This window comes from Lithobates pipiens, unplaced genomic scaffold (assembly GCF_037356315.1).
Source record: "Lithobates pipiens isolate NorthernLeopardFrog02 unplaced genomic scaffold, aLitPip1_a1.2 Scaffold_25, whole genome shotgun sequence".
NCBI classification, from domain to species: Eukaryota; Metazoa; Chordata; class Amphibia; order Anura; family Ranidae; genus Lithobates; species Lithobates pipiens.
The window spans coordinates 184,781,370-184,853,458 of NW_027507787.1; the positions used below are offsets into that span (position 1 = coordinate 184,781,370).

The 72,089-nt window shown below is 43.2% G+C and overlaps 1 protein-coding gene across 1 annotated transcript; it reads left to right on the forward strand.

The window, feature by feature from the left end:
* Window positions 1-1,648: 1,648 nt before the first annotated feature.
* Window positions 1,649-13,983, forward strand: CALHM3 (calcium homeostasis modulator 3). The gene is made up of 3 exons (XM_077453876.1): window positions 1,649-2,227; window positions 6,838-7,093; window positions 12,398-13,983. The coding sequence occupies exons 1-3, from the start codon at window positions 1,941-1,943 to the stop codon at window positions 12,818-12,820; spliced, it is 966 nt and encodes a 321-aa protein (XP_077310002.1). The 5' UTR covers window positions 1,649-1,940; the 3' UTR covers window positions 12,821-13,983.
* Window positions 13,984-72,089: the final 58,106 nt, after the last annotated feature.

The window sequence follows — 72,089 nt, forward strand, 5'->3', positions numbered from 1 at the left end:
GCAATCATGGTAGCTGCAATAGATTGCAAAACACATATTGCTGCAGACATTTTTTATTTATTTTTTTAAATTCTTCATTTTCAGTTTCTCAGCTTGTAAAATGAAAAAAATGGGTTTAATAAACAAAACAGTAATGCTAACAAAATTGTATATAATTTACCCCTTTGCCCGACAGAAATCTGGGTTAAAAAAATGATTAGAAAAACTCAACGTGAATAAGTCACTAGGACTTAAAGAGCTCTCAAAGTTCTCAAAGAGCTTAGCCATGTTATAGCCAGCCAGGCCATTGTTCTTAATTCTTAAGGACACATTATTAACTGGAATGGTAGTGACTAGCTTGCGAGAAGCAAATGTGGTGCCGTGATAAAAAAAAAGATCTGAGATGTATACCAGGCATATTTAATTGATTATCTGTCGAGTTCAGTTCCTCTTTTACATCCAAGAAGTGTCTGGCGCCCAAGAACTTTGTCCACCTTGCACCTACTATGCCTCACAACCCACCACATACAGGAGGATGTCAGCTATCTTTGGTTTGCAAAGTTCTCATTAGTCTGGACAAGGCCAGAGACCTTGCTACAGCAACTTTACAAGAAGGCCTTGATAAAATAGAGTGTGTGTGTGTGGGGGGGGGGGGGGAGCATCTACATGGCAGATAAGGGTTAATAAAGGAAAATATAAAGTTATGCACTTGGGAGTTGGAAATAAATATGCAGGATACTAATTAGGGGTAGCTCCTCTGGGGAAAAAAAAATTCTGGGGCAGTGTTGCCAACCATCTATAAAATAATGGACAGTTTGTAAAAACCAAGCACTTTTTTCCTGTCCTTAAGCCTGGGTTCACACTTATGCCGGCCATACACGGTTCGAATTTTGAAAGAATTTTCTTTTGAAAATCGTATCTAAGAATTTTCGTATGAATTTCGCACCATTAGTGGGCTGCAGCAACAGCCGATTTTCGTGCGGAAATAAAATTTGAGGAATCGGACATTTTGGAAATTTTTTGAAAAACGAACGATTTTCTAATCAATGATGGGAGAATCGTGCGAGAAATGTAATAAGAAAAGAAAATTTACGGAGATAAAAGAAAATTTACGGAGAGAGAAGAAGATTCCCGGCCAAGAAAATTCTTTTCTGTAACAAAATGAGGTGAAATTGAAGGCTTGGTCGGCCGAATTTCGAAAATCAATGGTGGCATCATCGGATCACAAAAAAAAACGAATTTTCGGATTTTGAAAAGAAAATTCATTCGAAATTCGACCGTGTATGGCCTGCATTAGCAGGGGTCTAGTGCATCCCTGTTCTCTATTTCAGGGATGAATCACGCCTGAATTTTTGTCTGAATACAGACCTGAAACGGAGACAAAGATGCATAGGACCCCTAGTACATCTAACATTCACCTCCTCCTCCCAGATATATATATATATATATTCAGTGACACTTTTCATCTTTGTACTAATCGGTAACAATATAAGTGAGATTATAACCTGAATGTTTTATTCTTTTCACCTATGTAACCTTAAACCCATAGTAGGAAATGTTTGATTTGTGGTGCATGGAAACTAACTTATTTCAAAATAATTGTCTTTGTTTTCATGTGTTTTTTTTGCTTGTTTTGTATTTTGTATGATGTACCCAACTGCTGTTCTAATCTCCTTTAAAAAGCCCTGCCAGTAATACATTCATTAAAACAAACACACTACATTTGACTAACTCATTTACCTGCAGAAGCATGACACAACCACCAAAGAACACATCCCATGCAGACAAAACTCACTTTGTGGAAAAAACAGAACCAAATGATAAAGAGGATTTCTTTTTAGAAGACACAACAAGAAACATATTCCTTGGAAACAAAGTCGGACTTCACACTTTGTGGAAGCAACCCTTGACTCAACTGCATTTTCATAGAAAAAACTGAGATATTGAAAACTCTGATCACCATGGATCGCTTTAAGATGATATTTCAGTACTTCCAGTCCAACTCAGAATCAGTCATGAATGGAATTTGTGGGATCCTAGCACTGGCAAGTGTGAAAATATACAACTCCCTAGATTTTAACTGCCCATGTCTTCCCAGATATAACATGATGTATGGCATGGGGATTATGTTTGTGCCTCCAATTGCTCTCTTCCTGTGCGGCCTTATTGTGAACAGGCAATCGGTAATAATGATTGAAGAATGGCGCAGACCTCCTGGAAACCGGAAAAACGACTTAGCGATTGTAAAGTAAGTGCTGCACATGAAATTGATCTCATAGCTTATGACCAAATTTGTATACAGCAAGCCATAGATATTATACAGTGGTTGGATTTGTATGTCTGATCCAAATAGTGTGCAATTATTTTCTGCTGACAGGTTGGAGTATAGAAATGTATATCTATGAGCAAAGCTTTTCTTTAAACTATTATAATAATAACAGCAACGAGTATTCTCTGTAAAGACAAATAAAAAGTGTGCACGAATCAAAAGGTTAATCAAAGCTGTTCTGATGTTCTGTATGGAATTGTAGAATTCAAAATCATTTATCACAAACAAATTATTTGTCTGTGTGCACCCATCATAAGGGTACATTCATATCAGCCCTGTCTGCTGTGGTACAGTAAACACACGCACGTTGGTTTGTGCATTACAATGTGGTGCATTAGGGCTATATATTCATTTGAATGACCACTGCACCACAATGAACAACAAATCATGCACACAGCATTTTTGGCAGTGCATTGGAAAGCACAAGCGTTGCCATGTAATGTTTCATATTGTGCTGTGCAGCAGTGCAAGGGCACCAAGAAGGTGCGTTGGGGTGCCATTCAGAATGAATGATACTACTTTACACTAACACAAATAAAAGGTGCTACTGCGTGTTGCTGCATCTAGGTGCCATGATCAGACCCTAAGAGACACTTTAACCACTTTCAGACCGGACCATTTTGCTGGCTTAAGACCAGACCACTTTTTGCAATTCGGCACTGCATCGCTTTGAGGCTGGGTTCACATTGCGAATCCGCTGCGGGTTCCCGCATCGCATGCCTCCCAGCGGCAGTTCACACTGCCCTATGCGAACTTCTGGGAGTGTCAGTGAAAAGTTAATGACACCCCCACATCAGTTTGCATATCGCAGTGCGATCTGCAAACTCGGACAGGAATTGGATCGCATGGCGTGAACCCCCATGCGATCCGATTCTGCTGCGGACCGAAAAAAGGGTCCTGTGAGAGTTTTGGCTGGATGCGATGTGAATTCAGCCATACTATCTGTATGGCTGAACTCGCATCGCACAGAGATCGGATGTGATTTGCACTGCAGTGCGGTGCGAATCACATCCGATCTCATAAACCGCTGCAGTGTGAACCCAGCCTAACTGACAATTGCGCGGTCGGGCGACCTGGCTCCCAAACAAAATTGACATCCTTTTTTTCCCACAAATAGAGCTTTCTTTTGGTGGTATTTGATCACCTCTGTGTTTTTTATTTTTTGCGCTATAAACAAAAATAGAGCGACAAATTTGAAAAAAAGCATTATTTTTTACTTTTTGTTTATAATAAATATCACCCAAAAATATATAAAAAACATTTTATATATTATTATTATATATAATCGCAATAAGCGATTATTGATTGGTTTGCGCGAAAGTTATAGCGTTTACGAAATAGGGGATAGTTTTATAGCATTTTTATTAATAATTTTTTTTACTAGTAATGGTGGCGATCAGCGATTTTTATTGTGACTGCGACCTTATGGCGGACACATCGGACATTTTTGACACATTTTTGGGACCATTGTCATTTATACAGCAAACAGTGCTATACAAATGCATTGATTCCTGTGTAAATGACAATGGCAGTGAAGGGGTTAACCAGGGGGTGGCAGTGTACCTAGGGGCGTGTTACTAACTGTGGGAGGCTGGGCTTTGTGTTAGTGAACACTGATCGCTGCTCCAATCACATGGAGCAGAGATCATCGTCACTTATTGCTAGGCAGAACAGGGAGATGCTGTTTACAACGGCATTCTCTCCATTCAGCCGCCCCGTGAGACGATCGCGGGTATCCCCATGCGATGGCAGGGCGGCATATTAAAATGGACATACCTGTACGACAATATGCCTGCCCGTGCCATTCTGCCGACGTACATTGGCGTGCGTGGGTCAGGAAGTGGTTAATTGTATCGAAATAGCTATAAACTAAAACAAAAGTATAGTCTAATTGAATAAACTAAAATAATGGTACTGTATGTGACAGTATCCATAGATTCCTAAGATTCATCAGAGCAGTAATGAAGGGCGATATATATATGTGTTCCTCTGCAGCATAACGGCCATATTTTGCTTTGAGCAAGACTGGGTAACAGGTCCTGCAAAGCTTGAAGTCATATGCTACAAGCGTTCTTTAGAGAAAATAAAAGAGCCATAAGACCTGAGAGCTGCCCTGAGAACAATGCTACATTTCTCCAAACTTGTACTGAAAAATGTTCTGTTAATCTAACTGAACGCTGAAGTATTGCATATTGATTTATACAGTAAGACAACTACAACCACAAATCATTTTTGCACTTTATAGATATTCTTAATGTGTTACTAAACCCAGAACCTTGCATTCACTACATCTGGTCTCCCACAGCACACAGAACATGGAAATGCAATTATTTTATTAAATATAAAACTGCTAAATACCTTTTCTCATCAGAAGTATATAGCAGTCCTGTGATTTCTATCAGTGTCTGGCCCAGCATTGGTTAAAGCTTGTAGGATGGGTTTTCATTCTCCCCTGATTGTCCTATGAGGCTGCATGGCCCCTGACCTTGTACTGGATTGGCCCTGTACTGATCACATACACTCTCCCAAAAATAAACTCTCTAGCAATACACACCAAACTGAGCATGTGTCGAGTGCCCCCAAGGCTCTGTACTATTAAGAGAGGAATTGGGGACTGTGGAAGAAGGGGTGGATCAGAGAAGACAGGATCAAACAGCCTTTTTCCCACAATGAGGATTAACCCCTTAGATTCCACAGTGAGTATAGCAAGCATGCTTTACTGCATATACAAACTGATTTTAGTGTTGTGGGTTTAGTAACACTTTAAATAAAACTGTATTTTTCCATTTTAAACTCAGTACAGATAAGACTGTAGAGTGTATAGAACAGTATTACATTTCTGACAGGATTAACGGTTTGTTTTTTTTGCACTTTGAACAGATATAACACATTTTAACCACTTCAATGCTGGGCACTTAAACACCTTCCTGCCCAGACTAATTTTGAGCTTTCAGCACTGTCGCACTTTGAATGACAATTACGCGGTCATGCTACACTGTACCCAAAATAGAGCTTTCTTTTGGTGGTATTTGATCACCTCTACGGTTTTTATTTTTTGCTAAACAAATAAAAAAAGACCGAAAATTTTGAAAAAAAATATGTTTTTTTTGTTTCAGTTTCAAAACTTTGTAAATAAGTAAGTTTTCTCCTTCCCTGATGGGCACTGATGGGGTTGCACTGACGGGCACTGATAAGGTGGCACTGATGGGCACTGATGAGGTGGCACCAATGAAGGGGCACTGATGAGGTGGCATTGATGGGCACTTATATGTGGCACTGATAGGCGGCACTGATGGGTACTGATAGGTGGCCCTGATGGGCGACACGGATGGACACTGATAGGTGGCACAAATTGGCACTGATAGCCGGCACGGATTGGCATGGATACGCAGCATGAATGGGCATGGATTGGCGGCACAGATGGGCATGGATAGGCGGCACAGATGGGCATGGATGGGCACTGATAGGCGGCATGGATGGGCACTGATAGGTGGCATGGATGGGCACTGATAGGTGGCACGGATGGGCACTGATAGGCGGCATTGTATTGTATTGTTTTGTACTGATGGATGCCAATCAGTGCCAAACAATAATGCATGCCAATCAGTGATGCCCATTGTGGGGACTGATTGGCATCCATTGTGGGCACTGAATGGCATCCATTGTGGGCACTGACTGGTATCCCTGGTGGTCTAGGGTGGCATACCTGGTGCTGCGCATCCCTGGTGGTCTGGTGGCATCCCTGGTGGTCCAGAGTGGGCATCCTTGGGGGGCTGCGCTGATAATCGATCAGCACAGACCCCCCTGTCAGAGGAGCATCCGATTGTCTCTCCTCTACTCGCGTCTGACAGATGCGAGTGAGGAAAAGCCGATCAACGGCTCTTCCTATTTACACTGTGATCAGCTGTGATTGGACATGGCTGATCACGTAGTAAAGAGTTTCCGTCGGAGACTCTTTACGGAGATCGTAGTTGCGGGGGGTCAGACCGACACACCCCGGGGGCGCGCAGCGGCTCAAAATCTTAAGGACGTCATATGACGCTCAGTCAGGATTTTGAAACCACTTTGAAGCCGTCATTCGCCTATTGGGCGGGAGGCAAGTGGTTAAGAAAAGTTAATTGATAGGATAAACATTGTTAGGGTTTACATACACTTTAGGCTAGTTTTCATTGCCATTGATAATTGCACATTGCTACCATCAGTCATCTGCTAAGGTTATAAAAACAGGTATCTCATAAACAGGACGTAAACAAGACCTATAAAATAGGACATATGTAGCAAATATTGTCCTCCAAAGCATGGAAGATCTAGCACAAGAAAGGCATTTTCACAGTCAGATCATACTACCAGATATCTAAGTTTAGCTTTCTCTTCAGAGTGAGTTTGAAGTATAAAACCATTTTTACATTTTTGGATAGAGTAGGTACACACTAGAACAAGATTTTCCATAAGATCAGATAAGGAAAATAAGATATTTTACTAACTAATTTTCTAAAGACAAAATGTTTATGCTTTTATATTTCTCATAGGTATATGTGCACCTCTGTGCTCATACGAGCTATGGTAGCTCCGGTGGTGTGGATTTTGACTACGCTGTTGGATGGAAATTGTTTTGTCTGTGCATTTAGTGGCTCAGTAGACCCTGACAAATTTCCAGGCTTTGCTAACAGTTCTTCACCAGAATTACAGCACCTACTGTACAAGGTGCCCTGTAAGGAAGACGTCCTAATCAGGAACAACACTTCAAGGAAAGCAGTATCAAGATATTTAAAATGCTGGTCACAGGCAAGTTATACAACTGTCTCTGTTCTGTTATTTTTATCAGTAAATATGTCACACATTGCAAGTCTTTGGGTTTTTAAAGTGATTGTAAAGGATTTTCTTTTTTTTAAAACAAACATCTGTATGCTGTTGTGGAAAATTTTAGATGTATTTATTATATGTATTGTCATAAAAGTCCTCCTGTGTTCATTCTCCCCCAGCCCGCTCTAAAAGAGCTGACTGGGACAGACTGACGCTGGTTGAGATCTGTTAATTAGTGGATAACTTCTTGGGATTGGAAAAAGGTGTTTGCGGAGTGGGGGTATGTCCGCCAGCAAAAGGGCCCCTGTACACTGTACAGACAGGGCCGTTTTTAAGGCAGGGCAAAAGGGGCAGCTGCCCTGGGCCCTGTCATTGTTGTGGGGCCCAAAGCAGCTGCCTCATACTTGCCAACTATCCCAGTTTAAATTTCCTTGTCTCTTGCTGTGTCCCGATATCTCAGTGTGAAGTGCTGCTACTAATGCTCTGGCCTATTGTTGTGTACAGATGACTCACCTGCAGACCCACATAGATATGTAAATAAAGGCGGCATCCATATGTATAGCGTGACCCCTGGAGTGAGGAGATGATGTGCTGTAACCTCTAGCAATGAATCAGTGAGCAGTATTACTGTACAGTAATCTCATCACGCAGAAATCATGTGCTGTAACCTCTAGCAACGAATCAGTGAGCTGTAATGTGTGCTGTAACCTCTAGCAACCAGTCAGTGAGCAGTAATGATACACTGTAACCTCTGGCAACCAATAGCAATAGCTGCCTGATCTGATTCAATAAACTGATTTTGAGTCTAGCTGCTATTGTATGTCTGGGGCATGTGGAGAGCAAAACTGCATGTATGGGGGGGGGGCAAGAAAAGTTTTGCCCAGGGTCCAATCAATATTAAATTAAATTAAAAATTAAAATATTAAAGATGTCTGGGGGCATATGCTTGCTCTGCAAGGATTGGTTGTAGGCGGATGTGTGCACATTGTCTCTGTTGTGTCTGATCACCACATGGAGATAGGCATTGCACATCTGTGGATAACCTTCCATCAACAAGGAGGTGTAGAATAATCCAGGTATACATTGTTCTCTGGAACAATGTTTATTAAGGATTTCTATCAACGGAATTATAGTCATCGTTCATTGGTTTTGTATGGTTTCCATCATTGAATGCATTTAGTCAGTTTGCGTCACTGACTATTTGAATGTATACATGTCTGTGGTTGGTACTTTCTTCTGAATTGTATTGCATTGTATTGTCCTTATATGGGCATTCACATCCTGTGTTACTGCTGTGAGGTCACAAAGTTTGAGGGAAGTGTTCAGCTGTTGGAGGCAAACCCTCCAGGGCGTGGCTTCCAGTGGAAAGGTAAATAAAAGATTGGTCGAGGTGAGAGAGGGGACACACATGCTGACCGTTTGGAGAATGTAAGAATGATGGTGATGTCTCTTTAATGGGGAACAAGAGGGGCATGGATGAGGATGTAGGAATGCGAGTCATGTCTGTTCATTGGGATGAATGGGTTGGAAGGTAAGCTAAAGTATTATATCATTAAGATGGAAATGTGTGCTTATATGAGCACAGCAGCAGATGTGGCTGTGTGCATAGCATACAGCCAGATTGCTATTACAATACTTACCTGCTTTGGGTAATGAAATTGCAGAGCGGCCTGACCCTCCTCTTCTCAGGATGCTCATGGCTGCCTTTTTTCTGTCCAGTGCTTCCATGGGTGAACTTGTGAGTACTCTCTCATGAGCTCCCGCTGCTGCGTCCATTGACACAGAGAGCGAGACTTGGCTCCACTGACTCATCACTGGCTTTGATTGACAGCAGTGGGAGCCAGCAAAGCCAGTGAGACAAAGAAGTGAGGGGAGAGAAGAGCTGCAGATGAGAACAGTGCTGGACTGAATGAGGGCTCAGGTAAGTAAAAGGGGGGCTGAGGGGCCAAAACCAACGCCTAAACATGTTTTATCTTAATGCAAGGAATGCATTAAAGTGATTGTAAAGTCTTGTTTTTTTAAGTTAAAAACAACAAAATTGTATACTTACTTGATCTGTGCAGTGGATTTGTACAGAGCAGCCTGGATCCTCCATTCTTAGGTCCCTCTTCGGTGCTCATGGCCCATCCCTTCTATTGAGCACTCCCACAGTAAGCAGCTTGCTATGGGGGCACCTGAGCCTAGTCACAGCTCCTTGTGTGCATTCAGATACAGACCCGTGTCCCGGGCCCCGTCCCCCTTTATCTCCTGATATGCTGACTGGCTTTGATTGACAGCAACGGGAGCCAATGGCGCTTGTGTGTCAGCCAATGAGGAGGGGAGTCCCGGGCAGCCAAGACACTCCTACAACATCGCTGGATCTAGATGGACCTCAAGTAAGTATTAGAGGGGCCGAGGGGGGCTGCTGCACACAGAAGGCTTGTTATCTTAATGCATAGAATGCATTAAGAGAAAAAAAACATTCTGCCTTTATAATCACTTTAAAGTAAAAATGTTTAGGCTTTAGAATCACTTTAAGTGGTTTGTTTTCCATGATATAGGTTTGTTTTGATTGCACTAAATGATATTGCTTAGTGTCATCCCTGGGCTGCAAATGCATAACATTAATAAGCAATTCAGTTTGAAACACTACATTTAGGAGTTGGTATATTCCAGTGCTGGTGAATAAAGCCAGCTTTACATGGCTCAGAATTATGAATTTCCCGCTACCTTGTCAGCACTGGTACACACTATTCGGGTTTTTTTCCGTTGAAGCCCATAGGTTGAGTGAAAAAACTGTAAGTTCTAGTCAGAGCCACTGTACTAACCATGCAAGGTTAGTTCAGTGATCTCCCCTGCTGAGCTGTTGTATTCTGACAGGGGGAAGGCCCCCCCTGCCAAAACACTCCGATCAGCCCTCTCTGCCTTTGGCTGAGAGTGCTGATCAGGAGTTGGTAGGTGGGTTTCAAGCATGCACGTCCGACATACACACGGGCTGATGAATGTCGAACACTTTTTTTTTAAACGGTCATTGTCTCCTGACATTCGGTCTTTACAGGAATTGGCAGAAATTCAAACTATGGGTAGTCCAGCCAATTTTACCAGGCTCCACCATTTTAAATTCAGAAAAAGAAAAGTACTGTATTTATCACTATATAACATGCACCGGCATATAACATACATCAATTTAAGAGGGAAGTTTCAGGTTTCAGGTTTTTTTAAATAAACCACTTTGAAGCAAAATAATGGTCAGTGAAAATCAATGCGGCCTGATTAGTGCCCATCTGCAGCCTCAATGCAGCCTGATCTGTGCCCATCTGGAGTTTCAGTGCAACCTGTTCTGTGCCCATCTGCAGCCTGTTCTGTGCCCATCTGCAGCCTGATCTGCACCCATTTCCCCCATCAATGCAGCTCACCATCTCTCATATGAAATCACCAATCCGTCATCTGTTTCCTCGGCTCTCAGTCGGCAGTCATACATACACAGTCCCGTCTCCGCCATCGGCATTGGACCGGCTCCTGTGATAGACAGAACATGACAGAATGCTGGTGGCGGAGGCAGGACTGTGTGTGTGACGTGAGAGCCGATTGGATAGCCTAGTGGAGAGGAGATGACAGCTTGGTGATTTCCGGTGGCACTCGTCCCCCTCCTTCCCCTCCGAGGTACGCTATCTTTGTATAACACACACCCGTGATTTTCCCCCTTATATGCCAATAAATACAGTAATTGAGTAAAAGAAAAAAAAAAGCTGAATAGTGAGTGCAGCCATTCAGCTGCAGTCATTGTTTAAGTATTCTAACAGCTATGGGTGGCGGCTGTAAGAATACAATAGCAGGGCACTGAACAAGAGAAATTCTTTAGTGTGTGGCCAGCTTAAGAATTTGGTTAAGAGATCCCGGCAAAGTAGAGGCAAATATATAAACATTTGTACAAAATTCTCCAACACATTCGATGACTTGACAAATGTCATTCAAAAGTTTGCTTTTAACATTTGTTTTTGGAGTGAATAGATTTTCCTGAACAAAAACCTCATACACTGTTGCACATTCATTCATTAGAGAAAAATGTTCTTTCCTGCTCTAAAGAAATTTTCTCATCACTGCATTTGAAAAAAAGCATTGATTTGACCTTACTAACTATTCGAAAGTCAAATGATTGATCTTAAAAATAAAAATGTCAAACACAGTTCTACTAGTTTATGGCCAGCTTTAGTGTTACAAGGAAGGCTGCTGATAGGTTACAGTTGAGATTAGTGTGAGAGAGGGGCCTTTGGATAGGGCATCATATTTTTCAAAATGTATGGGCCCTGAACTCCCAACATTAAAACTGTATGCATCTTTTTTCCATTTTCTTTCTAAAGAACAAAATACCACAATGTAACTTTACAGGGTTAAAGTGGAAGGTGGAAGGTGGAAGTTTATTTTACCTTAATGCATTTTCTGCATTAAGGTAAAAAACTTTTAGTGGTAGTACACCCTGAAGCCCCCCTAAATTCTGACCTGAAACCAATCTGGATTCAGCACTTTGCACATCTACAGCAGCTCTTCTCCTCCCCCATTTTACAGGCTTGGCTAAGAGCAGTGGGAGCCATTGGAGCAGAGGGCGGGGGGACTGGACCAAGCCAGGTGGTTGTATGTCTCGTACGAGGGCCCCAATAGGAAATGGCTTGCTATGGGGGCACTTGGTAGGGGGGAGGAGTGAGGAAAGCCAGGGACCCCAGAGAAGGGGCATAAGGGCTGCTCTGTGCAAAACCATTGCACAGAGCAGGTAAGTATAACATATTTGTTATTTAAAAAAAATTCAAAACCAAAACTTTATAATCACTTTGAATTGTAAAAATGCAAAAATAATAACTCAGTAAAGGGTTAAGTTATGTGTAATTAAACATGATACCAATGTGGCTTGTAATTAGTATGTATCCAACTAGTGCTGGAGTGGAGTGAAATTGGTTTGCACTGTCACGGTCACCATTTCAGAAATTAAATAAAAAATGAAAGGAAATCAAATTGGTCGTAGGGACTGACATCTATTACCAACGCAGTAATCTTGAAGCGACAACGGGCTGTGCAAAGGGGAGCAGAAAGCAGTCAACTAGAGCCCCAGTATTTTTTTTTCTTTTGATTCAATTACTATTATATGCATAAGTATGTTAGATATTGGTATGAAAATTTCTCCTAGGAGGTCCCCATGATGGGATTTAAGACTAATTTGGATGACAGATTTAAATTTGGGTTGTCTTATTTTTCTTCTTTATAGACTTTCACTTTGAGGTCAGCTAACTGTTTTTAAATGCTTTATTGTTCCAGGCTTTAGGATGGGGCATTCTGTTAGTTCTCATTGTTCTGGCATTTCTGGCTCGCTCACTTAAGCCTTGCTTTGACCAAACTGCCTTTCTACAAACACGATACTGGAGCAACTACATTGATATCGAACAAAAGATCTTTGATGAGACTTGCTGTGAACATGCACGAGACTTTGCCCACAAATGTATCCTCCATTTCTTTCAAAGCATGCACAATGAGATGAAAATAGCCAATTTTACCAAGAAGTCAGAGGATGAAGAAGACCACATCCATGGAATTACTGACAAGGAGCAGGTTAACAAACTGTTAAAATCGTGGTACCAGAGTAAACCTCCACTTTCTCTTAACTACCCAACTCAGCGACAACATATTAAAGGGAAAGGCAATGGCTGCTGCTTGGAAGACCATAAACAGACAGATGTGTAAATACAGTTAGTACATTAGCAGTCCTAGCATGTGCACGTGCATTTGCACCACTACACCTATAATCCCAAGCCTTTATTTCATAAGGTAAAGTAGTGAGATATGCACAAAGGAGTATTCAGCAACAAGCAAAATAATCTTCCATTGTTTACTGGTGTGCCTTACCTGCTAAAATCAAATTGCTATTGTTGGTTATCTGCATGCCACAGATGTTTGAGCTCTAATATGTACAATTTGCTTTAACTAGGCATGTAATAATACAATAATAAATACAGGATAAAAAAAGATAAATTCAGAGCTGGCAGACCCTACTTTGCAAGCACTGGAATTCGCTATTTCACTATGCGCCACTATTTTTAGCATTGCTTTACCCTTGTTTTAGCTGTGTTTTTTGGCACATTTAACCCCAGCTTGTGGCCGATAAAGGGGTTAATAGCGCCCGCAAAGCACTGCTGCCGAAACGCTTTGGCGGCACTGCCCATTGATTTCAATGGACAGAGGCACGTTAGGAGCAGTGAATGCACCGCTCCTAAAGAGCCCCAAAGATGCTGTTTGCAGGACTTTTTAACGTCCTGCAAGCGCAGCGCTCCAGTGTGAAAGCACTCGGGCTTTAACACTGAAGTGACAGGAGAGGCACTTTACAGGCGCTTTGCAGGTGCAAATAAAGCAATAAAATGCCTGTAAACAGCCTCGGTGTGAAAGTAGCCATAGAGTTATCAGTGGATCCCAAGCTGATTGCTGTGGCTAGAGTAGTTCAATTACACTTGTGCATTATTTTTGGAGTGTTCAAAATAGCATGGTTGTTTTAGGTATTGGAGTTTTGGAACAAGAAATGTTGGCAAACAAATATGTATATCACAATTTGCATATTAACTACTTTGGCACATTTATAAAAGATTTGCTGGTACATTTGGCAGCACACCCATCAGGCAGCATTCACTATATTTAAAGAGGAACTCCAGACACAGACATTTTTATGACACTGCAACAAAAAAATTCCTTCTAGTAAGGTCAGATGTACTGTATAACACTGCTCTGTACTGTATAATTAATAGTCATCTTTAAGCCAGATACTAAAGTAAATGCTGCACTTCCTGCTCACTGCAGCTACAAGAGCTTTTAGACTTTTTTAGAATTTTCTCCCACCTTAACATTAGACTTGTGCACAAAGGAAAATTTTGTTTAGTTTCATTTCATTTTAATTTGTAAAATACATAATTGCATTCTGTTATATTCGTTATGTTATGTTAATTCATTTTCGGATAATTTGTTATTATTCGTAGAGTGTCGATATTCATTACACTGAATCTCGAATCATGTCAAATTAATTTGTTATATCCGCTATAATTTCTTTCGAATTAGTTGAAATTTGATATTTATGTATGTATATTGATTCGTGATAATGATTCATAGTTTGGGAAGCCATTTGTTTTATGAATCTATTAACACACAATGACAATATCTCTTCTCCTCTGCTCAAATACAATACAACACCCTTCTCACTCAGTTCTCAGGAATGCACTTTGCCAATAATCCAACATCCAGCACAAGATCAATCAGCTGATTGGACTGTAAGATTTACTTTGAGCTGACTTTTTGTTTCATTCGATCTTTAACGAATTACCGAATCATGTCAAATTCATTTGTTATATCTGCTATAATTTTTCGTATTAGTTGAAATTCGTTATTTTTTTATTCGGACATTCGGATGCATCCGAATGTCCGAAAGATGCAAAAATTGTCCGAATTTCAATTCCTTACGAAACAAATTGCACATGTCTACTTAACATCAGTTGATCCCCATTTGTCAGTACTAGGTCTACAATATGATCACTTGAGGTTGGTCTTTTTACTGTTTTATAGAAACTTCATTCAGTGCTTCTATTACATCCAGGATCCTGCTTGTAATAGCAGTTTGAGAATTCCAGTTAATTTCAGGCACATTGAAGTCACTCATAAGCAAAACCTTGCCATTTGAGTTCTCATCAATCAACAAGTTACCATAATCTTCAGTCTGTCCTGTGGGTCTGTATACTACACCAATTCTAATGGAAGTTCCCTTGCTGGTTGGAAGGCAAACCCAAAGGGTTTGACCATTTCATTTGATGTTTTGATTAATGTTAGCAATATGCTATTTTTGACACATATAGCAACTTTACCTCCCCTCTTCCCTACTCTGTCGTTCCTGTATAGTGAGTACCCTGGTATAGTTATTTGCTACTCATTTGAATCCTGAAACCATGTCTATGTAATTGCAACAAGGTCCAAGTTGTCCCTAGACATAAGATTTGTTAGCTTACAAAGCTTGTTGTCTAAACTACAAGCATTAGTGCACATGATATTACAAATACTGCTATCTACTGCTTTATTTTTACCAGCAGAAACTTTAACTGAAGTGACCACCCCATCAGCCCAGTCCTTATTAACACAAACCCTTGCATTTGTTTCAACCTACTGGGGACAGAAATGTTGGTCATCAAGTACATGTCTGCCCCCATACAGTGCCTTGCAAAAGTATTCAGCCCCCTTGGCTTTTTACCTATTTTGTTACATTACAGCCTTTAGTTCAATGTTTTTTAATCAGAATTATATGTGATGGATCAGAACACAATAGTCTAAGTTGGTGAAGTAAAATTAGAAAAATATATACATAAAACAATTTTTCAGAAATTAAAACTGATAACTGGCATGTATGTATGTATTCACCCCCTTTGTTACGAAGCCCATAAAAAGCTCTGGTGCAACCAATTACCTTAAGAGTTCACATAATTTGTGAAATTATGTACACCTGTGTGCAATCTAAGTGTCATATGATCTATCATTACATATACACACATTTTTGAAAGTCCCCAGAGGCTGCAACACCTAAGCAAGAGGCACCACTAACCAAACCCTCCCATGAAGACCAAGGAACTCTCCAAACAAGTAAGCGACAATGTTGCTGAGAAATACAAGTCAGGGTTAGGTTATCTTTGATAATCCCTAGGAGCACCATCAAATCTAACATAACCAAATGGAAACAACGTGGCATAACAGCAAACCTATGGAGGAAGGTGCTCTGGTCTGAGGAGACTAAAATTGAACGTTTTGGCCATCAAAGAAAACACTATGTCTGGCGCAAACCCAACACATCACATCACCCAAAGAACACCATCCTCACAGTAAAACATGGTGTTGGCTGTGGGGAAGTTTTTCGGCAGTCAGGGCTGGGAAACTGATCAGAGTTGAGGGAAAGATGGATGGTGCTAAATACAGGGATATTCTTGAGCAAAACCCGTACCACTCTGTGTGTGATTTGAGGTTAGGACGGAGGTTCATCTTCCAACAGGACAATGACCCCAAACATACTGCTAAAGCAACACTTTAGTGCTTTAAAGAGAAACATGTAGATGTGTTGGAATGGACTAGTCAAAGCCCAAACCTCAATCCTATAGAAAATCTGTGGACAGACTTAAAGATTGCTGTTCACAAGAGCGAACCATCCAACTTGAAGGAACTGGAGAAGTTTTACAAGGAGGAACGGGCAAAAATCCCAGTGGTAAGATGTGGAAAGCTCATAGAGACTTATCCAAAGCGACTTGGAGCTGTGATAATTACAAAAGTTGGCTCTACAAAGTATTGACTTTAGGGGGGGTGAATAGTTATGCACAAAAATCATCTTCAAAGTTGTGGGCATGTTCTGTAAATTAAATGATGCAAATCCTCAAACAATCCATGTTAATTCCAGGTTGTGAGGCAACAAAACACAAAAAATGCCAAGGGGGTGAATACTTTTGCAAGGCACTGTATCTCAGTTTAAAATGCATGTCCAAAAACAACTCCTAAATACTATATGTAGCAAGGTCTCTGGCCTCCTTCCATCTAATATGAACTTCCAGGGCCAGAGATAGCTGATAGCCTTCAATATGTGGTGGGTTGTGAGGCATAGTGGGTGCAAGGTGGAAGTTATTAGGCGCCAGACACTTCTTGAATGCAAAAGAGATGTTTATTTCTCTTACAAACTTTTATAAGGGGAAAGAGGGTTAAGTCCAGGACACTCTTGACTAGTTGTAATTTCAATTAGCAAACTCTGAGACTTCAATAGGAGGACAGCAGTGCAGGGAAAGTCCTCCAGCAAGAAGCCACATCTGCATGTGCAGGAATGCTGTCTCCTATGGCAACTGTCTTTAACAGTTCCTAACACAAAGCTTAACAGTTCCTTCACTTTCACTACAACTTCTCCTTGTAGTTCTTCAGCCCACTGAGCTTCCAATCTCTCACTAAACCCTCTGATTCGCTGCCACTGAATCCCTTGAGCTCCTCCAAGGTTTGCAGTGGTATCTTCCTCAAGCGTCACCCCCGCTTCTCTGCTTCGTCCCTAGCTTGGCACTCCCGATACTTCTCAAGCTTCACCCCTGCTAGCCTGCTCGATCCCTGCTTGACACATAAGGCTTCTCTGCAAGTTTCACCTCCACTGGCAATCGTCAACATTGACATTGCACTCTTAACTAGTTTCTTTGAAAATTTCTAATATGTGCCTTTTATCTCTCCTAGCAGTTGTACCAGGCACCTAACTTCCTTTGACACTTAAAGTAGAACTGTAGGCAAACATTTTTTATTTTATATTTTAGTTAGAGTAAGGGGAGTTTATAGCCCCTGCAATGTTTATTTTTGCCATCTGTGCCTATTGGGCAAATTTCCCTTCACTTCCTGTCCCATAGTCAAAAAAGGAAGTGAGAAAAAACCCTCTGAAATGAGGGAATCCCAGGTTGTCTCCAGGGTCACCAGAACTAACATCCCCTTTAGAAAATATCCCCATTATTTCTGTTCTGGGGACAGCTTTTTTTTTCACTTTCATTGTTATTGGTAAACCTGACAAATAGAGAGGGTGAATCTTCCTAATGAGGGCGCAGACAGCAATACAAACTGACAGGGGTTCTAACCCCTATCCACTCCATCCAAAACTAAAATAAAAGGTTTGCCTTTAGTTGTACTTTAATAAAATATACACAAGTCTGTGCCTGGAGGTCCACTTGTATAGGTGCATTCACTGGTAAAACAAAACATTCACCAAAATCTGTTCTTCTAATGCAAAATGTGGTTACTAATCTTTTTCCTATTCATAACAGTGCAAATGTTACATTCCCATTCCTTGCACATTCACTAAACAGATGATTGTTTATTGCATTTTTATAGATGCTGAACATGTAGGAATGGAGTGTTTGAGTCCTTGTCATGTTCATACCAGCCCACATGCCTTTTAGTAAGGGGAAAGAGGCGATAAGAAAGGGGTTCCAAACAAGTAGTTAAAAAAGCATTGCATACAGGTAAATATTTATTGCAGTACATACAGATAAAATAAAACTGTAAAAAAATCAATATAAATAATTTAACTTTCACAGTCTAAAACTTTTCTGATTGGCTGTCTAGATTCCAAAATGAAGGGCAAATGTGGTTGAGCTATTATCCAGGCAGCATTTCAAAAGCAGCATCAATGAGGCCATGTCTATATTTGGTATTATGCCATGTACAGACGATCGGACATTCTGCCAACAAAATCCTGGATTTATTTCGTATGTTGGCTCAAACTTGTCTTGCATACACGCGGCAAAAATTTTGTCGGAAATGCCAAACGTCAACAACGTGTTAACGTACAACACGTACGACAAGCCGAGAAAAATTAAGTTCAATAGCCAGTGCGGCTCTTCTGCTTGATTCCAAGCATGCGTGGAATTTTTTGCATCGAAATTGTGTACACACGATCGGAATTTAGGACAACGGATTTTGTTGTCGGAAAATTTGAGGTCTCAAATTTTGTTTGTCAGAAATTCTGCCAAAAAATGTCTGATGGAGCCTACACACAGTCAGAATTTCCGACATTAAGCTCACATCAAACATTTGTTGTCGGAAATTTCGACCATGTGTGTACGCGGCATTAGTCTAAAATGTCAATATAAAGTGAAAATTATATCTCAGTACAGTTTAGTCACTGATTTAGCAAATTAGAAACAGTATATCACCTTGATTTATCATTCAACTGGAATTCCTAAAGGATACCTGTACTGGGTGATATTGCAGTTGATAACATTATATTAGGAATACAAGCAAAACTATTTGTTCAGGTGACATTAACCTTTTTTGCTGCCACTGCTGTAATAGAATATATAATTCATGACCAAAATAAAAGCTTTGAGATTGTTTAAATGTTTTATAGTGGGCTACCAGCTGTTTAGTAGAAGTGTCTGGGCACACCTGAGTGAGAAGAATAATTCTAGGGCCATCATTTACAAGCAACTCTAAAATGAAGAGCTGTAAATATTTACAGCATCACATATGGACAATTATGACCATTGTAGTTTATTGACTACTTTGCAAGCACATGCAAATTAGAGTTTTGACTTATTTTGTATACATTGATTCGATTTAGTCATCTTTCATTTTTTTTTACAGAAAATTTGCAGATTTTGTTGTGTTTGTATACACCAAAATTATTTTTTGCATTTATTTTGAGCCCATTTTTCATTGACAAGCATAGATTTAACGAACAGGTGCACAAATAACATGTGACATAAAAAAAAATGCAACTACCATCATTTATTCTATAGGTCATGTTGTTATAGCATTTATGTAAAAAAATGCACATTTTAACTTGGTCTGGCAGTAAAAGGTTTAGCATGACAGCTATTGCTATCATGCAGCTATGCAGGTAGCATTTACAAAAAAAAATGTTGGGCAATGGTGACCTCCATATCCTCTTAATATATGTGTCCTTAGGTTTAAACATAGGCTGTAAAAAAAGAATGGGAAGATAACATATCGGCAAAAATACCCCTGGGACATATTTGCATTAATGCAACTTATAATGATACTCTGCAAATGTTGTTATCAATGTTTGCAGACGAGGCTGGAAATTGTAATTTGTAAATTATAATTGTAATTTGCTTGGTGTATTTATAAAATCTCATGGATTGTTTTGATATTCAAGTTCTCTACACTATGAGAAAACAAGTAACAAAATTAACACTATTATGCATGCCTCTACTATGTACAGTATGTGTGTTTCAATTAAAAAAATAAAGCAATACATAAAATGTTTCTTTTGACAAAATTCCTTCACGCAGCAGAATATGCTGTTTTACTGGTTCAGACTGGTGACAGTCACCTTTCACACACACAGAAAGCAAGTCCAATAAAATGAATTGCAATCTGTCGATTTAAGACCGAACTGGCATATTTTAGAAGTAAATATGATTTGTGAAGTGTCAGTTTACTTGCTCGCCCAACGAGATCCTGTTGTGTTGACATCCTGCCTTAAACCCCCCTGAACCGATCAGTTGTTTAAAAGTAGTGATGGCCGAACGGTTCGCCCGGCGGTCGTTTCGCGGCGAATTTCCGACTTTCGCCGTCCGCGGGTTCGAACGCCTTTTTCCGTCGTTCGCCCCGGCGGACTTACGTGTTTAATGTATACAAGAACTTTAACCTTTCGTGACACGTTTATCATGTGTTACAGGACAACCAATTGAGACATGACAGCTCATGGACACTTGGACATTCCCCCTAACCTATAAATACACCCGATCCGGTGGCCATTTTACATTCTTTCTTCTGTCACTGTAGGGAAAGGATCCTGTGTGGAGTAGGGACAGAGAAAACGCTAGCTATTTGGTACACAAAAGTTCTTTTCAGGACTGGTATAGGTGTTAGGTCAGCAGCCTGAGTTTCTTTTGTCAGTTTAGATAAAGGGACAGAGCGCTGTATGCTGCTATTTTAGGGACAGCTCAGCCAGATTAGTCTTTCTTCATCATCATCATCATCATCATCATTAGCTGTTACTATCAGGTCCACAAAAGAGCTGTTCCAGCTAATCGTTCCAGCCTACTCTTTTTTGCCAATTTGTATAGGGACAGGCAGGAAGCAGTGTGTCAGGCAGTGAGGATAATTTTAAAGACTTGCTGTTACTATTAGTTCCACAAAGGTTCTTTTCAGGACTGGTATCAGTGGTACGGTAATAGGCTTGTACACGTATAATATTCTTTCTTCCAAATATAGAAAGAATATTATACTTGACTGCTGCCCTTCTGCTGCAGTCTGCTAATCATTCACAACTCACTTGTTCCACAAAGCTCTTTATCAGGACTGGTAACTTGGTCTGTCTAGGGTGCTACGGTACATAGGCTTGGGTGCGGTACAGTCTGCTGTTCTGTAAGGACCGCTATCGGTCCACAATAGATAGGGTTGCCGTGCACTACTGCTGACCGCTGCCCTATACTGCAGCAGTCCTTCAGCGGTATAGGGACTGACGCACAGTCTGCTAAACACTAATACACAACCTGCTTGGTCCACAAAAGTTCTTATAAGGACTGGTAACTTGGTATAGGGTGCTACGGTACATAGGCCTGAGTGCGTTACAGTCTGCTGTTCTGTAAGGACCGCTATCGGTCCACAATACATAGGGTTGCCGTGCACTACTGCTGACCGCTGCCCTATACTGCAGCAGTCCTTCATTGGTATAGGGACTGACGTACAGTCTGCTAATCACTAACACACAACCTGCTTGGTCCACAAAAGTTCTTATAAGGACTGGTAACTTGGTATAGGGTGCTACGGTACATAGGCCTGAGTGCAGTACAGTCTGCTGTTCTGTAAGGACCGCTATCGGTCCACAATACATAGGGTTGCCGTGCACTACTGCTGACCGCTGCCCTATACTGCAGCAGTCCTTCAGCGGTATAGGGACTGACGCACAGTCTGCTAAACACTAATACACAACCTGCTTGGTCCACAAAAGTTCTTATAAGGACTGGTAACTTGGTATAGGGTGCTACGGTACATAGGCCTGAGTGCAGTACAGTCTGCTGTTCTGTAAGGACCGCTATCGGTCCACAATACATAGGGTTGCCGTGCACTACTGCTGACCGCTGCCCTATACTGCAGCAGTCCTTCATTGGTATAGGGACTGACGTACAGTCTGCTAATCACTAACACACAACCTGCTTGGTCCACAAAAGTTCTTATAAGGACTGGTAACTTGGTATAGGGTGCTACGGTACATAGGCCTGAGTGCGTTACAGTCTGCTGTTCTGTAAGGACCGCTATCGGTCCACAATACATAGGGTTGCCGTGCACTACTGCTGACCGCTGCCCTATACTGCAGCAGTCCTTCATTGGTATAGGGACTGACGTACAGTCTGCTAATCACTAACACACAACCTGCTTGGTCCACAAAAGTTCTTATAAGGACTGGTAACTTGGTATAGGGTGCTACGGTACATAGGCCTGAGTGCGTTACAGTCTGCTGTTCTGTAAGGACCGCTATCGGTCCACAATACATAGGGTTGCCGTGCACTACTGCTGACCGCTGCCCTATACTGCAGCAGTCCTTCAGCGGTATAGGGACTGACGCACAGTCTGCTAAACACTAACACACAACCTGCTTGGTCCACAAAAGTTCTTATAAGGACTGGTAACTTGGTATAGGGTGCTACGGTACATAGGCCTGAGTGCAGTACAGTCTGCTGTTCTGTAAGGACCGCTATCGGTCCACAATACATAGGGTTGCCGTGCACTACTGCTGACCGCTGCCCTATACTGCAGCAGTCCTTCATTGGTATAGGGACTGACGTACAGTCTGCTAATCACTAACACACAACCTGCTTGGTCCACAAAAGTTCTTATAAGGACTGGTAACTTGGTATAGGGTGCTACGGTACATAGGCCTGAGTGCGTTACAGTCTGCTGTTCTGTAAGGACCGCTATCGGTCCACAATACATAGGGTTGCCGTGCACTACTGCTGACCGCTGCCCTATACTGCAGCAGTCCTTCATTGGTATAGGGACTGACGTACAGTCTGCTAATCACTAACACACAACCTGCTTGGTCCACAAAAGTTCTTATAAGGACTGGTAACTTGGTATAGGGTGCTACGGTACATAGGCCTGAGTGCGTTACAGTCTGCTGTTCTGTAAGGACCGCTATCGGTCCACAATACATAGGGTTGCCGTGCACTACTGCTGACCGCTGCCCTATACTGCAGCAGTCCTTCATTGGTATAGGGACTGACGTACAGTCTGCTAATCACTAACACACAACCTGCTTGGTCCACAAAAGTTCTTATAAGGACTGGTAACTTGGTATAGGGTGCTACGGTACATAGGCCTGAGTGCGTTACAGTCTGCTGTTCTGTAAGGACCGCTATCGGTCCACAATACATAGGGTTGCCGTGCACTACTGCTGACCGCTGCCCTATACTGCAGCAGTCCTTCAGCGGTATAGGGACTGACGCACAGTCTGCTAAACACTAACACACAACCTGCTTGGTCCACAAAAGTTCTTATAAGGACTGGTAACTTGGTATAGGGTGCTACGGTACATAGGCCTGAGTGCAGTACAGTCTGCTGTTCTGTAAGGACCGCTATCGGTCCACAATACATAGGGTTGCCGTGCACTACTGCTGACCGCTGCCCTATACTGCAGCAGTCCTTCATTGGTATAGGGACTGACGTACAGTCTGCTAATCACTAACACACAACCTGCTTGGTCCACAAAAGTTCTTATAAGGACTGGTAACTTGGTATAGGGTGCTACGGTACATAGGCCTGAGTGCGTTACAGTCTGCTGTTCTGTAAGGACCGCTATCGGTCCACAATACATAGGGTTGCCGTGCACTACTGCTGACCGCTGCCCTATACTGCAGCAGTCCTTCATTGGTATAGGGACTGACGTACAGTCTGCTAATCACTAACACACAACCTGCTTGGTCCACAAAAGTTCTTATAAGGACTGGTAACTTGGTATAGGGTGCTACGGTACATAGGCCTGAGTGCGTTACAGTCTGCTGTTCTGTAAGGACCGCTATCGGTCCACAATACATAGGGTTGCCGTGCACTACTGCTGACCGCTGCCCTATACTGCAGCAGTCCTTCAGCGGTATAGGGACTGACGCACAGTCTGCTAAACACTAACACACAACCTGCTTGGTCCACAAAAGTTCTTATAAGGACTGGTAACTTGGTATAGGGTGCTACGGTACATAGGCCTGAGTGCAGTACAGTCTGCTGTTCTGTAAGGACCGCTATCGGTCCACAATACATAGGGTTGCCGTGCACTACTGCTGACCGCTGCCCTATACTGCAGCAGTCCTTCATTGGTATAGGGACTGACGTACAGTCTGCTAATCACTAACACACAACCTGCTTGGTCCACAAAAGTTCTTATAAGGACTGGTAACTTGGTATAGGGTGCTACGGTACATAGGCCTGAGTGCGTTACAGTCTGCTGTTCTGTAAGGACCGCTATCGGTCCACAATACATAGGGTTGCCGTGCACTACTGCTGACCGCTGCCCTATACTGCAGCAGTCCTTCATTGGTATAGGGACTGACGTACAGTCTGCTAATCACTAACACACAACCTGCTTGGTCCACAAAAGTTCTTATAAGGACTGGTAACTTGGTATAGGGTGCTACGGTACATAGGCCTGAGTGCGTTACAGTCTGCTGTTCTGTAAGGACCGCTATCGGTCCACAATACATAGGGTTGCCGTGCACTACTGCTGACCGCTGCCCTATACTGCAGCAGTCCTTCAGCGGTATAGGGACTGACGCACAGTCTGCTAAACACTAACACACAACCTGCTTGGTCCACAAAAGTTCTTATAAGGACTGGTAACTTGGTATAGGGTGCTACGGTACATAGGCCTGAGTGCAGTACAGTCTGCTGTTCTGTAAGGACCGCTATCGGTCCACAATACATAGGGTTGCCGTGCACTACTGCTGACCGCTGCCCTATACTGCAGCAGTCCTTCATTGGTATAGGGACTGACGTACAGTCTGCTAATCACTAACACACAACCTGCTTGGTCCACAAAAGTTTTTATAAGGACTGGTAACTTGGTATAGGGTGCTACGGTACATAGGCCTGAGTGCAGTACAGTCTGCTGTTCTGTAAGGACCGCTATCGGTCCACAATACATAGGGTTGCCGTGCACTACTGCTGACCGCTGCCCTATACTGCAGCAGTCCTTCATTGGTATAGGGACTGACGTACAGTCTGCTAATCACTAACACACAACCTGCTTGGTCCACAAAAGTTTTTATAAGGACTGGTAACTTGGTATAGGGTGCTACGGTACATAGGCCTGAGTGCAGTACAGTCTGCTGTTCTGTAAGGACCGCTATCGGTCCACAATACATAGGGTTGCCGTGCACTACTGCTGACCGCTGCCCTATACTGCAGCAGTCCTTCATTGGTATAGGGACTGACGTACAGTCTGCTAATCACTAACACACAACCTGCTTGGTCCACAAAAGTTTTTATAAGGACTGGTAACTTGGTATAGGGTGCTACGGTACATAGGCCTGAGTGCAGTACAGTCTGCTGTTCTGTAAGGACCGCTATCGGTCCACAATACATAGGGTTGCCGTGCACTACTGCTGACCGCTGCCCTATACTGCAGCAGTCCTTCATTGGTATAGGGACTGACGTACAGTCTGCTAATCACTAACACACAACCTGCTTGGTCCACAAAAGTTCTTATAAGGACTGGTAACTTGGTATAGGGTGCTACGGTACATAGGCCTGAGTGCAGTACAGTCTGCTGTTCTGTAAGGACCGCTATCGGTCCACAATACATAGGGTTGACGTGCACTACTGCTGACCGCTGCCCTATACTGCAGCAGTCCTTCAGCGGTATAGGGACTAAGAGTTTTGTCACAGGGTGATTTAAAAAATGACAGGCAGAGGAAGAGGCAGGCCCTTCCGCAGGGGTGGTAGGGGTAGGGCAGGAGCAACAGCCTTGAGCCAAAGTGGGAAGTTGCAGAAGGTGCGTTCAATTACTTTAAAGGACGCACCAGACTTGGTTGAGTGGCTCACTCAGCCTTATTCTTCTGCACCCTCCTCATCCTCTCGATCTGCACCCTCTTCTTCACTCTCTGCTATGTGCACCCCCAAAGACACTACCACCAACAACACCACCACCACCACATACCTTCCGCTTGAGTGCAAATGGGGGCCTTCATGCTCCAGTGTTTTAATAGGGACCCCCGTATAAAAAGCATGAGGGTCAAGGACCAGTACTGGGTGGCAACGTACTTAGATCCCCGGTACAAACACAAAATGGCGGAAATGTTACCGCCGTCGCAGAGGGCTGTCAGAATGCAGCACTTCCAGGCCTTGCTTCGAGAAATGCTGCATTCTGCTTTTGCGTGCGCTGGCAGAGGAGCAATTCCCACTCCCAGAGAAGGATTTGCGGGTACCAATCCAACAGCGCCTGCAAGAAGAGGCCGGTTTGAAGATGTGTTGGTGACTTCGGATATGAGGTCATTCTTTCAGCCGACCCATCGACAGGTGTCATCCGGATCCAGCATCAGGGAACGCCTAGACCGTCAGGTGTCCGACTACATTGGGTTAACGGCCGATGTGGACGCTCTGAGGAGTGATGAACCCCTAGACTACTGGGTGGGCAGGCTTGACCTCTGGCCAGAGCTTGCCCAATTTGCAATCGAACTGTTGGCTTGCCCCTCATCCAGTGTCCTGTCCGAAAGGACGTTCAGCGCAGCAGGGGGGATTGTGACCGATAAGCGTACTCGCCTAGCTCACCACAGTGTTAACTACCTCACATTTCTAAAAATGAATGAGGCATGGATCTCGGAGGAATTCAACACATGTGATCAGTAGACCATGTATATGTCTATAAACAATTTTTGGAATCAAGCACACAGACCTTCTTAATTCATTTGGCTCACTTCCCTGACCCAAAAAAGCACACCGTACTATATGCCCCTACCCTCCTCTTTGAAGAGGTTGAGCGGTGTCATATTTCTACTGGGGCTGCTTATTATGAGGGGTTCCCACCATCCCTGTGCTGTGCTGACTTCCTCCTGGGTGTTCTTATTATGAGGGGCTCCCACCATCCCTGTGCTGTGCTGACTTCCTCCTGGGGGTTCTTATTATGAGGGGCTCCCACCATCCCTGTGCTGTGCTGACTTCCTCCTGGGGGTTCTTATTATGAGGGGATCACACCATCCCTGTGCTGTGCTGACTTCCTCCTGGGGCTGCTTACGGTGCTGCTGTCAGCGCTGTATGTCACGGAGCTGCTGTCAGCGCTGTATGTCACGGAGCTGCTGTCAGCGCTGTATGTCACGGAGCTGCTGTCAGCGCTGTATGTCACGGAGCTGCTGTCAGCGCTGTATGTCACGGAGCTGCTGTCAGCGCTGTATGTCACGGAGCTGCTGTCAGCGCTGTATGTCACGGAGCTGCTGTCAGCGCTGTATGTCACGGAGCTGCTGTCAGCGCTGTATGTCACGGAGCTGCTGTCAGCGCTGTATGTCACGGTGCTGCTGTCAGCGCTGTATGTCACGGAGCTGCTGTCAGCGCTGTATGTCACGGAGCTGCTGTCAGTGCTGTATGTCACGGAGCTGCTGTCAGCGCTGTATGTCACGGAGCTGCTGTCAGCGCTGTATGTCACGGAGCTGCTGTCAGCGCTGTATGTCACGGTGCTGCTGTCAGCGCTGTATGTCACGGAGCTGCTGTCAGCGCTGTATGTCACGGAGCTGCTGTCAGTGCTGTATGTCACGGAGCTGCTGTCAGCGCTGTATGTCACGGAGCTGCTGTCAGCGCTGTATGTCACGGAGCTGCTGTCAGCGCTGTATGTCACGGTGCTGCTGTCAGCGCTGTATGTCACGGAGCTGCTGTCAGCGCTGTATGTCACGGAGCTGCTGTCAGCGCTGTATGTCACGGAGCTGCTGTCAGCGCTGTATGTCACGGTGCTGCTGTCAGCGCTGTATGTCACGGAGCTGCTGTCAGCGCTGTATGTCACGGAGCTGCTGTCAGCGCTGTATGTCACGGAGCTGCTGTCAGCGCTGTATGTCACGGTGCTGCTGTCAGCGCTGTATGTCACGGAGCTGCTGTCAGCGCTGTATGTCACGGAGCTGCTGTCAGCGCTGTATGTCACGGAGCTGCTGTCAGCGCTGTATGTCACGGTGCTGATGTCAGTGCTCTGTATTACGGTGCTGCTGTCAGTGCTCTGTATCTCCTGCACCCTCTTGTTTGCCTACCCTGGTCCCTGACCTTCCCTCTCCTCCATTGCCTTCATTAGCTCCATAGTCCTGAATTGTCAGAACAATTTCCCAAATAAAAAAAAAATGCTTGTAGTTATCGATCCCAAATTCACCTCATACATGTATTATGCTATTGTCCAGGTGGTGGGACTACGTGCTACCCCCTAATAATTACCCCGTGGCCGCAAATTCGACCTAAAGGTTTGCGAAATTCGCCTCCCATTGAAGTCAATGGAGCCCGCGGCGAACGGTCGTTTTCGCGAACGTTTGTGTCCGTTCGCGTTTCGCGTTCGCGAAACGTCCCGTCGGAAGTTCGTCCATCACTATTTAAAAGTACATTTTCTGTCTAAATGCAGCAGCACAAATAACCTAATTTTACCTTTACTGGCCATAAAACCCTTATTTTAATTTACTAACCATAACTCTAGCCATTAATAAAGTATTAGATGTCTTTTTAGAATGCAACAAATTTGTGTACCTGGCTAAAATACTGTATTCAGAGAGTATCAGTTAATGATTCATAATTAGAATGACCTAAGGTTATCAGTGGTGTACTCCAAGGTTCATTGTTGGGACCCTTACTTTTTAATATATTTATAAATGATATAGGGTCTGGGATTAAAAGTACCATTTTAGTCTTTGCAGATGACACCAAGCTATGCAGTGGAATTACAAGCCGACCTCAATGCACTGTTTCATTGGGCAACTAGGTGGCAGATGAGGTTTAATGTTGAAAATATAAAGTTATGCACTTGGGGGCTAAGAATATGCATGCATCATACATACTAGGAGGGGTACAAATAGGGGAATCAATAGCGGGGAAGGATCTGGGTATTCTGGTTGACCATAAGGTTAATAATAGCATGCAATGTCAAGCTGCAGTTTCCAAAATGAGCAAAGTCCTTATTTTGTATTAGGAGAGGTATAGACTCCAGAGAGAGATATAATTTTGCCCCAGTACAAATCATTAGTGAGATCTCATCTGAAATATGCAATTCAGTTTTTGGCACCAGCTCACAAAAAGTATATCGGGGAATTGGAGAAAGTGCAGAGAAGGGGAACCAAACCAATAAGAGGCATGGAGGAGCTCAGCTATGAGGAAAGATTAAAGGAACTGAATTTATTCTCTCTTGAGAAGAGGAGATTAGGGGGGATAAGATCAACATGCGTAAATACATACAGCAAGTGGTCTATATAGTGAGTTGTTCACTTTAACCACTTGCCGCCCGCCCTATTACAAATTGACGGCGGCAAAGTGGTTTCATAATCCTGACCGGACGTCATATGACGTCCTCAGGATTATGAGCCGCTGCGCGCCCCCGGGGGCGCGCATTGCGGCGATCGTTGTTGCGGGGTGTCAGTCTGACACCCGGCAACTACGATCTCAGTAAAGAGTCTCCGACGGAGACTCTTTACCACGTGATCAGCCGTGTCCAATCACGGCTGATCACAGTGTAAATGGGAAGAGCCGGTGATCGGCTTTTCCTCACTCGCGTCTGTCAGACGTGAGTAGAGGAGAGCCGATCGGCTGCTCCTCTGACAGGGGGGGGTCTGTGCTGATCGATTATCAGCACAGCCCCCCCGAGGATGCCCACACTGGACCACCAGGGACGCCACCAGACCACCAGGGAAAAGGTAATCCTCCCTAGACCACCAGGGATGCCAGTCAGCACAATGGATGCCAATCAGTGCCCATAATGGGTGCCAATCAGTGCCCACAATGGGCATCACTGATTGGCATGCATTATTGTTTGGCACTGATTGGCATCCATTAGTACAGTATAACACCAATGCCGCCTATCAGTGCCCACCTGTGCCGCCTATCAGTGCCCACCTGTGCCGCCTATCAGTGCCCACCCGTGCTCATCTGTGCCGCCCACCCGTGCCCATCCATGCCCATCCGTGCCGCCCATCCGTGCCGCCCACCCGTGCCCATCCGTGCCGCCCATCCGTGCCGCCCATCCGTGCTACCTATCAGTGTCCATCAATGCCACCTCATCAGTGCCACTTAATTGGTGCCCATCAGTGCCGCCTTATCAGTGCCCATCAGTGTAGCCCCATCAGTGCCCATCAGTGAAGGAGAAAACGTACTTATTTACAAAGTTTTGAAACTGAAACAAAAAAAACATTTTTTTTTTCAAAATTTTCGGTATTTTTTTATTTGTAGCGCAAAAAATAAAAACCGTAGAGGTGATCAAATACCACCAAAAGAAAGCTTTATTTGTGGGAAAAAAATGATAAAAATTTCATTTGGGTACAGTGTAGCATGACCGCGCAATTGTCATTCAAAGTGCGACAGCGCTGAAAGCTCAAAATTGGTCTGGGCAGGAAGGTGTTTAAGTGCCCTGTATTGAAGTGGTTAAGGTAATCACAGAAGACATGGGGCAATCTTTATGTCTGGAGGAAAAAATATTTAATCTGCAGATACGGAAAGGTTTTTTCAAAGTAAGAGCTGTGAAAATGTGGAATAAATTGCCTTTAAAAGCTACAGTAGCTCTAGCCAGCCAAGTAGATTGCTTTAAAAAAGGCTTGGCTTCTTTCTTAAATGTACATATAACTGAATACTAACATTTATAGGTAAAGTTGATCAAGGGAACATCAGCCTCTACGGGGATCAGGAAGGAAATATTTTTTTTCCTGCTGGAGCAAATTATAGAACATTAGAGCTCCAGACACTGATCTGATTCGACTCCTCAGGGTGGTCAAATAGCCTGGCCTCTTTGTTTCATCCTGCTGACCTCTAGTACCTGCAGAACACAATAGTGATGTACAGTATCTCACAAAAGTGAGTACCCCCTTACATTTTTGTAAATATTTTAATATATCTTTTCATGTGGCAAAACTGAAGAAATTATACTTTGCTACAATGTAAAGTAGTGAGTGTACAGCTTGTATAACTGTCAACTTTCTGTCCCCTCAAAATAACTCAACACGCATCCATTAATGTCTAAACTGCTGGCAACAAAAGTGAGTACACCCCTAGGTGAAAATGTCCAAATTGGGCCCAAAGTGTCAATATTTTGTGTGGCCACCATTATTTCCCAGTACTGTCTTAACCCTGTTGTGCATGGAGTTCACCAGAGCTTCACAGGTTGCCACAGGAGTCCTCTTCCACTCCTCCATGATGACATCACAGAGCTGGTGGATGTTAGAGACTGTCAGAGAGGTTACCTTGTTGGTCGCGGCGCTGACCGCTCTGGTGCATGTGTGTGGCCCTGTGCGTGCTGTTGTCCATGATCCTGTGGGCGCTGGTGTGCGCACTGGCGTTCAGGCGCGTGCTTATGCATGCTCCTGTGCATGGCGGTGTGCACATGTGCGCGGCATTTGCCGTCAACCGGCCTATTTAGGTCTGCTGTGCACTCTGTTTGGTAGTGCTTGCTCATCAGCTCCCTGTGCCTTTGCTCCCGTTGCTTATACCTGTGTTTCTGTGTTCCTGATCTCCTGAAGACCCCTGACTTCTGCCTTCACCTGACCTCGGCCTGTTTGACTCCGCTTCTGCTTGCTGGTGCCACAACACTGCAACCTCTCCCAGATACACTAGTTGAAGTGCAGGAATGAGCCCTGCTGCAAAGCATTGCATCAAAAATTGTATTACATGTCCCTGTTAAACAGGGACTGAAAAATTGGGCCTATACACTGCAACCTCTACCATATACTCTAGTTGGAGTGCAAGAATGAACCCTGCTGCAAAGCATTGCATCAAAAATTGTATTACATGCCCCTGTTAAACAGGGGCTGAAAAATTGGGCCTATACACTGCAACCTCTACCATATACTCTAGTTGGAGTGCAGGAATGAGCCCTGCTGCAAAGCATTGCATCAAAAATTGGATTACATGCCCCTGTTAAACGGGGGCAGAAAAATTGGGCTGGTGGCTTCACCCAGAACCAAAAATGTTCGTCCAAGATATTAGCGGGATCATTGAGAAGGAAGAGGATAGTCAGTCAACATAACAGGACAGTCACTCAGCATCAGCATAGGCAGTCTTGAAGAGATGTGACATTTCCAAAAAAATTATTCGTTACATCAGCTTCAGGTGCTTGGTAGCTGGTGGTGATCCAATACTGATTCATCTTTATGTAGGTCAGTCGATCAACTGAGTCAGTGGACAGGCGCACCCTGTGATCAGTTACAAAGCCACTAGCAGCACTTCCAAAAGAACGCTGGATGCAGGACAGGCCAGTAGTTCAATTGCATACTGTGCAAGCTCTGGCCAGTGATCCATCCTCAAGACCCAGTAAGCCAGAGGATTTTCGGTGGGAAAGGTGTCCAAGTCTGACCTTGCCCCTAGGTATTCCTGCACCATGTAAATCAGACGCTGGCAATGGTTGCTAGAACCGATCATACCTTGGGGATGCGGACTAAAAAATTGTCTGAACGCATCGGTCAGACGGCCACCTTCTCCACCGCTCCTTCTGACCGAAGCCTCAGCGACACGTTGTCCAGGACCAGGAGATGTCTCATCCTCTGCTCCCTCTGCCACGGAAAGATAAGGTCCGCAACCTTACCCTTGTACTGTGGATCTAGGAGAGTAGCCAGCCAGTAATGGTCCCTCTCCTTGATCCGAAGAATACTAGGATCCTTCTGCGGGCTTTACAGGATCAGGGAGGCCATGCAGCGTAGGTTAGCTGAGGCATTCGTTCCGAGTCCTCTGGGTCACTAAGGACAACATGATCCGCAGCCATCTCCTCCCACCCACGTACAAGTCCACGGATTTCTTGGAAATGTAAATCATCCCTACAAAACTGCTGATGCTGAGTGCCAGGCTCCACCTCCATGCTGACACAATCCTCCTCCTCCTCTTCCTGTGTGATGGGTGGGACAGCAGGAACACTGTCTGGATAAAGGGGGCCTTGAGAGGCAAGGAAGTCCTCCTCTTCCTGCCTCTGTTCTGCCTCAAGTTCCCTGTCCATTATTCCACGCAGCGTATGCTCCAACAGGTGGACAAGAGGTATAGTGTCACCGATGCATGCACTGTCACTGCTCACCATCCTTGTGGCCTCCTCAAACGGTGACAGGACAGTGCATGCATCACTGATCATGCCTCACTGGCATGGTGATCAAAAACCGAGCTCGCCTGACCCTGCCCTGGTGCCGTAGTCCCACAGCTACTCATTGATGCAGTGGTATGATCTGGCACTCGTCTCAAAAAAGGCCCACACCAAAGAACTTTTGGAATAAAGCGCAGAGGCAGCGCCCTGCAGAGGCGGAGCTCTGTGGTGTTATTCAGTCGGTGTGCTGCCCCTAAGCTGGCCCCTGGAGAGTATCCTGCCTTGTTGGAGATGTGTCTTCTCCACTCTCCTATCAGGCACCCATGTGGAGTCAGTGACCTCATCATCCCCTCCCTCTTCATCACTGGAGCAAACCTGGTAGTATGTTGCAGCTTGTGGAACATGTGAAAGATGGACCCTCGCGCTATTAAGTGCTCAAACGTGCAGAAATGACTAAATATGTGTCAAAAAATGGAAAAGTAAAAATTATAGCAATACAAAATCCACAGTGAAAGTGATACAAAAGTGCAAGTGTTGCTAAAAAATGCAGCGGGACAAAATAGTTAACACCAACTATCACATAAGAATAAACAAAGTAAAAAGTCCTGCGCAAATGGTGCCACTAAAAAATAAATATATAAAGAAATATAAATGTATAAAAAAATATAATATAAAAAGTCAATAAATCAAGGTGAACACACCGATGTGTGAAAACAGTGAAAAATAGGAGAAAAGGCGGGACCAGCTGTTCCAAAATAGATAAATCCAGGCTCTCAGAACTCTCACCTCAAAGATGGAATAATCAGGCAAAGTAACATAACCCCAGAGGATTCTCCTTAATATTTCTCTATGTAATAACCAAGGAATTATAGATGAAGCCTGTAGTACATCCTTCTGCCACTAGAGGGCCATTTCCAATACTTGAATACAACACTGCAGCTTGTAATTCCGTGGTATAGAGCTTGAAAAAAACACAGAGGAGAGGGGGAGAGGGAGAAAGAGAGGGGACTCCAATAGTGTAGTAGTTGAATGAATGGACAAATGTATTAAAGCATAAAAAATGGACTCTCACATAAGCAAAAAAAAGGTAACACAGAGAAGATAAAAATGAAGACCTGGCGTCTTCAGCCAGTCTTACGCTGTTTCCGGTTGTCCTACGGCCACTCCCTACGCGTTACGTCACGTCATGTGACTTCTTCAATGGGGATCATGAAGATGGCTGTATTAGTGAACACCAGCAATAAAGGGTAGATACAGGTGTATACTGTGCTGTGCTGGAGGCACACAACACCCACTAACTCCTGCAGATGCCTTTATTATAGAACACCAGCAATAAAGGGTAGATACAGGTGTATACGGTGCTGTGCTGGAGGCACACAACACCAACTAACTCCTGTAGTTGGCTGTATTAGAGAGCAACAGCAATAAAGGGTAGATACAGTTGTACTCAGAGTCAATCTGTGGATAGTAAGAAAAGGAACAAAGAGCAACAAAGAACATAGACCTGAAGTGTGCCGAGGTCACGTGGTCATTATGCCTAAAAAGGGGCATACCCAAGTATGAAATGTAATGAATAAAAAGAAAATAAAAAGGGAATGGGTGGGTGGAACACGAGAGCCAGCATCCACGAGAGGGGGAGGCAGAGGAGGGCAGGCTATATGCAGCTTGACTCCTCCTACAAATACAGGCTGACCTGCGGTCAGCCTTATACTTGTACTCGGAGTCAATCTGTGGATAGTAAGGAAAGGAACAAAGAGCAACAAAGAAGATAGACCTGAAGTGTGTCTGGGTCACGTGGTCAGTATGCCTAAAAGGGGGCAAAAAATAACAAAGTAGGATGACACAGTAGGATGAAAGCTACTAGAGGACCATCCCCGGGTTTGACAAATGTAATGCTAACAAGTTGGTATAAAACCAACACCAAGCACCACACCTTGCCAGGGTTCAAGAACCTGATAACAGTGCCGCCCCCGAATGCTGCGTCTTGCGAGCCTGCAGATGTAACAGAAAGGGCCGGGGTACCAACCAGTGGCTAAAGGAGAACACCAGCAATAAAGGGTAGATACAGGTGTATATAGTGCTGTGCTGGAGGCACACAACACCCTCTAACTCCTGCAGATGGCTCTATTAGAGAACAGCAATAAAGGGTAGATACAGGTGTATACTGCGCTGGAGGCACACAACACCACTAACTCCTGCAGACGCTGGAACACTACACAAGGCCGCCGCACCAGTATGGGGCATGTACTAAACACCCTGAGCTATAATTGGCCACAGGCAAGTGGCCAATTATGGCTCTCCTCTCTGCCGGCACTGTGATTGGCCAAGCATGCGGGGTCACAGTGCATGCTTGGCCAATCATGAGCCAGGAATGCACTGCGATGGAGCAGTGCATTGTGGGCCGTGGTCACCACACGAATTTGGCGTGAACGGCCCACAGAGTTCTTGCTTCACCGAACAAGTTCAGGCCCTATCCTCTCCTTCCAATCCCCAAGGAGCATCTTCTGCCGGATTTTCACCCGCGCCCTCCGCAGTGATGCTTCCTCCAGAGCCCAGAGTACCCACATCTGAAAGGTTTGCCAGAGAATGCAGCAAGTACTGTGCTTTCCATAATGCCTGTGAGCTCTACTTTGCCCTGCAACCTCGCACCTTCTCCTTGCAAGCAACTAAGGTGGGCTTTGTTATCTCCCCTTTGACCAGCGAACCTCAAACCTGGGCCCATCGCCTTCTGGAGCAAAAGTCTGACACACTAAAGGGCTACATAGATGAAAATCTGAAAAAGGGATTCATTCATCCTTCCACCTCCCCAGCCGGTGCTGGCATTTTCTTTGTTGAAAATAAAGACCATTCTCTACGTCCCTGCATCGATTATCGGGAGTTCAACAAGATAACTATTAATAAAAGTTATCCTCTGCCTCTTGTACCTGAACTTTTCCAAAGGCTAAAAATTGGGCCCAATTTGGACATTTTCACTTAGAAGTGTACTCCCTTTTGTTGCCAGCAGTTTAGACATTAATGGCTGTCTGTTGAGTTATTTTGAGGGGGACAGCAAATGTACACTCTTATACAAGCTGTAAACTCATTACTTTACATTGTAGCAAAGTGTCATTTCTTCAGATAGAGATGAAAAAGATATAATAAAATATTTCCAAAAGTGTGAGGGGTGTACTCACTTTTGTGACATACTGTATAAGATATCAGGAGGAAAAACAGAGGCCAAACTCAGATGGGTGTCGGGAGCTCTACTACAGAGAAAAGTATTAGAAAATGAAACGATGAACATGTATGTATAAAGCTCTTTTATTTACAGATAAGTGTTTTTGTGACTTTGTAGACAGAGTTTGTAGACACTTTAAATATCTATGTAGAGATTTTTCTTTGTTTCTTAAGTATCCTTAGTGGTTTTATTTTCAGTTTAAAACAACACTTTGGACGTTGTGGCGTCAAAATTGCTGCAGCAAAGCAGACAGAAACATAAACAAGTTATACAACTAATAAACAAGACATACCAGTTTTGAAGAGCCGAAAAAAATTAAATATCAGGTCACATAGACAGTATAAAGATCATCTTGGAAGTGTAGTACAAAATCAACAATTAGGGATTGGCCCCATTTAAGGGGATAAAGACATAAATTATCTGCAGTGGGCAGAATTGAAGAGATTCCCACCATCCTCAAAAATGTTGGGATTTGCCACACTCCAGCTTATGGTTTAGACAGGTGTCCACATGTTAAAGTATATTCTTCCCTCTGCTTTGTACAGAGGATTTCCAACAAAGTCCAAAGTGGCCATTAAATCGTATTATCACTGCCCCCCCCCCCCCCCCATTTCCCATCATACATATGTAAAGCCTAGCTTGTGGTTTGGACATATATCAATGTTAAAGTGCATGCTTCCCACTGCTTTGTATAGAAAATTTCCAAGAAAGTCCATGCTGGGCATTAAACCTTACTATAACCCTTACTATAATAGGCGGCACAGTGGTGTAGTGATTTAATATAGGAGGATATTCCTGTGCCAAGTCAGGGTGGAAATAGATGGCGTACTGCTGCACGCACTGGGGGGAAATGTCTGAACCCAAAGAAATTATAAGTAAAAAGAGTAGTGGTGCACTGTACTGGGGTGGAATTTGCCTACCCACGGAAACAGTACCACAATTAGATTCAGCAAATAGCAATCTTAAAAATAGAATAGGTATAGATATAGGTACGAAATAAACTCAATTGCTCAAATAAAACATGTGTGTGAATCTGTGCGGCATACTACAATAGCAAGTAGTGATACTTTCAGTGTTCATAAAGTGGTAAAAAACATTAATACACAATCTACGATAAAGAAAATAAAATATAAAATATAAAAAATATATATAAAATATAGATTGAGGCAAAATTCCAAAGTGCAACGTGTTGCGATAAGTTAGAAATCGAATAAAGTGCAAGTGCTCTAATGTAATAAGAACAGGCAACCTTTCAAATATATGCAAATATATGGTAACAAACAACACTAGTATAAAAAACAAATGTCCCTTTAAAGTGCAAGGTGCTGCGATTATTCTCGAAATCGCACAGAGTGCTAGTGCTTCAACGTAACAACTGTGATTAAATGTGGAAGAATTGCGATGGGGGTGCAGTGGTGCTAGTGATGGGGAATGTATCCTTCGTGGTTCCATATAATCTGGTGATGGGTGTCCCCTTACATTACTGCTGTAAAGTAACAGCGTATATAAAGATCTTTGGGATCCTTTGTGGTATTTCCCTTTAACATCCCATTGTGGTGTTCCCAGGTCCTGGCAGGTTATGTTGTACCTTTAAGAGATTTCTTTGGGATATTGCAGCAATAGGGTCCCTCAGCGGAATGGCATGTATGTGGGTTCAAGAAGACATGGAGGAAGGATGCCCCATAGTGTAGTATGTTCAAACAATCAGTTTTTATTTAAAAGATTAAAAAGACAAATACTCACAAACACAGAGTGCAAACAATCGTTGTATAAACGAGCAGTGGGCTCGGTATGTGTCACTTTCGGTAGCTAATGTCCCAACGCGTGTTCGTCATGGGTCACGTGACTTCATCAGGGGATAAACAATGCTATGGGAAGTGTCCTTAAATAGAGGTTGAGCGCTAATAATATGGCCGCCATTTCTATGGAGACCCGGAAGTGTGCCGGCGGCCATTTTCTTAGTGACCCCGTCGCCAGAAAGAGCACTGCGGGCATTTTCTAGGTGGATAGAACATCAGCATCCCGTGTGTGTATTACCCGGAAGTGGAATAGTGGCCATCTTGTTTGTATCCAACATATATCCGGTATTCTCAATACCGGAAATACAGCGACCGCCATTGTTTGGATTATTTAAAAAACAAGCCAGCGGCGGACATTAAAAAAGCAATGACCAGCCTTATGCAGACTAAATGAAGAAAAAAGAAACAAAAGGCAATGGCGGCTGCACATCATGCTAGTAAACTGACTATTGCTAGAAAACACACAATGTGAAGGGTAAAAAAATAAATATATACCTAAATAAAGAAACTGGCGAGGTACATAGTTGTGAACAATCAAGGAGAGTAAATAGGAGAACATGAGTAAATATTACAATAAAATTACGGATACATAAAAATGCTAAAAAAAAAAAAAAATAGGGATTATTAGGACACAGATTTTTTATTGTAATCTGAGTGAAATGTCAATAAAGGGGAAACGGAAAAAATGGCACGATATGAATATACAAATATGTATATTCAGATCTCTTTAGAGCGCCCGGAAATGACGTATTTTGCCAAGCGAACAATAGGTCTGAGGACAGTAAAAACATAATCATCTGTGAAATATATCTAAAAAGGCATATATAAAAAGAATGTATATAACAAAGTGATCGAGGGAGGGGGGGGAATTATAATCCACGGTTGGGGGAAAGCCTGAACACGGCTAAAGGTTCTCCAATAAAGTCTTCACTAGAGGTGAGGTTGTATGCCTAATACTTTTTTAAGGTCATGAGGGAGGGACTTGGATTTTTTGTGGAGGGCTTATTCACAATAAGAGTCAATAATTCTCTTATTTTACATTAGTTAAATTTTAGGAACAAATTATTTTATTGAGGTGTAGTCCAGTAGCAGAAGAGAAAACATAGCCAGCCCAGGCCAAGGGGATCTATATCTATTTTTTCGTTTCTACATGGAAGGGGGTGACCATTTGGTGGAGGTTTTAAAAATCACTAATAAAACAATTAAGATTGAACTCGATGTTCAGGCCCTTTGGCGTAAGTGTGTCTAGGGTATAAATCCATTTAGACTCAAGTTGGCTCAAGGTTCTGACCTTGTGTCCCCCACGCCAGTGTTACACGTAGGGCTCTAGCCCCCAAAATTTTAATTAGGATGGGTCTTTATTATGATGGATGGCGAAGTGTTTAGATACATTGTGTTTATCAAAACCCTTTATTATGTTTTGTACGTGTTCTTTCACACGTACTCTTATTGGCCTCTTGGTACGTCCTATGTATTAGAGTCCGCAGCTGCACTCAAGGGCATATACGGCACCAACAGTGTTGCAACAGATAAATTCATTAATCGCATAGGTGTTGCCAGTGCTTGTAGAGGTAAAATCTTTTTTCTTTTCATTGGGATGCTGGGTTTTTGAGCAGGCAAAACACCTTTTACATGGAAAGAAACCCTTCCCTGTAAAAAATGTAAGTCCTCTCCCTGGGGGGTCTAGGATACTTTTCACGATTTTATCCCTAATGGTGGGAGCTCGTCTGTAGATGAATTTTGGGCGAGTGGGGAGAATGTCATTCAGGAGTTTATCAGCTTTTAGTATATTCCAATTCCACTTAATGATTCTTTCTATCTCTTTATGTTGAATATTAAAGTCCAGAATGATTGGGATTGTATCCTGTGATGCCATGTTACCAGATTTATTTTTGATTAGATCTTTGCGGGTTATCTCTGCTACTTCTGCAATTTTTTGAGTAATAAACTCTCTTATGTAGCCTTTTTCTATGAATCTCTGTTGCATGTGCGCAGCTTGATCGTAAAATTGGTCATCATGTGTACAATTGCGTCTTAAGCGCATTAGTTGGCCTTTCGGTATGTTGTATAGCCAATTTTTATGGTGGCAGCTTTGTAGTGGCAGGTAGCTGTTCCGGTCTACACTTTTAAAGTGTTTTTTAGAGGAAAGTTTTTTGTCTTCTTGTCTTATCTCCAGATCCAGGAAGGTGATTGATTCATTGCTTATTTCCCATGATAGTTTGATGTTCCTATCATTCCTATTCAAGCTTTCCAGGTAATCGATGCGTTTAGTTTGTTCACCTTTCCAAAGGATTATAACATCATCTATGTATCTTCTATATGTGTGTAGTTCATCTGGAGGGTTGGCAAAGACACTTTCTTCCTCCCACTGTGCCATTAAAGGGCCTGCAACACTGGTAGCGAATTTTGCTCCCATGGCAACACCTGTTTTCTGGTGGTAGTAGTCACGGTCGTACCAGAAATAACAATTTTTGAGGCAAAAGTCTAGACATTTCACAAGGAATTTTCTCTGGATACATGGTAGATTTGTATTCTTCCTGAGTCCCCACTTTGTTGCTTCGTAAGCCTGATGATGTAATATTATTGTATATAATTAGGTGACATCGGCTGTGGCTAGCCACCATGGCCCATCATCTGTTGGTATATCTTCTAGGATTTGTAATATGTGCTTTGTGTCCCTTAAGTATGCTTGTGTTTTTTGTACAACTGGCTGAAGGTAGTAATCAATGTATTGTCCCATTCTTGAAGTTAGTGAATCAATCCCATTCACTATTGGTCTGGGGGGTGGGTTTTCTTTGTCTTTGTGGATTTTGGGGAGTGAGTAAATAACGGGGGTTCCGCATGCTTGTGGTATTAGGTAGTTTGCCTCTTTTTTATTCAAGATATCCTTTTTTAGGCCTAAATGTACGACCTGTTCGAGTGCTTTTCTGCACTTGAACATTGGATTGCTTAACAGTCGAATATAGGTCTCTTCATCTTCCAGGAGGGAATTCATGCTTAAATTATATTGTTCTTTAGATAGTATCACTATGCCTCCTCCTTTGTCTGCTGGGCGTATGACCAGGTCTTTCCTCTTTGTGAGTTTCCTAATTCCACTCTTAATGTGTTTGGGTTCATCATGTTTCTTTATCTTCAAATCCTTGAGTTCCTCAAGAACAATTCGTTTAAACACCTCAATATGTTTGTTATCTTTCGTCACGGGATTGAAAATGGATTTATTTCTCAGGGTACTGTGCATGACATCCTCTGTGGATCTAGTAGTTCTTGGTTTGCATGGATTAGTGATTAAATATTTCTTGATCTTCAGAGTCCTAACAAATTTCTGGATCCCCACATATGTTTGGAATTTATCCAGGTTTTTGATTGGGGCATATTTTAATCCTTTATCCAGGACTCCAATTTCCTCATGGGACAATGGATGTCCACTGAGGTTAAAAATCCCTTTTACTCTCTTTTTCTTTTGTGTTCTCTTCCCCCCTCTGCATCCTCTCGTCTTTCTGGGGTTCGCCTTTGGTGTCTGGGGATCTCGTTTCTCCCTGGTGGGTCATTCTCTCTGCCCCTCTCTAAAAAAGATCTCTCATAATCCATGTCCGATTGTCTGTGTCTGTCTGACCTGATCTTCATCTGGTCAAGGGGTGCATAATAGTTATAGGTCAGAATCGGGCTCCTATCATATGGGTATTGTAGTCCTTGGGGTGGAGGGTTATAGTGTCCTCCCCCAACTCTCTCCTGTTGTCTATGGGGGCTTCTCCCTCTTGGTGTATATGTGTCATGGGGGCGCCCTCTGTTGTCATTATTTGGCCCTCTGTTATCCCTTTGTTGATGGTAGGTTCTGTTATCATGATATGGTCTCAGACCGTTATTTCTCCTGTTGTTCCTCCAAAAAGGTTTTTTCCACCCATTCCGGGGTGTTGCACTTTGGAATTTTGCCTCAATCTATATTTTATATATATTTTATAGTTTATTTTCTTTATCGTAGATTGTGTATTAATGTTTTTTACCACTTTATGAACACTGAAAGTATCACTACTTGCTATTGTAGTATGCCGCACAGATTCACACACGTTTTATTTGAGCAATTGAGTTTATTTCGTACCTATATCTATACCTATTCTATTTTTAAGATTGCTATTTGCTGAATCTAATTGAGGATTTATCATATTGTTTCCGTGGGTAGGCAAATTCCACCCCAGTACAGCGCACCACTACTCTTTTTACAATGGTGTAGTGGTTAGCACTCTCACCTAGCAGTAAAAAGGGTTGATGGTTCGTATCCCTACCATGACACTACCTGCCTGGAATTTGCATGTTCTCCCTGTGCCTGCGTGGGTTTCCTCCAGGTACTCCGGTTTCCTCCCACACTCCAAAGATATGCAGGTAGGTTAATTGGCTTCTTTCCAAAATTGGCCCTAGTATATGAATGGGGACCATGGATTGTGGGCTCCTTGAGGGTAGGAACCGATGTGAGTGTGCAATGTACAGGGATAGGGACAATTGCAGACACTCAATCAGGTTGAACTGGATGGACTGGTGTCTTTATTCAACCTTACTAACTATGTACCCCCCCCCCCCCCCCCCCACACACACACACACACACATACACACACACCTATTCCCCATAACACAGGGAAGCTCTACATAAGAAACTGATATAAGATGTCCTCCTCGCTTTCTTGCAAGTGTTGTCTGCTGAAAATATTTTTGGCACATTAAATAGCACTATATATATATATATATATGTTATCACCGAAAGTGAAAGTAAAAGAAAATCACAAAAACAGTGTTATGTTATCACCGAAAGGGAAAGTAAACGAAAATCACAAAAACATTGTTATGTTATCACCGAAAGTGAAAGTAAAAGAAAATCACAAAAACAGGGTTATGTTATCACCCAAAGTGAAAGTAAAAGAAAATCACAAAAACAGGCATACTTAGCTCTGGTAATTCTGGTGACAACAAACAATTTCCTCATTTTGGAGAGAGTTTCTCTCACTTTCTGTTTTGGCTAAGGGACAGGAAGTGAAGGGAAGTCTCTCCAATGGGACACAGATGGTAAAAAACAACATGAGAGGGGTTATAACCCTCCCTTACTGTATCCAGAATGAAAAAAAAAAACCTTTTGCTTTTAGTTCTACCTTAGCTATGTCCTAAGACAAGTAATTCAGTTTTACATTTCCTGTTGGAAACAGCATGTTAAGTCTGTTCAACTTGACGTCATAATATGCACAGCTATTGGATGTTTTTGGCTACTTGTGAAATGCATTGATTTTTATGTGATTGTGAAGAATCCTGCTTTATGCAAAAATCCAGACATTTGAGCACCTTAAATGCCATGGTAGACATTATGCAAATAACAGTTTTTCCTTGTCTCCTTAACTTCATAGAGGTTTCCTATCAACAACATTTACATGACCTATTTGCATTCTCTGCACAGTATGTCATGTTTGAAGCATCAACATAAATGCAAAATGTGACCATTACTGTGCGACTCATGGGATATTAGGAATACCCACACAAATTGAATTTACTTGGACTGAATTACATGTAATAAATTATGAAAGAGCTCTGGCGCCATCATAAAAAAATAAAAATAAATACAGAATTATGTTTTTGAAAAAAAAATGTACAGAATTCTGAGTTTCAAAGTCAGAATTCTGAGATTGAAAGTCAGAATTGGGGGGGGGGGGGGCGGGGGACAAAGCTTCCATAGATAACAGATAACATAATGGATCCATCATAGCAATTACTTGTCTGAGCTGATAAGTTGTTTCTCAGAGAATTAACCCCATCTTAAACATAAAAAGCATAGTGCTTAGAGCAGCAGGCTTATAGTGTTGAAGGTTATCTCCCCGCGGAGATAATAGGCTTCCATAGAATATCGGGAGAGGAGAGAATAGCGCTATATGCGGATGATATTCTACTTTACCTGGGAGACATGGGACATTCATTGGTAAGGGCAATGAGCATTGTGGAGTCGTTTGGTAAATTCACCGGGTTGGAGATAAATTGGGCGAATTCTGAATTATTCCCAATAGATACAACCAGGGATGAGACAATATCAGAGAAGCCAAAACTGGTAGTAGTAGATGCATTGAAAGTCCTGGTTGAAAGGAAAATATAGAAATTTAATAGGAAATTAATGTATAGAGGTACTGGAAGGAGAGGGAGAGGGGACATCAGGAATAACATAGAAGTACCAAACCTATAAACGAAGATAAAAGGAGAAAGTGGGGGTGGGCCATTATTTTGTGTTGTGTCTCTTTGGTGGACTGCCTTTTTGGGTTTTGTTTTTTTGTTTGTAGTTTTGATGTGTCCTCCTTAAGATGCTCTCTCTTGACCCTCAATATATATTAGGGTTTGGGGATTAAATAACTTTTTGTTTGGTAAGTATATGTTATCTGATAAAGTAATATAAGGTCGATATGGTTTAATAATGTTGGAATAATTAATAAAAAAACTCAATAAAGAATAAAGTAATAAAGTATTTTGTTGTGTGTTCCTATTATTATTATTATTACGTTTGTGCTGCTCCATGTGCTTTTCTTTACTGTTGTACAGTTTAAAATGGCATTTAAAATGGCAAGTTTCAGGTTTGTGGGCTCAGTAATCGTTCGTAATAAACATAGTTTGTTCGCCCACTAATACAATGTTTTTGGCAGATGCAGGTTAACTACATTTGTTCACGCCTATTTGTATTAAAATAATTTTGTTGTCTAGATGGGGTTGTAACCAGAATGAAATGCAAACTTGATTCAGTGTAAGAAGAGGACACTCAGCAGCTGTTTACACATCTGGACACAGGAGCACTAGTGTTGGACACCAGAGCACCCTTTTTAGGGTGCTAAGTATACCTATTTTTTAATTCACATAGGGGAGAAAAGACTTGGGACATCAGAGGACACCAGGGACCCCCAACCTCATAAAGAAGGGGAAGCCACCACACCACAACCTCAGGATGTGGAGGAAGGAGAGGTTTATGAAGAGGAGTGAAATGGTGATCACAACAGGTGAGTGTCTGAGACCACAGCTTCAGGTAATACATTTATGCCTGCTGTGGCAGCAAGCAGGTAAAGTCACCTGGTTGTATCCAGGATGGGAAATATGTGTGCCCTAGATTCAGGCTTTATGCAGACCTTTACAATTAGAGGGGAAGAGTTAATGAGCCCAGCTGAAGTAAGTGGGCTCATTAAGACCTCTACAAAAAAAAACAGCATGCTTAGGGAGATGCTCCATCCTGGAACCAGTTTTGTGTTGTATAGACTGGGGAGTGTGACACCTGTTCTGTGCGGTGAGTTAACGCCTGTGTGGCAAACCTCTACAACAGGGACAGGGACTGGGGCAGCACAAGGCTGCTCTCAGTTGTTAGACAGGGAATCTAAGTGTGTAGTTAGAGGTCAAGCTGACCAGGATTTATTTTCATGTTTTATTTTTGTTTGGCTGTTATATGTATCACTGCATGTAGCATTAATAAACCGCATCTTTTGTTTTTTGCACCTACAACGCTGTCTGCTGTGCCTGATTTTGTGTTGTGAACCCATCCAGGGGGTCACACACACCCGCTGCCGAGCTAACCCCTCACAGTTGGTGGAGAATTTTGGCAGTTTTTTTTTTTAAAGGCCAGCATGGAGGAGATACTGAGACAGCTGGCTCTAGCAAATGCAAATCAGCAGCAAACAAATGCGGGTTTACAAAGGAGCCTTGCAGCCCAGCAGCAGACAAATGCAACTTTGCAGCAGAGTCTGGAAAATCAGCAGAAGGCTTACCAGCAGACTTTGGAAGCCCAGCAACAAGCCCAGCAGCAATCTGAAGCCCGCTTTATAGACCTGTTGCAGAAGCAAGAGCAGAGTTTTCAACAGAAAATAGAGACATTAATACAGCAACGTCCGCAGACCAATGAAGCAAGTGGTTACAATAATACCGCATTCTTTGGTGTGAGCCGTTTATTGACAAAAATGACTGGAGAGGATGATCCGGAGGTGTTTTTGACCACATTTGAAAGGACTGCTGAAAGGGAAAAGTGGCCTAAGGAGCAATGGGCTGGACTGGTGGCCCCTCTGTTAACTGGGGAATCGCAGAAAGCTTATTATGACCTAGAGCCTGACCAAGCAAAAGACTATGTGGTGCTAAAAGCAGAAATATTGGCACGGCTGGGTGTCACCCTGGCCGTCCGGGCTCAGCGTGTGCATAATTGGACTTTTCAGGTTGGAAAACCCCCCAGGTCTCAAATGTATGATCTCATTCACCTGAGCAGGAAGTGGCTGCAGCCAGAGACTTTGACCGCACCAAACATTGTGGAACGTGTTGTTATGGATCGTTTCCTGAGAGCTCTTCCTACTGCCATCCAAAAATGGGTAAGCCATGGAGACCCAGAAAATGCAGATAAACTTGTGGATCTGGTTGAGAGGTACTTGGCATCAGAGAACTTGACCACCTCTTCCAGGGACTCACGGACTTTCCATCCTAAGACCAGATCATCCCCAGTGGCGGGTAAGATGACTCCAAGGGGTGAGGGTGGAGAGAGTGAGAGGGTGGGGGTTCTACCTAAGGTCTGGCGGGAGCAGCCCAGGAAGCCCATGCTGCAAGAGACAGTGAAAAAGATTATTTGCTACCGCTGCCGGCAAGAGGGACATATTGCAGCCAATTGCCCCGTTGTGGATGAGCCTATGCAATGTGACTTTATAAGGGAGAGACGTCAGTCGCTGTTTGCGACAGTTGCATGCACTGCCATTCGGGGACCTGAGAAACATTTATGTAAAATGTGTATTAATGGTAGAAATGTTGATGTGTTGCTGGATTCAGGTAGCCTGGTAACATTGATAAAAGCTGAATTAGTTACTACAGAGGTCTCTGGGAAGAACAAGGTGGCTGTTATTTGTGTGCATGGGGACACCCGAGAGTATCCTGTAACTTCAGTGTTTTTTGAGACCCCCAAAGGTAACCTCTCTCATCAGGTGGGGTTAGTGTCTCACTTACCACATGATGCTATTGTGGAAAGGGACCTGCTGTATCGAGTGGCTCAAAGGGCAGAAGAAACCATTGAGCAACTTGTAGTGCCCAAACCTTACAGGAAGTTGGTGTTAGAATTGGCTCATGGGCACATTCTGGGAGGTCATCTGGGGACAGAGAAAACCAGAGAGAGGGTATTGCAGAGATTCTATTGGCCTGGGGTCATGAAGGAAATAGAAAATTATTGTTCCTCCTGCCCTGTGTGTCAGAAGTCGGCACCTATGCCACATTTCCGTAACCCGCTGGTACCTCTTCCTATCATTGAGGTCCCCTTTGAAAGGATCGCAATGGATTTGGTAGGTCCGATAATGAAGTCCGCCAGGGGGCATCAGTACATTTTGGTTATATTGGACTATGCCACCCGTTATCCGGAAGCAATTCCTCTCCGAAATACCTCGGCCAAAACCATAGCCAAAGAGCTATCTCTTGTTTTTAGCCGCGTGGGTATTTGTAAGGAACTGCTTACGGACCAAGGTACACCCTTTATGTCCCGGGTTATGAAAGAATTATGCAAGTTGTACAAAGTGAAGCAATTGCGTACATCTGTGTATCACCCCCAAACAGATGGGTTGGTTGAAAGATTCAACAAAACCCTAAAACAAATGTTAAAGAAGGTGGTGGATAGAGATGGAAAGAATTGGGACTGTCTAATACCCTATCTGATGTTTGCCATTAGGGAGGTACCCCAATCCTCTACGGGTTTCTCACCCTTCGAGTTGCTCTATGGGAGACACCCAAGAGGGCTGCTGGATATCGCCAAGGAAACTTGGGAAAATGAGAGTTCTCCTCACAGGAGTGTGATTGAGCATGTCGCCCTGATGCAAGATAGAATTGCACAGGTAATGCCAATTGTAAAGGAACATTTAACCCAAGCGCAGTTAGCACAGCAGAGAGTGTACAACCGTGGGGCCAAGACCCGTACTTTTTCCCCGGGGGATGGGGTCTTGGTGCTAGTCCCTACGGTTGAAAGCTAATTTCTGGCCAAATGGCAAGGTCCATATGAAGTAATTGAAAAAATTAGTGAGGTGAACTACAGGGTTAGACAGCCAGGAAGGCGAAAGCCGGAGCAGATCTATCACGTCAATCTGCTGAAAGCCTGGAGGGATAGGGAATCCCTAGTCGCAGAGACTTTGTCACAAGTACAGCCTGATTGCTTAGTTCCTGAGGTTGGAATAGCAGACACCTTATCGAAAGCCCAACAACAGGAGGTTAAAGTGTTTGTACTTCGTAACAAAGAGATTTTCTCTGAGCTGCCGGGACAAACATCTGGCGTAGAGCATGACATTATCACCCCGCCAGGAGAAAGGGTAAAACTAAAACCTTATAGAATACCAGAGGCCCGACGGGAGGCAATACGTGGGGAGGTTCAAAGGATGTTGGAATTGGGTGTGATAGAGGAGTCCCAGAGTGACTGGTCCAGTCCTATCGTACTAGTGCCCAAACCTGATGGGAGCTGGCGGTTTTGTAACGATTTTCGACAATTAAATAAAGTTACAAAATTTGACACCTACCCCATGCCGCGTATAGATGAGTTGATTGACAGGCTGGGAACAGCCCGATATATGACAACTCTTGATCTCACCAAAGGGTATTGGCAAATTCCCCTAGCCGAGTCGGCCAAGGAGAAAACTGCGTTTGTAACCCCAGATGGGGCATTCCAATATAAGAGAATGCCGTTTGGGTTACAGAATGCACCGGCAACATTCCAGCGGAAAATGGATAAGATTCTGAGGCCCCATCAGAAATATGCTGCAGCTTACCTGGATGATGTGATTATCCATAGCACAGACTGGGTCTCACATTTGCCGAAAGTACAAGCAGTCCTAGACTCTATCCGGGAAGCTGGGTTTACGGCCAATCCAAAGAAGTGTACCATTGGACAGGAGGAGGCCAAATATCTTGGGTACACTATTGGGAGGGGGTTGATAAAACCCCAAGTCAATAAAGTCGAGGCCATACAGAGTTGGCCACGTCCCAACAGCAAGAAACAGGTACGAGCCTTTCTGGGAATCGCTGGCTATTATCGACGATTCATTCCCCATTTTGCTTCTCAGGCTGTGCCCCTCACCAACCTGACAAAAGGGAAAGAGTCTGTCATGGTTAAATGGTCCCCAGAGGCTGAAGAAGCATTTCAGTCCTTAAAAACAGCCTTATGTAGCCAGCCAGTGTTGTACTCACCAGACTTCTCTAAGGACTTTGTGGTACAAACTGATGCGTCAGACGTTGGGTTAGGAGCAGTGTTATCCCAGGTCTGGAACGGGGAAGAGCACCCAGTCATTTACCTCAGCAGGAAGTTGAAGTCCCATGAGGTAAATTACGCAACGATTGAGAAGGAATGTTTAGCAGTGAAGTGGGCTCTAGATTCCCTTCGGTACTATCTGCTAGGTAGGCACTTTGACCTGGGGACTGATCACGCTCCTTTAAAGTGGATGGCTCAGAACAAGGAGACCAATAGAAGGGTAAATAGGTGGTTCCTGGCCCTACAAGAATTTAACTTTACAGTTAAGCATCGCCCTGGTGTTAAAATGGGGAATGTGGATGCTTTGTCTCGGATACATGCGTGTCTGACTGCTTGTGTTACAACCCCAAGGTTGAAACAAGAGGGGGGGGTATGTGGCAGCAAGCAGGTAAAGTCACCTGGTTGTATCCAGGATGGGAAATATGTGTGCCCTAGATTCAGGCTTTATGCAGACCTTTACAATTAGAGGGGAAGAGTTAATGAGCCCAGCTGAAGTAAGTGGGCTCATTAAGACCTCTACAAAAAAAAACAGCATGCTTAGGGAGATGCTCCATCCTGGAACCAGTTTTGTGTTGTATAGACTGGGGAGTGTGACACCTGTTCTGTGCGGTGAGTTAACGCCTGTGTGGCAAACCTCTACAACAGGGACAGGGACTGGGGCAGCACAAGGCTGCTCTCAGTTGTTAGACAGGGAATCTAAGTGTGTAGTTAGAGGTCAAGCTGACCAGGATTTATTTTCATGTTTTATTTTTGTTTGGCTGTTATATGTATCACTGCATGTAGCATAAATAAACCGCATCTTTTGTTTTTTGCACCTACAACGCTGTCTGCTGTGCCTGATTTTGTGTTGTGAACCCATCCAGGGGGTCACACACACCCGCTGCCGAGCTAACCCTTCACACTGCATATTTATAATACATGGTGTGTTTTTTTATTTTTAGGTGATATGGATGCTGTGGAAGAAGAATCTCATTTCACCAGTGCAAGTGCACACGTCCCCATCACGGAGATCATGGTGTGCAATCGTGATTTAGAGCTGATAAAGGAAAACATCAATGATGTTCAACAAATAATTAAGAATATCATTGATGTTTTAGGCAGAATCTAAAACACACAAAAATTGTACTGTTTGGTATGTAAATTTTTCTTTTAAATCAAGTTTTAAAGTATTTTAAAAGCCACATTTTGAAGATGCACACAGTGTGTCAACATGTGCTATCTGCCATCATGGGATATCAATGTACGTGGTTTGTGGGTGCAACCCCTTCCCCGCAACTATAGTAGATGAGAGGAAGGGGTTGCGCCCCCGAAACACGTCAATTGATCCCCCAAGATGGGAGCTAGCACATGTTGACATTAGGCATGGGATCAGGAGGGAAATCCACATTTTCACTCCCAATTTGTATGCATCTTCAAAATTTGGCTTTTACAGGGGTGACATCACCCCGTCTGATGAATTTAATATCAACACAGTTTGGACATACCAATATCTGATATTGCCTTCACTTTGTCAAAGTTGAAATTTGTAAGTTCCTGAGTTGTGTATGTTTTATGGTTTTAAACATGCCTGTTTAACCCAAAAAAAGGCTATTTGTACTGTCAATCCTAAAAATGTTATGCAAAAAATATGTTGGTTTGTTCAAAAACCCTTTTCTAATGCATGTGCTTTGAGTAAAATGTTTTATACTTAACAATGTGTGGCTTATTCTTTCAATGCTCAATACCAGTTTTTGGAGTAAGTTAGTGTTTACAGTGGCAATGGGGGTTATTTATTAAAGGCAAATCAAATTTGCACTATAAATGCAGTTTCAGTGCAGTTTCAAGTGCACTTGCAGTGCACAGTGCTCTAAAATTTGCCACAATCTGGCCATTTTCAGGACTCAAAACAATTAATAATTCATGGTGCTGAAAAGGATGTGTTTTTTTTTTTTGCATTAATGCATTACATACATTAAAACAAAAACAAGGTGTGTGTAGTAGTAGACCCACAACATAATAGCTAGCTGAAGAAGAGATTGTCACCTCATGTATCAAATAAATTACGTTTGCCCTATTGAAGAAAATGGCCAAAAAGAAAAGCCCATTGGAGAACCTAGGAGACAGCTAAAAGAAACACAAGCAGTAAATCAAATTAAACATTATATCAGTTTAAAAAAAAATTGTTTTTAAATGTTTCTCAAACATTTGCTGGCATATCAATGGCCCCCCTACATGTAAAGTATTCCAAATATTTTTGACGGACTTTACGGCGCTTTGGGGGAGCAAGCCAGGATGGCCAGCTTCAAGTGCCGTCAGGGTTGACTGATCTGGCAATCCTGTCTCAGGCCCAACTGAGGCCACATATTTTGAAGCATTTAGCATGCAAGTGCGATATGGTTTATTTTGTATTCCGCCATGTGAAATGGCATCAGGAATAGGCGGAACCGGCTGGCCATTATCAGGGGTCAAGTCCTGGGAAAAAAAGTGTGGGAACTCCCACCCAAGATCCATTCCCCCACCAAAAAAAAAAAAAGGTACGCTCATATGTATATATACTTCACAGAAAATACAGTACAACATTTATTGTAAAGTGGCAGTTTACAAAAACAAAATAACTTGTCAAACAAAACAATCAACACAATGGGTGATGATCTTTCCCTCGCAGGGAATTTCTACCACAAATACACCCTGTTCCAAATTCTGTTACATAGCCCATTAGAAAATATCCCACAAACAGGAATAACGTTGTCCTTAGCGTTTAAGATTATCAACTTTCCGAGATTTATTATCATCTGCGCTGCGATGTGTGGTCAGCTATTTTGTGACATATGGCAAAGGATCCCATAAATGCACAGGGGGGCCAATGAGACTAATAAATAATAGAGAAGATAGGCATTCAATGCCAAGCCCACTCCTAATGGGTGACATCACCAAATTCATTGTACTGAAGCCCCTTTCACAATCACCGGATGTCACTGGAAGACTGTTAACTGCTGTCACCACTGGTTTCAGCTTTTCAGGAATCTCTTCACCACCATTATCAATGTAGTCTCTGAAACCTTCACAGATGGATGGATAATAGCTGAGATGGAATCTTTTGCACAGCTGCTCCAGCTTCACTTCACCTTCAAACCATGGACTGTCCACATTGATTGGCCAGCGTTGTGCATTCAGGGTGTCAACTTCAGAAACAAGACTTTCAAATTCACCTGACTGTGATGAAGCGGCAGTTCTGTTGCTTGCAGTTAAAGCAAAGAGTCTGGAGCGCAAATTATCCACCAAACATTGGTAAAACTGAGGGAGGTTTATCTTCACTTGGCCTTTTGAACTCTCTGTATTCATGGTCACACCTTTGAAATTCCCTTTGTCCAGCGATTCCATGACTTCTTTCAGATGTTTACCAGGCATGTCTTTAATTTTTTCAACTGCACGAATTGAACGATTAATCAGCTGATAGGCTCGTGGAAGTGTGATGTCATCTCTTTGTAGAGCTTCAGATAGCAGTCCCATTTCCTGAACAGCATCCGCAACCCCTGCAAGGTTTAACAAATAATCTTCTGATGTCAAGACCTATTTAAGGCCACTAAATAGAGATTTCTGTTGACTGTTATGAGCTGAGCTCAAACTTGCTTTCAAGAAATGACTGTGCAGGATACGACTCCCAAACTGCTCGTATTGCTCTCTGGCTTGAAGCAACCCATCGAACTGAAAAAACTTTTCCAATTTTAAGAATTTGTACTTCTAATTCTTTTGCACATTCAGAGAGCTCTGCCAGTTTTTTCGGTGACTGATGATACACAGCATACAACTTCTCAAAAAATGATGTGAGATGGTGAAGACCAGGAATAGAATGAATTGTATCTGAAATGCACAATTCGAGCCTATGACACAAGCAGTGCCATTTCACAAGCTGTGGATATTTTTGACTGAGTCGTTCCAAAACACCTGACTTTCTTCCAAGCATTACACTTACACCATCACTGCAAGCACCAATCCAGTTTTTGGCAAGAAAGTCATCACTGAATCCAAATTTACAAAGGCAAGCTAGAAGAGTGGCTTCAATAGACTGTGCATCTGCTTTAGGCAAATCAAGCAAATCAAGAAAAAAAGTAACTGGGTCTTTTCCATTAACAGAGGCACGAATATAAACGATTAACACTGAATGTGTAGAAACTGTTGTAGACTCATCAATATAAACAGAAATTTTTGAAGCCTGCTCAACAACTGCTTTGCAAAGCTTTTTCCTCATTTCACTAGCAATGCAATCTATTATTTGTGCTGCTGTGTACTCACTATGGAGAATACTTCCAAAGTCAGCTCCATTTGCAACTTGCCATTTGCAACTTGCAAGCTGATAAGATCTGGGAAGTCTGTGAAAGGGCGATTTTTTTTCGCACAAAAGTAGGCAGTGCGAAAGACTTTAGTGGTGGACACAAACTTATGCTTCTGCTGTTCTGCAATATTGGATTGCAGTATCTCCTTTCTGGATACTGCTTGGATATTTCCTGCCTTTACATGTGCTTCTGAAATCCGATGTATGTGGATTTTTTTACGCAGTGAGGTCAACATATCTTTTTTGATTTTGCCATATGGAGTAATTGTACCAGTGCTCCATTCTTTGGAAATTGATACACCCTGTGAAACAGACACTCCAAGGTGTTTAATTTCACGACACAATTTGCACCCTAAAAGACCATTTTCTACAAACAGCCAAGGGTTCTTTTTATTAAATTCTATCCACTGATTCTGGTCCCAACATTCCGGAAGAACAATGATATCACTGGCATTAGCAGTGGTATCTTCAGCCACATCGGTAATAAAGTCAACAACCGATTCACTGACTGGTGTAGTTTCTGCAGCGGACACCGCTTGCTGAAGCAAAGGCTCAGCCTGAGTTGAGCAACTTGCAGAATCAGCATGAGATTTCTTACTGGATGCCTTCATGAAGAAATCTGTAATGCTGCTTTTTCATTTGCTCATTTCTGTAACAATGAAAATAATAAATAATGGTGTAAAATAAGCAGCCTGGCTGGTCTCAGGGTGCTGGCCTGGCTGGTCTCAGGGTGCTGGCTGGCTGGTCTCAGGGTGCTGGCTGGCCTAGCTGGTCTCAGGGTGCTGGTTGGCTGGCCTCAGGGTACTCGGTAGTTCCCTAGCTGGTCTCAGGGCGCTGGCCTGGCTGGTGTCATGGCGCTGGCATGGCTGGTCTCAGGGTGCTGGCCTGGCACTCACCCAAGATTCCCCACTTCAAAAATACAAAAAAGTGTGTGTATATATATATATATATATATATATATATATATATATAATCATACTCCTTTAACAAATAAACTGCAACATTTATAGTACCAGTTTACGAGGACACCTCCAAAATTCACATGCCTTAAATAAATCTAGAACAGATGTAACAAAATAATTTAAGCTGTATGCTATACTAATAAAAAAACACCAGAAATGTGTGAAAACGGTTCCCTCGCAGGGGACTGGGGGCCCCTTCTGCACTATGTCTCTATGCAAGCTACGATATGTGGGGCTCCTTCTGCCGCAAGATGTCCACACATGTGTTGGTCTGTGCAGGGGAGTGAGGTCGGGCATGCTGAGTGTGCCGGCCCGGAGCTCCTCTTCTCAGGCTGCCTGTATTGTTTCTGCAAAGTGGGGCTCAGGCCCCAGGCCACTCACTCATCTGTTCCCATTAATGCAGCCTGATCAGTGCCCATCAAATGGAGCCTTGTCAATGCCCCCATCAGAGAGCAGGGGTTCCCTTCAGACAGCCCCCCCATCAGAGTGTCCCCATAACAGTGCCCTCATCAGAGAAGCAGGTGTTTTCACGGAGGGGGGAAGTAGCAGAATGGAGGGGGACACAGAGGAAAACTGGAGGGGGGCAGAGAGGAAAACTGGAGGGGGATAGTAGCAGAACAGAGGGGACATTAGCAGAACGGAGGGGACAGCAGAACGGAGGGGGACACGGAGGAAAACTGGAGGGGGACACAGAGGAAAACTGGTAGGGGTGCAACGGATCAAAAAACTCATGGATCGGATCATTCCTCGGATCAGAGTCACAGATCGGATAATTTTTCGAATCAGCAAATAATTATTGAATTTGCAAAAACCTGTGAAAATGCCACCACCATATAGTCCCCACTGCAATATACATCTCCCCCACTGTAATATTGGCTGAGCATGGATGGGTATGGCTGGGTATTGGCAGAGTAAGTATTGTCAGGGTAAGCATTGGCAGGGTATTGCAGAATATTGGCAGGGTAGGTATTGCAGAGTATTGGCAGGGTATGTATTGCAGAGTATTGGCAGGGTATGTATTGCAGAGTAGCGGTGGGGTATTGCAGAGTATTGGCAGGGTATTGCAGAGTATTGGCAGGGTATTGCAGAGTATTGGCAGGGTATGTATTGCAGAATATTGGCACGGTATGTATTGCAGAGTATTGGCCGGGTATGTATTGCAGAGTATTGGCAGGGTATTGCCGAGTATTGGCAGGGTATGTATTGCAGAATATTGGCAGGGTATGTATTGCAGAGTATTGGCCGGGTATGTATTGCAGAGTAGCGGTGGGGTATTGCAGATTATTGGCAGGGTATTGCAGAGTATTGGCAGGGTATTGCAGAGTATGTATTGGCAGAGTATTGGCAGGGTATTGCAGAGTATTGGCCAGGTATGTATTACAGAGTAGCGGTGGGGTATTGCAGAGTATTGGCAGGGTATTGCAGAGTATTGCAGAGTATGTATTACAGAGTATTGGCAGGGTATTGCATTGCAGAGTATTGGCAGGCTATTGCAGAGTATTGCAGAGTATTGATAGGGTATTGCAGAGTATTGGCAGGGTATTGCAGAGTATTGGAAGGGTATTGCAGAGTATTGAAAGGGTATTGCAGAGTATTGGCAGGGTATGTATTGCAGAGTATTGGCAGAGTATTGCAGAGTATTGACAGGGTATTGAAGAGTATTGGCAGGGTATTTATTGGCAGAGTATTGGCAGGGTGTTGCAGAGTATTGGCAGAGTATTGCAGAGTATTGGCATAGTATTGCAGAGTATTGATAGGGTATTGCAGAGTATTGGCAGGGTGTTGCAGAGTATTGGCAGGGTATTGCAGAGTATTGGCCAGGTATGTATTGCAGAGTAGCGGTGGGGTATTGCAGAGTATTGGCAGGGTATTGCAGAGTATTGCAGAGTATGTATTACAGAGTATTGGCAGGGTATTGCATTGCAGAGTATTGGCAGGGTATTGCAGAGTATTGCAGAGTATTGGCAGGGTATTGCAGAGTATTGATAGGGTATTGCAGAGTATTGGCAGGGTATTGCAGAGTATTGGAAGGGTATTGCAGAGTATTGAAAGGGTATTGCAGAGTATTGGCAGGGTATGTATTGCAGAGTATTGGCAGAGTATTGCAGAGTATTGACAGGGTATTGAAGAGTATTGGCAGGGTATTTATTGGCAGAGTAATGGCAGGGTGTTGCAGAGTATTGGCAGAGTATTGCAGAGTATTGGCATAGTATTGCAGAGTATTGATAGGGTATTGCAGAGTATTGGCAGGGTGTTGCAGAGCATTGGCAGGGTATGTATTGCAGAGTATTGGCAGAGTATTGGCAGGATATTGCAGAGTATTGATAGGGTATTGCAGAGTATTGGCAGGGTATGTATTGGCAGAGTATTGACAGGGTATTGCAGAGTATTGGCAGGGTATTGCAGAGTATTGGCAGAGTATTGGCACAGTTTTGCAGAGTATTGATAGGGTATTGCAGAGTATTGATAGGGTATTGCAGAGTATTGGCAGGGTATGTATTGGCAGAGTATTGCAGAGCATTGGCAGGGTATTGCAGAGTATTGCAGAGTATTGGCAGAGTATTGCAGAGTATTGATAGGGTATTGCAGAGTATTGGCAGGTTATTGCAGAGTATTGGCAGGGTATGTATTGTAGAGTATTGGAAGAGTATTGTAGAGTATTGGCAGGGTATGTATTGGCAGGGTATTGCAGAGTATTGGCAGGGTATTGCAGAGTATTGGCAGAGTATTGCAGAGTATTGATAGGGTATTGCAGAGTATTGGCAGGGTATGTATTGCAGAGTATTGGCAGGGTATGTATTGCAGAGTATTGGCAGGGTATTGCAGAGTATTGATAGGGTATGTATTGCAGAGTATTGGCAGGGTATTGCAGAGTATTGATAGGGTATTGCAGAGTATTGGCAGGGTATTGCAGACTATTGGCAGGGTATTGCAGAGTATTGGCAGGGTATGTATTGGCAGGGTATTGCAGAGTATTGGCAGTGTATTTCAGAGTATTGATAGGGTATTTCAGAGTATTGATAGGGTATTGCAGAGTATTGGCAGGGTATTGCAGAGTATTGATAGGGTATGTATTGCAGAGTATTGGCAGGGTATTGCAGAGTATTGATAGGGTATTGCAGAGTATTGGCAGGGTATTGCAGAGTATTGGCAGGGTATGTATTGGCAGGGTATTGCAGAGTATTGGCAGGGTATGTATTGCAGAGTATTGGCGGGGTATTGCAGAGTATTGGCAGGGTATTGCAGAGTATTGGCAGGGTATTGCAGAGTATTGACAGGGTATTGCAGAGTATTGATAGGATATTGCAGAGTATTGGCAGGGTATTGCAGAGTATTGATAGGGTATTGCAGAGTATTGGCAGGTATTGCAGAGTATTGGCAGGGTATTGCAGAGTATTGATAGGGTATTGCAGAGTATTGGCAGGGTATTGCAGAGTATTGGCAGAGTATTGCAGAGTATTGATAGGGTATTGCAGAGTATTGGCAGGGTATTGCAGAGTATTGGCAGGGTATGTATTGCAGAGTATTGGCAGGGTATGTATTGCAGAGTATTGGCAGGGTATTGCAGAGTATTGATAGGGTATGTATTGCAGAGTATTGGCAGGGTATTGCAGAGTATTGATAGGGTATTTCAGAGTATTGATAGGGTATTGCAGAGTATTGGCAGGGTATTGCAGAGTATTGATAGGGTATGTATTGCAGAGTATTGGCAGGGTATTGCAGAGTATTGATAGGGTATTGCAGAGTATTGGCAGGGTATTGCAGAGTATTGGCAGGGTATGTATTGGCAGGGTATTGCAGAGTATTGGCAGGGTATGTATTGCAGAGTATTGGCGGGGTATTGCAGAGTATTGGCAGGGTATTGCAGAGTATTGGCAGGGTATTGCAGAGTATTGACAGGGTATTGCAGAGTATTGGCAGGGTATTGCAGAGTATTGGCAGGGTATGTATTGAAGAGTATTGACGGGATATTGCAGAGTATTGATAGGGTATTGCAGAGTATTGGCAGGGTACTGCAGAGTATTGGCAGGGTATGTATTGCAGAGTATTGGCAGGGTATTGCAGAGTATTGATAGGGGTACTGCAGACTATTGCAGAGTATTGATAGGGTATTGCAGAGTATTGGCAGGGTATTGCAGAGTATTGATAGGGTATTGCAGAGTATTGGCAGGGTATTGCAGAGTATTGATACTGATAGGGTATTGCAGAGTATTGGCAGGGTATTGCAGAGTATTGATGAGTATTGGCAGGGTATTGCAGAGTATTGATAGGGTATTGCAGAGTATTGGCAGGGTATTGCAGAGTATTGATAGGGTATTGCAGAGTATTGGCAGGGTATTGCAGAGTATTGATACTGATAGGGTATTGCAGAGTATTGGCAGGGTATTGCAGAGTATTGATGAGAATTGGCAGGGTATTGCAGAGTATTGATAGGGTATTGGCAGGGTATTGCAGAGTATTGATAGGGTATTGCAGAGTATTGGCAGGGTATTGCAGAGTATTGATAGGGTATTGCAGAGTATTGGCAGGTATTGCAGAGTATTGGCAGGGTATTGCAGAGTATTGATAGGGTATTGCAGAGTATTGGCAGGGTATTGCAGAGTATTGATACTGATAGGGTATTGCAGAGTATTGGCAGGGTATTGCAGAGTATTGATGAGTATTGGCAAGGTATTGCAGAGTATTGATAGGGTATTGCAGAGTATTGGCAGGGTATTGCAGAGTATTGATAGGGTATTGTAGACTATTGGCAGGGTATTGCAGAGTGCAACTTACACACTAGTGACTAACCTGGTATGATATCCTCTTCCCTTCTGTTCTCGGGGGAGAAGTAAACTGGAAAAGTGCAGCGGCTGTGGCCCCAGGAGGCCAGGACTGTCTGGCACTGGGTAGAGGGGAGGGGGGGGACAGTCCAGAACTCCGTATACCAGCAGGCGCGCAGCGTGTCACACTGCCCACTGACTCGTGCCAGTGCGTGCCCACGTGCACAGACGAAGTCATGTGACCGGTTGCTAGATGCGGAGCGGCCCCTGCCTAGCAACCAGTCACTCGGCGGCTGAGGAGCGGCGGCGGACTACGCGCTGCATAGCCTCAGCCCTCAGACAACTAATGGGAACGGCGTTCCCGCTGTGGAAATAGTACGGGAACACCGTTCCCATGCGTTCCCGCAGGACTTGAGCCCTGGCCATTATGCCAAAAGCATTCTCCACCACTCTTCTGGCTTTGGCCAGCCGGTAGTTAAAAATCCTCTGGTCCAGCGTGAGGGTCCTCATGGGGAATGGCCACATCAGGTGTTCACCAAGCCCAAATGCTTCATCAGTGACAAAGACGAATGGTAGACCAGCCACATTGTCTTCTGTAGGTACCAATCCCAGGGCACCACTCTGGAGCCATCTGTATAACTCGGTCAGGATAATGACTCCACCATCTGACATCCAGCCATTCTTCCCCATATCCACATAGAGAAACTCGTATGTCGCCGAAACCACCGCCAACATCACAATACTATTAGACCCCTTATAGTTGTAGTAGTATGACTCTGAGTTGGGGCGTAGCCTGATATGGACGTGTTTCTCATCAATTGCCCCTCCGCAGTTGGGAAAGTCCCACCGCTGGGCAAAGAGGGATGCCACAGTCTGCCATTCCTGTGGCATTGAAGGAAACTGTGGATTCAAACAAGAAAAAAAAATGAGTACTTTTGCACATAACATTGCAAGCAGATTAGACACAAACATTCTTGGCCAACATCAGTATAACATTTATTTTAAGGAGTATTCAAAGACAAAAATATAAGGTCCACTTATCAGATTCATCACCCCCTCTGATGGCTCATTTAAAAAAAAATTTTTTGGGGGGGGGGGGGTAGATGTTTTGGACAGGTAACCCTCTCCACTTCATTGAGAGCTGAATGCATACATAATGTGTGTTACTTTGGCCAGGTCCTCCTTACTTACACTATTGGCAGCCCACTGGACAGATAAGAAGTGTCATAATACAAAAATATGAATACATACTGTACAAACTGAAGCACAATTTTACAATCTGCAATTACCTATCAAGATAATAGGAGAACAAAACTTGAAACAGTACCATTTGAAAGTTTTCAAACAGGCCCTTGCACTACATGCTTTGGTGAAATCATCCATAAATATGAACACAAAAGAGGTAGGATAGTGTGTATGGGCTTGGCAAAGTCAGCAGACAGAGGATTGGTATTGGTTGACTTAGCGGTTGGGGGGAGGGAGGGTTCCAATGAGTTTGGGACCCCAAAAAAAAGCATCTTGCACTCTGCCTGAATTTAAGGACAAAAATCACATTTGTACACCTTTTAGGGGGTGTTTAGGGTAAAGCACTACAACGGAGCTGACAAAATACATTGTTATGGTGGTTAATGAAGGCAAATATGCATGAAGGACAAAAAAGGAACTTTAAAAACTTCCAGCATGCATGAGGACAAAGGGGACATTCACAGCATCTTACGATTATGGTAATTATGGAATGATGAAATAAATACAATACATTAGCAAGCATTAAATACATAGAATATGATGTTAAAGGAGAAAACTTACCCTAATATAGTCCTTCTGCAGGACCTGAATGATGGCAGACCAGGTCTCTGGAATAATGATTCCCAGAGCCTGGGGGAAGATGCCTGTCCAGAACAAGGTGGCGCCTAGCCTCTACTCGGGAGTGATGGCTTGCTGCATGCAGGTTTCCTGCTTCGTAATATAAGGGGACAGCAAAGCCAACAAATGGTGAAAAATGGGTTCAGTCGTCCGGAGATAATTCCTGAAATCATCAGGATTATTCTCACAGATCTCCCTCAACAAAGGCATGTGCAAGAATTGGTCACCCTGGTGTAACCAATTCTTCGTCCATGAACTCCTCCCCACCCTGTTCAAGGACTGTGCTTGGGACAAATTAAGAACCCCAACACCAAGTCACCATATAGCACGAACTCTACAATGAGTACGTACCCGCAACATGGCTAGAAAATGGTTGGATGGTCAGAACAAACTAACAGAGGGATCTGAAAATCAGAAAGGCCTGAGAATCAGAAAGGACGCACAAAAGAACGCACTGAAAAACAGATACGAACTGACTACACGTACTGAAGAACAGATACCAGCCCACAAACAGAAACTGAAGAGCAGTAACAATCTGAAAAGCACGAGGCTGAAAATTGCAAATTGTCTCTCACCAAAACTTCTACTAACACAGAAGGAGCCTAAAAGGTGGCGCACTGGCTATTGAACTTCCTTTTTGTAGTCCCGTCGTACGTGTTGTATGTCAGCGCATTCTTGCTGATCTGAATTTCTGAAAACATTTGTGCAACCGTGTGTATGCAAGACAGGTTTCAGCCATCTGTCGGAAATAAATCCACGGTTTGGTTGTTGGAAATTCTGATCACATTAGTGTCGTGGAAAGGCACTAACTTCTCATGCCCACTTTCAACTGACTGAAATATATTTCATGATTAAGCAACTGAAAATAAACCATATTAAACACTTAAAGAGGTGGATCATCCTCTACAATTCAAACAGTCTGTGAGGAATGAAAAAACAGTCTGGGGATTTTTTTCCTGTAGAAAAAAAATTCTGCTATATTTCCACTAGTACGACTCCAAAGTACTATATTTCCACTAGTACGACTCCAAAGTTTGAGTGCAGCTTTACACTCTCTGGATCAAAGTTGCATCAAAGTAGTGCAGGCACCTTTATAAAGTCACATAGATGGGAGCAGGTGCTATGGAAATCAATGGGCTGTGATTTGTCATGCGACTTTATGTGTACAAAGTCGCATGACAAGTCACACTAGTGGAAACGGAGCCTAAAGGTTATTATTTACTTGTTTGCTGGTTCATGCTCTAAGCTCCCTTGTTGAAGATGCCTTTGCCCTGGAACAAAAATGCACACATTAGGTCTGACAAAAGTTGAAATTCACATATTTGTTCCAGGATGGTTATGGACCATTTAGTGAAGAAACAACTCTACTTCTATCAGCAGTCCCTGGGTTACAAACAAGATACTGTAGGTTCTTTAGGTTTGTTCTTAAGTTTCATTTGTATGTTGTAAGTTGGAATAGGTACATTTGTTAAGTGTAACTACAGCCAAAAAAATAATTTTTATGTTTTTGGGATAGCATAAGGAAGGGTTAACATCCCTGTATTGTTTGTTTTACTGTCTGTGCCCCTGTTCAGAAGATTTCCCCTCACTTTCTGTCCCTGTGGGAAATGGATTCTGAAAATTTTGGGTTGTCATGGAAATAAGGATTGGTGATATAAGTTCAGTGGAGATAACTCTTATGCCATGTACACACGGACGGACTTTTCAAACGAATCCGGCGGACAATTCGATTGTGTGTGGGCTTCATTGGATCTTTGCTGTCGAAAAATCAGATGGACTTTAGATTTAGAACAAATTTTTCCGATGGACGAAAACCGATGCTAGGGCAGCTATTGGCTACTGGCTATGAACTTCCTTATTCTAGTCCGATCGTACGTCATCATGTTCGAATCCATCGGAATTTGGTGTGATTGTGTGTGTACAAGTCCGTTCATTCGTAAAGTCCATCGGAACTTCGCCGAAAGTCTGTCGGGAAGAATGTCGGACCTAGTCTGCCAGTCGTGTGCCGCGTACACACGGTCTGACTTTCCGGCAGAAAAAGTCAGACAGAATTTTTTCATCAGATATTCCGATCATGTGTGGGCCTCATCAGACCTTTTTTTATGAAAATTCTGACAGACCTAAAAATAGAACATGCTTTAAATCTTTCTGACGGAATCAATTCCTATCAGGAAAAACCGTTCGTCTGTATGCTGTTCCAACGAACCAAAAACGGTGCATGCTCTGAAGCAAGTATGCAACGGAAGCGCTCGGTGTGGTAAAACTAGTGTTTGTATTAGAGCAAGCACATTTCTCATGCTGCTAATTCTGTGATCTTTCAATGCAGCGCATTTTTTTCTTCTTTATAATGCTGGAAGAATGAAGTTGTTTTGCTGCTCAAATTCACACAGAGTTCTCACAAACTTCTTTCTTCATTATTTATCCTCATCTCATGATTAATATTCTAATTTTTAAAAGCCCGATCTTCATAGTAATGTTTACAATTATTTTTTATACTCATCTTTTATAATTTTGTATTTCATCAAGATTTATTTTACGATTACTTAAAAAAAAAATTCTAGTGATCTGCATATAATTTTTTTTGGAGTGTCAAGCTACCACAATAACATTATTATCTTATATTTTTTATTAACCTCAAGGAGGTTGTTGTCCCTTTGACATTGTCTTTTTTAAATGTACCTGCCTACTCACAGACAAACTGTCCTTTTTGAATAAAAACACATAGAAAAGTATTTTGTGAAAAGAAAATATCCATTTATTCTTGGTAACTAAATAAAGAGGAAGACAACGCTGGACAAACTTTTGTAATTTTTGGAAGCCTTTTGGCCCCCATGGCACACATCAACAAGTCTGTGGAAAATAAAATTGGTAGCTTGAGGAGTCCATATAATAGGGAGCACAATCTGGTCCAGGATTGCCAGATATCAGGACCAGCAGCAGATGACATATCTGTCCCCAGTTTGTGGTACTACAACAGCCTGCGTCTTCTGTCAGAGCAGACTGAAAGGCCATCACTTTCTTCTCTTCCCTTCAGCCTTCCTTGGAGGCTGTGGCTCTGGTGGTGGACTTGTGGCAGTTAGCTGGCCCCTTAACCCCTTCTGAAGAGCATCAGAAAATCACGGAGGAGGCGTTGTCCTTTCTCCAATTCCAGCAACCTGGTGGATAGATAGCAGCCATAGGCCTCTTCAGCGTTGGGGGGGCTCCTGAGGAAATGGCTGTCTTCCCTAATGAAGCCCAGTGCTGCCTCCTCTGTCATTGTCCCCTTTCGAGGCCTTTTGGTGGTAAGGCCGAGGGATGGCACCTGGGATTGGGTGAGGCTCCTACTGGGCCCAGCCACCTCCTGGCTGCAACTGGGCACGGCCTCCTCCTGGCTACCACTGGGCACGGCCTCCTCCTGGCTGCTACTGAGCATAGCCTCCTCCTGGCTGACGCTTTCCAGACCCTCCTCCTGGCTGAGATCATCCTGTGTATAAAAAAGGGACATAGTTGTAGATTTTGCTTCATCAGTCACACACAATTTTTAGCTCAAAAACGTGCAAATTGAATGTTAACCACTTAATAACCGCCCTATAGCCGAATGACGGCTTCATGGCGGTTTCTTAACTGTGGGAGGCCGTCATATGACGTCCTCCCAGAATTCCGCTCTTGCGCGCCCCCTGGGGCGCGCACTCGAGAGCATCCATGACCGCCGGGTCCTGCATCACGGATCGCGGTAAACGGCCGCTCGTCGCGGCCGTTTACCACGTGATCGCTCCGTCAAATGACGGAGTGATCACTTGTAAACAAACCGGCGTCATGTTATGACGCCGGTTCCTCCCTCCCCCTCTCTGTACCGATCGGAACAGCGGAGGGGGAAGAGATCGGTGTCAGCAGCGATGTGGGCTGCATCTGCAGTGCCCACATCGCTGCTCACCGAAAATTAACCCCTCAATTCCCTGCAAATACTCTGCAATACCCTGCCATTACTCTGCATTACTCTGCATTACTCTGCAATACCCTGCATTACTCTGCATTACTCTGCATTACCCTGCATTACTCTGCATTACTCTGCATTACTCTGCATTACTCTGCAATACCCTGCAATACTCTGCAATAGTCTGCATTACACTGCAATACTCTGCATTACCCTGCCATTACTCTGCATTACTCTGCATTACCCTGCATTACTCTGCATTACTCTGCATTACTCTGCAATACCCTGCAATACCCTGCAATACTCTGCAATACTCTGCAATACCCTGCAATACCCTGCAATACTCTGCAATACCCTGCAATACTCTGCAATACTCTGCATTACCCTGCAATACTCTGCAATACCCTGCAACGCTCTGCAACACCCGCCAATACCCTGCAACACTCTGCAATGCTCTGCAACACTCTGCAATGCTCTGCAACACCCACCAATACCCTGCAACACTCTGCAATGCTCTGCAACACCCGCCAATACCGTGCAACACTCTGCAATGCTCTGCAACACCCTCCAATATCCTGCAATGCTCTGCAACGCAATACTCTGCAACGCCATACTCTGAGATACCCAGCCATACTCTGATATACCCAGCCATACCCAGCCATAGTCGGTGATACCCTGCAATACCCAGCCATAGACACCCCCCCCCTCCCGCCGCCCTCTACCGACTCGCCAATACTATCAAATCCAGAATCTTTTTTTTTTTTTTTTTTCAGGCTTCCCAGCTTAGAGGTGAGATGCGGGGTCTTATTGACCCCACATCTCACTGTAAAGAGGACCTGTCCTGCCATATTCCTATTACAAGGGATGTTTACATTCCTTGTAATAGGAATAAAAGTGATCAAAAAATTTATTTTTGGGGAAAAAAATGTCAAACTAAAATAAATAAAGTAAAATGAACAATAAAAATTTTTTTTTTTTTTTTAAAGCGCCCCTGTCCCCATGTGCTCGCATGCAGAAGCGAACGCATACGTAAGTCCCGCCCACATATGAAAACGGTGTTCAAACCACACATGTGAGGTATCGCTGCGTACGTTGGAGCGAGAGCAATAATTCTAGCCCTAGACCTCCTCTGTAACTCAAAACATATAACCAGTAAAAAAAAAATTAAATCGTCGCCTATGGGGATTTTTAAGTAGCGACGTTTGGCGCCATTCCACGAGCCTGTGCAATTTTGAAGAGTGACATGTTAGGTATCGATTTACTCGGTGTAACTTCATCTTTCAGATTATGCAAAAATTGGGCTAACTTTACTGTGTTTTTTTTTTTTAAGCACAAAACAGTTTTTTTTCCAAAAAAAAGCATTCGAAAAATTGCTGTGCAAATACCGTGCGAGATAAAAAGTTGCAACGACCACCATTGTATTCTCCAGGGTGTTTGCTAAAAAAACATATATAATGTTTTGGGATTCGATGTAATTTTCTAGCAAATAAATGATGATTTTTACATGTAGGAGAGAAATGTCAGAATTGTCCTGGGTGCTCCAGAACGCCTGATGGCGCTCCCTGCATGTTGGGCCTCTGTATGTGGCCGCACTGTGTAAAAGTCTCACACATGTGGTATCGCCGTACACGGGAGTAATAGCAAAATGTGTTTTGGGGTGTAATTTGTGGTATGCATATGCTGTGTGAGAAATAAACTGATAATATGACAATTTTGTGAAAAAAAAAAAAAATCTTGATTTTGCAAAGAATTGTGGGAAAAAATGACAACTTCAAAAAACTCATCATGCCTCTTACTAAATACCTTGGAATGTCTTCTTTCCAAAAAGGGGTCATTTGGGGGGTATTTGTACTTTTCTGGCATGTTAGGGTCTCAAGAATTGAAATAGGCCGCCAGTACTTCAGGTGTGATCAATTTTCAGATATTGGCACCACAGCTTGTGGACTCTATAACTTTCACAAAGACCAAATAATATCCACCAATTTGTACTTATTTTTACCAAAGATATGTAGTGGTATAAATTTTGGCCAAAATTTATGAAGAAAAAATTACTAATCTGCTAAATTTTATAACAGAAATGAAGAAAAATTCATTTTTTTACAGAATTTTCTGTATTTTTTCTTTTATAGCACAAAACATAAAAAACCCAGCGGTGATTAAATACCACCAAAAGAAAGCTCCATTTGTGTGAAAAAAAGGACAAAAATTTCATATAGGTCCAGTGTTGCATGACTGAGTAATTGTCATTCAAAATGTGAGAGCACCGAAAGCTGAAAATTGGTCTGGTTATTAAGGGTGTTTAAGTGCCCAGTGGTCAAGTGGTTAATAAATAGAAAACACTATCATTCTGACCCCAGCATTTTTCAAGCTGGTTGCCAACATTTTTGGCCACTACTGTCTAGTCATATGTATACATCATTTTTGGTATAAAATCAATGATTTGTAAGCAATTATAAAATCTAGTTAACATCATTAATAGGACAATAAATATGTCTAAAACTAATATACCTGGCTCCAGCTGGGCGCATCCACTTCTTCCAGGATGGAAGGTCCAGGTTGTTCCTGGGAAGCCTCTGCTGGGGTGGAGGGAAGGGTGGAGGGAAGGGTCGAAAGAGTTTCCTTGGCTTCAGTCTGGTTGTCCAGAAACCTCAGTTTGTTGAAGTACCACAGCCTTGGGACATAAACATTCTCTGTTGATGCTCCTGGTCTGGGGGAAGCCTGGATCTTATTGTGCTCCTTCTTATACATGTTCCTCAAGATCACAGTTTTATTTTCCAAAAACTTCATGTTTGCTTCGGGTACCTGAGTCTTCACAAATACCAGAAGTTTCTACAGCATTGCCTTCCTTACTTGTTTATTGTAATATAAACTGTGTTTGACCTCCCACAGATTCCTCATCTCCCTGTACTTTCAATAAAACTGGACAAATAAATATAGAGGATGATCAGCGCTGTTGATTGTGCTAAACCATATAAATATTGAGGTATATTCCTATTAAACCCGCTGTGCAAATATATCACTGTACAAATAATGCAGATCATATAACTATGCAAGTCCTATAAACAATAACTATGAGTATTGGCTCACTGTGCGAGTAGATCACTGTGCAAATGATGCAAACAATATAAATGTGCAAATGCTGTAAACAATAATGACTGTATACCGTATATACTCGAGTATAAGCCGAGATTTTCAGCCTCTTTTTTGAGGCTGAAAGTGCCCCCTCGGCTTATACTCGAGTCACCGCTGTCTGCCCGCTCGATCAGCGTATCGAGCAGACAGACGGCGGACATTAAAATTTAAAAGCCGCGCCTCCTTCTCCGCCTCCGCCTGTGATAGGCGGAACACTGAATTTCCCAGCAGTCAGTGTTCCACCTATCACGGACATCCGCTCATTCTCATACTACGGACGAGTATGAGAGGATGTCCGTGATAGGCGGAACACAGGCTGCTGGGAAATTGAGTGTTCCGCCTATCACAGGCGGAGGCGGAATTTTGAATTGTAGAATGGCCGCCGAGAAGAGCGGCGATCCATCGGCACGGCACGGGACGGAGGAGGCACGGGACGGAGGAGGCACGGCACGGGACGGAGGAGGCACGGGAAGGAGGAGGCACGGCACGGGACGGAGGAGGCACGGGACGGAGGAGGCACGGCACGGGTCGGAGGAGGCTCGGGACGACGGCGGCTCGGGACGGAGGCTTGGGACACAGGTAGGCTGGACACACACACAAGGCTGCACGGACACACACACACACACACACACACACACACACACACAAGGCTGCACGGACACACACACACACACACACACACACACACACACACACACACACAGGGATGGATGGATGGATGGATACACACACACACACACAGGGATGGATGGATGGATGGATACACACACACACACACACACACACAGGGATGGATGGATGGATGAATACACACACACACACACACACACACACACAGGGATGGATGGATGGATGGATGGATACACACACAGGGATGGATGGACGGACACACACACAGGGATGGATGGACACACAGGGATGGACGGACACACACACAGGGATGGACAGCCATGTCTCACCCTCGGCTTATACACGAGTCAATAAGTTTTCCAGTTTTTTGGGGGTAAATTGGGGGCCTCGGCTTATATTCGGGTCGGCCTATACTCGAGTATATACGGTAATCATATATAACACTGTGCAGTGTTCCAGTGCAAACTATGAAAAATTATCCTGTGCAAAAAAACACTTATAAATAGCGAAATAAAGTGACTAGTGCTCAATAGAAAATGTGAGTGAATAAATCAAGCAAAAATAGTCAATACAGTCCCAAATGATCACAATAAGGATCAAAGCTGGCATAATGGAAAGGTTGTGATCAAATATTCATGGTTCATAAAAAAGTGAGGAAAAAATAAAATAGTGAACTTGTGCAAAAAGTGCATGAAGTGCTTAAATCGCTATCTTCAGTAAATAGCCTCCAATGTGAGATCTTCGTGTGTGTCACACTGTGCTCACTATGCTCTTACCTCCATGCAGATGGCATTAGGCTTAAGAGGTAATAAGGTGGTGGGCCCTACCCAGGTTCAATGATGATGGATGATGTCTCCCTCGGATCCTATATTCCCAGTATAAGCTTTCAGCATGGATGTTCACACACAGCGCATGGCATAGTATGTATGAACAAGTGGGTTTGATTAAAAACAAGGACCAAATGGACATTTACAACAATAAAAAGAGTGAAGCGGCAAATCTGTAATAACACGGCATTATAGACGCCTCTTATAGTACTTCCGGTTCTCGCGGCGTCTGGACTGACACGCGTTTCTTCAAATCACATACACTACTTGAGCCGAATCACCCCAATATCTTACAGTATATAAATATTAATGATGCCACCAGTGATAGTCCCAGAAAGGCAGGTATTTTCCCCCATTATTTGGGCTATGGTCCCTTTAAGGGGACTGTTCTGAATGCAGTTTTGGAGAACTCAGTGGTTCTCACCCATGCAGGATGAGGGGTTTTCACTGAAAAGGGTTAAACTGACTTACAACTGAATGACAGTTTGCCCAAGATTGGTAAATCCTTATATGTGATCCAGAATTCTGAGGCATGGAGAGAATTTGGGTCAAACTCTGATCAGGATTAGGAATGAGCCAAACACCCCTCGGTTTGGTTCGCAGCAGAACATGCGAACAGGCAAACACCGTTAAAGTCTATGGGACACAAACATGAAAAATCAAAAGTGATAATTTTAAAGGCTTATATGAAAGTTATTGCCATAAAAACTGTTTGAGGATCCGGGTCCTGCCCCAGGGGGCATGTATCAATGCAAAACATTTTTTTTAAAACTTAAAAAAGTTTTTTCGGAAGCAGTGATTTTTTATAACTGGGAAAATATATAATCTAAATATATAAACTTGCACTGATGATGTAAAAAATGGCTGGTAAAAAATGAATGTAGCTGCTATATACAAAGTGCTAAACACTTGACCATAGTGACAAAATGTATAAATTCAGAGCTCACAAAGACCCATAATAGGTGACAAAAAACATATAGTCCATATGAACGAAAGAAAAAATGTGTTTCACAACTAAATACAGTCCATATAAAACTAAAAAGGTGCTTCACAACTAATGTTGTGTGCAAAAAGTGCAGACAAGGTTGCAGAATTTTTTTTTCAGGCGTACCAAGACACCCTTTGATGAAGCCCTGTGGGGGGGGGGGGGGGGGGGGGCGAAATGCATTTACGTGACTCACTTCCGGCACTGACATCACTTCCGGTCTCATAGAAACGCTCCTAATTGTGTTTGCTGCATCTTCTTACAATTTCAATGCCTGTTTTTAGCTTACATTTGTAAGTATACACTTTAAGTGCAATAAATTAGCTTTCTTAGCATACTTCACAATTGGTCCCCCTTTTTTCTTCCTTTCTGGGTACCTGTATTATATGAATATTTACGTTGAAAGATCGTCTATCATCTCATCAGTGAACCCGCCATCATGTGTCATTTTCTGGATATCGTTGTAAGCCTGTATTGACTACCAGACTGAAAAACTGGGTGTCATTGTGATTTGGTGAGTGAAGACACATGTGGGGATGTCTTGGTACGCCTGAAAAAAATTTCTGCAACATTTTATCTCTGCACTTTTTGCACACCAGATGTGAAGCATTCCCTGCGATTTTGCACATTAGTTGTGAAGCACCTTTTTAGTTTTATATGGACTGTATTTATTTGTAAAACACATTTTTTTCTTTATATGGACTATATGTTTTTTGTCACCTATTATGGCTCTTTGTTTGTGAGCGCTGTATTTATTTAGTGATTTTTATAATGCTTAAAGTGAAACAATAAAATGAAATATTCCTTTAAATATCGTGCCTGGGGGGTGTCTATAGTATACCTGTAAAGTGGCACAGTTTTCCCGTGTTTAGAACAATACCACAGCAAAAAGACATTTCAAAAGGAAAAAAGCAATTTAAAACTTCTTGCGGCTGTAATGTATTGTCGGGCCCCGCAATATAGACGAAAATCATTGAGAAAAACGGCATGGGTTACCCCCCCCCAGTCCATTACCAGGCCCTTTGGGCCTGGTATGGATATTAAGGGGAACCCCAAACCCATTTTCTTTTTTAAATGGCGTGGGAGTCCGCCAGGCCCCATATACACTGAACAGAAGTATATATACTATATGGCCTGTCCTATATACTCTGCAGAAAATTTGGCCTTAGGTGTTGGTTGTACCACAACACTCTAAACCCTCACAGTTGCACTTGGTGAGAGCAGGAACAGGCCCTGCTGTGAAATACTATATCAAAAATTGTAATTACATGCCTCTCTTAAACGGGGCAGAAAAATTGGGCCTTTGCTGGTGGTGCCACAACACTTTAACCCCTCACAGATATTCTTGTTGGGTGGAGGAACGGGCCCTGCTGTGAAATATTAGATCAAGAGTTGTAATTACATGACCCTGTTGAAAAGGAGCAGAAAAAATGGGCCTTTGGTGGTGGTGGTGCCACAACACTATAAGCCCTTGCAGATACTCTTGTTGGGCACAGGAACAGGCCTTGCTGTGAAATATTGGATCAAAAATTGTAATCACATGCCCCTGTTAAACAGGGGCAGAAAAATTGGGCCTTAGGTGGTGGTGGTGCCCTAAA

Bases quoted from the DNA above. Each gene is read 5' to 3' on its own strand.
- CALHM3 (XM_077453876.1), top strand. From the start codon at position 1,941: ATGGATCGCTTTAAGATGATATTTCAGTACTTCCAGTCCAACTCAGAA. The intron at 2,228-6,837 runs GTAAGTGCTGCA...TATTTCTCATAG, and splicing joins AACGACTTAGCGATTGTAAA to GTATATGTGCACCTCTGTGC. The intron at 7,094-12,397 runs GCAAGTTATACA...TTATTGTTCCAG, and splicing joins ATTTAAAATGCTGGTCACAG to GCTTTAGGATGGGGCATTCT.